Genomic DNA, 72,089 nt, shown 5'->3' with positions numbered 1-72,089 from the left:
TTTTCTGTTGTTATGCATAGTGATGATAATAAAGCCCCGGGTCCAGATGGTTTTAATATGTTTTTTTATAAACGAGCACGGGTTTGTAATACCCCATAAGTTTAGATTATTTAATCGGACCACATGTCCAGTTTTGAGTTGCCGGAGTAGCGATATCGGAAAAATTTCCGAGAAATTAGATAAACTAAACTTTAGTAGGTCGGTTTCAGGAAGATAATTACGAGAAATTTAATATTATATATCAGTTTAAAAATTGGAATTGGGATTAAAAGGAAAATGTCAAGAAAAGTTATAAAATAAAGTTTAAGTACCAAAATGGTAATTAACCAATCAATTCTCAAAAATCGTAATTAAAAAGGATTTTGACGGGAAATATTGATTCTCAGATTCATATATTTATTGGATATAAATAATACGTATACGAATTAATTCAGGTATTAATTGATTAAGTGGTTGGTTAAGTTGAACGAAAAAAAAAAGTTTAAAGGATAAATTGTATTAAATAAAGAGAACAAGGACTATAGAGGCATTTTAGCAAAACTATTTAAGAATTAGAATATGAAAGAAAGGAATCAGATGAAGGATCCAGAACCATTCCATTTCGACAATTAACTTCGTCAAGCCGTCGTTTTGCCGTTCGGAGTCCGTTTTGAGCGATTTTCGCGTCGATCTCTCCGGAATTTTATTCTCTATCAATTCTAAGCCTCATTTCAAGGTAAGATTTCAAGGTGTTATACAGAAATCATGATTTAGTTGGCTGCTTTAACATGGATGCTGCGTTAATGTGGAATTTGACGTATCCAGGTTGTTTTTAGCGTTTTTAGAAAAACGAAGATACAAATTTTGGGGGGGAAAGGTGTTTTTAGCGTGTCGGAAGCAGCGGGATCGGCGAAGCGCCCGGAAAATGGTTTTCCGGGGCTGTACACCGGGGTGTGCGGACGCACACCCGGGGTTTGCGGACACACACCCGGGGTTTGCGGACACACGCCAGTGTGCGAACACACACAAGGCTGTGCGAACGCATATGACCTTTTGTGCGCTCACACAACAAACGATATTCGGACATCCTTGCGCTGTTACGACCCCGTGTTCCGACTTCAAGTATGTCGGACATTAAAAGTGAGTCATGGACTTCGACAACATGAAATTTGGAGATAGAACGAAACGGCTACGATTAGGGTTTTGATGCGAAGCTTACATTTAGGAATTAAATGTACGTACGATTTGAATAGGAAATGGATATATCAACGAGATACGAGACCGACAAGCTGGAGTAGCTAATGGATCAAACGACGCATGGAACTTACGTTCGTGGAATTGTGATAATGCAGTATTGGATAGCGGTTTTTGTGAGTTGCATTTTTACTTCACGTATTGTTTATAAAAGCTATTATCATATATTATGAATGTTAGTATCAAATACATCGCATTTATATTATTTGAATATATGAATCTGGTGTACGATCCGAAGGAACCAACTAGCTATTGGGTGTCAATAGGCTGTGTGATCACCAGTATTTGAGTCAGTCTAGCGTGTCTAGATTGTTGTCGATAATATGAAAACGATATGTGATATGTGATAAATATTGAAGCTGGAATATGAATATAGATACGAGGTTGAACTCGGTTGAGGTATCCCGAGACTCGTATCTAGTGGGTTGAACTCGGTTGAGCTATCCCGGGACCCGCAACTTGGGATTAAGAGGTTGGCCGCGGCTAACACGGTTGAGTTATCCCGGGGCCGGACCATTGGATATGAAATGATTCGATATGGAAATGATATGAGTACAAAAGGTTAGGAGTTCAAGTTCAGGGTTTCAATCAGATCTATCGCTTGAGAACATTATACTATTTTCATATGTTTTTAGTATGCAATGTTATGTTTTTTTATAATACCGTTAATAATATGCAAACTCACTCAGTATTTTCCCAAATACTGACCCCTCATTTTTGATGTCTTTCAGGTGACTGGAGTCGGATCAGACAGACTAATCCTTTTGTGCCAGAAGTCGATTGGCTTGCACAAAGTACGAATTCATATAGAGTTGCAGTAGTACATAGGTGTCAGTATATGAGTATGAGATTTTGATATTTTTAGTCATAATGTTTAAATGAGTTTTCTGGAAACGTTTTATACATATTAATATATTTTATTTGCGAAACATTTATTGTAGTTTTAGGCTTGCTACGGGATTTGGAGCTACCACTCCCATTCCCTAGCGTCGGTCGCGACTCAATAATTTGAGTCGTGACAGTTGTGGTATTAGAGCAGTTGGTCCAGTTACCTCTGCTAATATGTGTTTGGTCGGTTAAGTGACCTAGGAACTACTGCAGCTATAGAGTTGAGTTCTGTCTGATCCAAGTAGTTTGCATTGTTTGTTTTGCGATAAGAGTGATAGATTGGTTTGTTAAATGTTGTTTGTTTCACGGTGCCACGCTTATACGAGATACACACGCGTGTTTTGTTTTCGTTAGGATATGAATATGCGACATGCATATCCATATGGAATCTCAGGGAGATGTAATGCCTCGTATGAATAGAATATAGTTGATAGTATTATGACTCGATAGTCAGGCGTACATAGTTAGCATCAATAACATGAAGATGCTATCAAGAATGATCAATTGAAATACCAGGAGGCGAATGAAGAAGAAGTGTGAAGTTACTGAAGTGGAAGAACTTGTCGGTTATAGAGGATAAAGGTCTAGAGAACTTACAAAATTCAAAGTTTATAGTTTGCTAAAGTTATTTGTTTAAACGATTTTGAAAGCATAATTGTGCCTAGACCCGATATAGAAATGTATGATTGCCACGACATTGATAGGAATGCATCACTACATACATAATTAATAAAGAGAATGATAAATGAAGACATGCATTAATAGTACATGCATCATATGCATTATGTTCAGACGAAAAGGTGAGCTGTGGCAACTCTTTGGGGATGAGAGACGTCATCACCCTAGTGCACAATTTTGCTAAGATCTCAACGGAATTTTGATGTGAACTTCAAAATGATTCTTTTTGTTTGAAAGAGTTTTATTTTTATGTAAGTATACTTAGACCAGAATTATGTAACGGCAATGAAATGCTCGAGATCAAGTTGCGATCAAGGCCACGAGAAGAATGGACACGTGTACTCGCGAGAACATAGGATTTATGCTTCTAGTATATGAACTTAGCCTTGATTTAACGAACTAAAGCACGACTAGAATAGCTGAAGTATTCGGATAGCGACGCATATTCAAAGCAATAAGCTATAATGTGAATGCCTTTTTAGACCTGAAGTCGAGAACGTCAAAATGCGAGATACGGGGAGAAGTATGATAAGATAGAATCGAAAGATCGACAGATCTATTCCTTAGAGTAAGGAACGAGCATGGTTTTTATACATCGATAAAGTAATTTTAAACATGATCTACGAATCGTGAAGGTTTAGTAAAATAGTGATAACTTCCGATTGAATTGTTGGATCAAGTTTTTATTGAAACACAATGTTCCTAAGATGGTCATCTAATTATTAACCGTTACGATCATCAAACCGAGAATGTGAAGTAGATTTCGCAAGAGTATCGATGATGGATATGTAAATGGACAAAAGCGACGAGCCAAGAAGACAGATGACTAGAATATGAAGTACGAAGTATGGAATAGTATAAAGTATGAGATTTGGCCAGCTAAGTATAGCCAACACCAACCCCACATGAAAGTGAATGGTTTGAGATATACGATAAGAAAGATGAAGAGATAAACGATAAGTATTGCAACAAACGAATTGGGAGTTTGAAATCTCCAACACCTAGCCTGTGAAAATGAAGTGGATTAGTAGACCACGGAAAATACGAACGTGATGAATGTATATGGAGTGTAAGATCCCAAATTTCAAGTTTGGCTGATAAGGAGTATAGTGCATAGTATGATCGATATAGAAGGTTGATAGTGACCCTTGAAGGGATAGATGCATTATGTAGCATCGAACGTATCTGACATATGATTGGAACTTCATGTATCGAGATACGTGAAAGGATGTGAAGGAGAGACTCAAAATATCAGAACTGAGCCATACTAAAGAAAATGATATCAGAAAGATCGAGATAGAAGATAAGAGATGAAGGTAAGGTATGCCAAAGGTATATGACATGTATGATAGGTATAAGAATTCAAAGATAGATTAAGGACATTAAGAGATCGGTTAAAATAATAAGAATTGAGAGAGTACGAACAACTTGCGTATGTCGCAAGGGACTCGATAAGAGTTATTGAGAAACAAAAAAGAGAGAGTCGCGTGGAAAGATGACGAGAGGATCAGATAGATCAAATTCTATGTAGTCGTGAACACATAGAAATAAAGAGGGATAAAGCTGACAGAGACATAGGATCGGATCCATTAACAGTTAAGATGTCAGTGAGGGTACGATAGGACAATATGTAAGTAATCGAGAACACACTACGTCGGAAATTCAGGCGAAATAAATTATGACCATTATTTAATCAATGATTAACGTTGAGAGTGTTAAAACAAGAAATATCATGGATGCGAGCTACGATGAAGATATATACAAGAAACATAATAGACAATGAACGAGAAATATGATAAGAATAAAGACATTAAAATACAGAAAGAGAGCTTCGTAAAATTATAACACCAAAGCTACTAATCCAAATAACTAATTAAGAACGAGAAATTGAAAAAGGATTATGGAGAACACGTATACGGTATGGATAAAAGAGAGAAGTATCGAGTGGAAATAACAAGATTGTGGATAAGAAGGAAGGGTAAACCACAAACCACGAGATAGAAAAGAGAAATAGTTTGGAAATTAGTAACCAAACTAAGATTGTGTATTGAAGATAGGAAATAGATCGATAGACGCTAAAAGCATATTGATGACCGAAAAATGAACGATGTCAATAAGATGCTAAAGGAATAAGATGGATATAAATTAGACAAGATAAAGGTGAATAAGAGATAAACTCCAAGTATAACCTAAGGGTTAATACTAAAGTCAATTATTGAAGTTCCAAAAGATGGATCACGACGAGGCAAATAGTGGGAAACTCACTAAAATGAGAAAGTGGTATCGAAAGGAGGTTGTTGTGGATATACGATAAATGCCAAATATGGCAACGAGATTTGAGTGTAATAATGCTTACAAGGATCAACATGTCTTAAAGGTCGTAAAGAACGCTTGCGATAAGGATGGACAAAGATCTCCATGAGAATACGGGGACGCATTTGGATAGATAAGATAATGGATTAACGAATTTGAAGATCAATAGGAGTATACGCGATACGCGATAATGGTGATAGTGACGACACTACGAAAAGAAACACACGACAAAAAAGTTTGAAAGAATCAAGAACCCTTGTTGGAAATGAGTAAACAAGGTACATCGAATAAATCGGGAGTGAAACTCCAACGCAGCAACAATCGTTGTCCCATTACTGCGCAGATCGTATACGTAACAGCTACGCTCGAACCAAGAAAGTTTACAAAGAGATTAAACATCTCTTTCTTATAGGGTATCAAGCACTGATGTATGGGCCACTGTGGTGTAAAGAAACATAGTGTAAGACTAAGAATTTGTGTTAGCAATGATCGTAAGGGGAAGTGAAGGATGGGATAATAAAGACAGTTCTTCAAGATTATAAAGAATGAAAGATGAAGTAGATAGAGGTAAAGTAATAAGAGACGAGAAGTTTAAAGAATAGTCCATTACATTTCTAATAAACCGGAAGTAAGTTAACGAGTATACAACCAATAAAGGAGTATATAAGGCACAAAAATGTAAGGGATAACTCAAGTAGGCCCTATAAGGAAAGCACGGATCTTATAAGGATACGTCACGAGGATCCATCTCATGAATAACTGTTGATGAATGACAATAGCAAAAGAAGGAACTTCCGTATGATAAGTGAAATGACGAGACATAAGAGGATAGTGGATAATGGAATTAAGTTCTCAACATCATCGGGCAACGACAAGTCAATTGAGTGTCCATATAACTCAACAAGAAATAATGTTAGAAATAAATGTATTAAACAAAGAGAAAGAATCGAGAGCGAAGACTCATAAGTACATGTGGATGTGACGGATATTGTCATAAAAGACAATATTTAAGATCAGGATCAAGTTGTGACAACGGCCAAACAAAGAAGATTAAGAAGTAAAAGCTAATGGATAGTCAGCGTCCTTAAAAGACAAATAAAGGAAGCCTAAGGACACGGATTATCATCTTTAGTAATAAGACATCACTAGGACGAACAACCTTTGGACATCAGTAATAAACTGAAAGTTCAATTACAAGTACAAAGAGTTGATAATTCCACGTGCCGACAAATCTCATAAAATGAATATGGAGTACTCATTACTGAGAATCAAGTTAAAAAATGTTAAAGGATTAAGATAAGTAAGTAATATGTATGAAAATTCGAGGATGGATTTTTATAAGGGGGGAGGAATGTAATACCCCGTAAGTTTAAATTATTTAACTGGACCACGTGTCCAGTTTTGAGTTGCCAGAGTAGCGATATCGGAAAGATTTCCAAGAAATTAAGATAAACTAAACTTTAGTAGGTCGGTTTCAGGAAGATAATTTTGAGAAATTTAATATTATATCTCAATTTAAAAATTGGAATTGGGATTAAAAGAAAAATGTCAAGAAAAATTATAAAATAAAGTTTAAGTACCAAAATGGTAATTAACCAATCAATTCTTGAGAATCGTAATTATAAAGGATTTTGACGGGAAATATTGATTCTCGGATTCGTATTATTTATTGGATATAAATAATACATATACAAATTAATTAAGTTATTAATTGATTAAGTGGTTGGTTAATTGAACGAAAGAAAAGTTTAAACGATGAATTGTATCAACTAAAGAGAACAAGGACTATAGAGGAATTTTAGCCAAACTACATAAGAATTAGAATATGAAAGAAAGGAATCAGATGAAGGATCCAGAACCATTCCATTTCGACGATTAACTTCGTCAAGCCGTCGTTTCGCTGTTCGGAGTCCGTTTTGAGCGATTTTCGCGTCGATCTCTCCGGAATTTCAGTCTCTATCAATTCTAAGCTTCATTTCAAGGTAAGATTTCAATGTGTGATACAGAAATCGTGATTTAGTTTGCTGTTTTAACGTGGATGTTGCGTTAATGTGGAATTTGACGTATCTAGGTTGTTTTTAGCGTTTTTAGAAAACGGAGATACGGCTTTTGGGGGAAATGGTGTTTTTAGCGTTTTGGAAGCAACGGGCACAGACTAGGGTGTGCGGACGCACACAAGGCTGTGCGAACGCACAGGATCCTTTGTGCACTCACACAGCCAACAATATTCGGACATCCTTGCCCCATTACGACCCTGTTGTCCGACTTCAAGTATGTCGGACATTAAAAGTGAGTCATGGACTCCGAAAACATGAAATTTGGGGATAGAACGTAACGGTTACAATTAGGGTTTCAAAACGAAGCTTACATTTACGAATTAAATGTACGTACGATTTGAATAGGAAATGGATATATCGACGAGATACGAGACCGACAAGCTGGAGTAGCTAATGGATCAAACGACGCATGAAACTTACGTTCGTAGAATAGTGATAATGCAGTTTTGGATATCGGTTTCTATGAGTTGCATTTTTACTTTCGCTAATAAAAGCTATTTTCATATATAATGAATGTTAGTATCAAATACATCGCATTTATATTATTTGAATATATGAATCTGGTGTACGATCCGAAGAAACTAACTACCTATTAGGTGTCAATAGGCTGTGTGATCAGCAGTATTTGAGCCAGTCTAGCATGTCTAGATTGTTGTCGTTAGTATAAAAACGACATGGGATAAATATGGAAGTAGGAATATGAATGTTGATACGAGGTTGAACTCGGCTGAGGTATCCCGAGATCCGTATATAATGGATTGAACTCGGTTGAGCTATCTCGGAGCCCGCAACTTGGGATTAAGAGGTTGGTCGAGGCTAACGCGATTGAGTTATCCCGGAGCCAGACCATTGGATATGAAATGATTCGATATGGAAATGATATGAGTACAAAAGGTTAGGAGTTCAAGTTCAGGGTTTCAATCGGATTTATCGCTTGAGAACATTATATTATTTTCATATGTTCTGAGTATGCGATGATATGTTTTTTTATAATATCGTAGTAATATGCAAACTCACTCAGTATTTTCCCAAATACTGACCCCTCACTTTTGATGTCTTTCAGGTGACAGGAGTCGGATCAGACAGACTAATCCCTTTGTGCCAGAAGTCGATTGGCTTGCTCAAAGTACGAATTCATATAGAGCTGCAGTAGTCCATAGATGTCAGTCAGTATATGAGTATAAAATTTTGATATTTTTAGTTACAATGTTTAAATGCGTTTTCTGGAAACGTTTTATACATAATAATATATTTTATTCGCGAAAAATTTATTGTAGTTTTAGGCTTGCTACAGGATTTGGAGCTACCACTTTAATTCCCTAGCGCCGGTCGCAGTTCAATAATTTGAGTCGGGACAGGCACTTACTGCAGGATGAAATTTTACGGCTACTACATGATTTTCACTCTTCGGGTACCTTTCCATCGGGGTTGAATACGACCTTTTTGATCCTTATTCCGAAAGTGAAAAGAGCTAGTGACATAAAAGACTACCGCCCTATTAGTCTTATTAATGGAATTTTCAAAATGTTGTCAAAGATCCCTGTGAATAGGCTTGCCCCTTCACTCCCACAAATAATCTCAGATAATCAATTTGGCTTCATTAAGGGTAGAAATATCCACGACTGCCATTAGATTGCATCAGAGGTTATTCATATTTCATCTAGGCGCAAGGATCCTTTATTCATTATTAAGCTGGACTTTCAGAAAGCCTTTGACAGTGTTTCTTGGCAGTTTATTACGGAGATTATGCAGAAAATGAATTTTAATGATACATGGTTCAGTGGATTAATAGCCTCCAGAGTACTTCTCAAATGTCGGTATTAGTTAATGGTTCTCCTTCAGAAAATGTTTTTCATGGAAAAGGGTGTTCGGCAAGGTGACCCACTCTCACCGATGCTTTTTGTTATTGCAGTGGAGGGCTTTATAATTATCATTGATAGTGCGAAGGATTTGGGGCTGATTGAAGGAGTTTCTATTGAAGGTTATCACGAATCTTTGTCTCTGCTGCAGTTTGCAGACGACACTCTTTTGTTCCTTCCGAATGATTTAACTATGGTTTCTAACCTCCTCCGTATTCTTCGCTGCTTTGAGGTAGTCTTTGGATTGCGTATAAATTATGCAAAGAGTTTGATTATTGGTTTAAATGTGTCTGATCAAGATATAGCTTCTGCCACCTCTATTCTTAACTGCAAAATAGACAAAATTCCTATTGCTTATCTAGGATTTCCTCTTTCTCGGAGAAGTTTGACGATGTCTCACTTCAATCCAATCGTGCAAATATTTTCTTCTCATTTGGCTCTTTGGAAAGGTAATATACTTTCTCCATCCGATAGACTAGTGTTGATAAAGTCAGTAATGTGTAGTTTGCATGTATACTCTATGTGTTGCTTTGCCATTCCTTCAGGTGTCTTATCGTCAATGGATAGACTTATGAGGAATTTTCTTTGGTCGGGCTTGGGTTCTTCGAGAGGAATTTGTAAAGTAGCGTGGAAGGATATTTGTTTGCATTTGTGTTTTGGAGGGCTAAACGTTCCATCTCTTCGGCTTAGAAATCAAAGTCTTCTCCTTAAATGGGTATGGAAACTTTTCACTTGTGATAAGGGTTCGTTTTGGTTTTTGACTACTCGTGCTAGTTGTAATATGAATTCATGGAACGATTTGATTAACCCAAATAATCTCAAGTTGTCTCACTTTTGGAAAGGGGTTCGGAAGTATTGTGTTGATAATGAAGATATTTGGAATTTATTTAGTTCTAATGTTAGTTTCAGACTTGGGAATGGATCGGATATTATCTTCTGGAGAGATTTGTGGCTTCATAATCAAGCTAATCCTTGAAGCATAGAATATCAGAATTTGTTTAACTTATCAAGTAATCCTAAGGCAACTGTTTCGGACATGAAAACAGTGGACACAACAGGCTGGACGAGATTGAACTTTAAATAGAAAAGGCGTCTCAGGTTGGGTGAATCCGAGTCTTTTCAGTTGCTCAAGCAAAAACTTCCTCTGGCTGTCTTCAATATCCAGCAGGACAAAGTCTTCTGGTCCGGCAGAAATGAATTCACAGCTGCTGGGTTCTTCAAGCTTCACATTCCGGGTGATGTTCATTTGCAGCAGGACATATTTCTTTTACAGGTCTGGAAGCAGAAAATCCCGCCTAGGTTACAATTTTTCACTTGGCTTCTGCATCGTGGACGGCTGGCTTCAGAAGATTTCCTGGTTCGTTGTCGGATTCTGGATTACGAGCAGCAGTTCTGCACTCATTGTGCAGAGATAGAACCTTCAGCTCATATCATCTTCTTATGTCCTTTAGCTTGGAAATTTTGGTCTAATTTTCTAACCTGGATTGGCATTATGGCTTGGATAATGCTGGGAGACTTAGCGAGTTTTTATTATCAATGGATGGATTTGGCAAACTCGCATTACAAAAATCTTTGGTCAGCAATTTGATTTCTTTGCACTTGGGAATTGTGGGAGGCTAGGAACAAGATGGTTTTCCATAATAAAGCTTCGAACTACATTAATTTGTTTTTTTATTGCATTAATAAGGGTGTGATTCATTATAGATATCATAACCCATAATTTCCTTTTGGTGGTAATGATGTATTCCGTTACTTAGATTCTTTTACAAGGATAATGTTTTTTGCCTATCACATCTTGTATTAGAGCTAATATAATTACCATTTACCAAAAAAAAGTTTGACTAAATAATTCATCCATTACAACACAAAAATACAAAATATCCATAGTCAAAATCTTATAACAATTTGAGCGTCCTTTTTACTACAGATTCATTCTCCACAGATATTTTTATAAAATCCTACGAAATCACATAAACAAATGTACTGAGGACATGCAAAAATATCACATATTTAGATCAATGTGCAAAAGAACAAGTACTTTCTTATAGGAGTTTTGTTTCTATGGAGACCTGGTCACTCAAATTTGAGCTATAAGCATCTTCGGGTGCACCAGATTCAGAATCTGATTTTTCACTCGGTTCATTTTACATCGGATGCCCTTGAGACATAATTCTTTTCAATATCCTTCAATACATCGTCAACTTATCAAATTGTTTTTTCAGTTCTTTTCTTATCTTGTAGGTAATATATTGCACAAGCTCTTTGAGTTTAATCCTGGAATAACTATTTTCTTCTCCATTTTTTAAATTGTTTCTCATAACTAGAGGTGAACAGAAACCGAACTAGACTGAAAATCAAACCAAATTTTGTTGTTTGTTTCGGTTTTTTGATCAAAACAGTGTGGTTTGAGGTTGTCAAGGTTTGTTCTGGTTCATTTATATCACTAAAATACCCCTAATTTATGCCATATATAAAGCTCCATAAATTAGAAATCCTACCATTCTCATTTTTCCCTCGCACGTCGATTTCTCCCTCTCTTACCATTCTTCCTGTTTTCATCAAATTGAACCCTATTTTTCTAATTGATATTATCAATCTCTTTAACTATTACCTTTCAATATAAAACTTAGTCACACAATTTCCTTAACAAACGAGCACTGCAATTCGATGGAACGCCATCATGTTTACTGCCCAGATCCGTTAATTTTATTTTAAAATGGAGGTTTGCTTGAAACCCTTGAAGAGGTAAACATTTAATCTTTTTTTAATTTGTTTATTATAATATATTAGTATAAACGGTATGAGATTAAATTTATTTGCATTTTATTTTTCTTTGTTTAATTAATTATTGGTTATGATATTACCTTCTTTTCAGTTCATTTTTTGTTTTTGTATTTGACAGATATATATTACCAAACAAGATCAAGTTTTCAGAGATCCTTCTATATATTGTTACTTAATTTGAATCAGACTTATTGATTTTTGTTGTACCTATTTGTTCGTGTTGATTTTATTTTATTAGTATAATTTGTTGTAATTATTTTTATATTCAAAATTGTAATTTATCTCATGTGATTATATTTTGATTGTAATGTTCTTCATCTCCAGGAAAAAAAATGATCTTCATCTCATCTCATTTTCTTTTTGATAAAAATAGGGTATAACTGTATAAGTGTTTGTATTAATTTGATATAAATTTATGGATTGTACTCTAAAGTTTCAAGGCTTGTATTTAATTTCGGATAAAAAATAATGGGTTATTCAAAAAGCTCAAACCGAATGAAAAAATTGAAAGTGAACCGACCGACAATTTCAATCAAAACAAATTTCGGTTTTCGGTGAAAATTAAGTCCAGCGGATATAAGAGTCGCGCCCGTGAATTTTTGGTGGCGCGCCCGCAGCATTTTGCCTTTGAAAGGCATGAGGAATTTACAGGATGTCGCGCCCGTGATTCATATGTTGCGGCCGTAACTCAAGGATGTCGCAGGCACGATTTTGCTACTAGAACTATAATAATTAAAAGGCTCGATTCACTAGAAACCTCTGAATCACTCCACGATGATTTTAATAGATTCCTACATACTAATTGTTCGCTAGATTTTCACCTTGCTCAAACCTTTAAATTTATTAATGGGTAACTTTAGGTACTGATGCTTTAACCGGGGTGATTCTAGATGAGGTAAACAGGATTTGAATGACGTAACCTTAATTCAAGTGACGTAACCCGAATTCAAGTAACGTTGTCCAAATTGTGAATGACGTTGCCGCCGTTCGATTTAAACTAACAGTATTAATCTGGGAATCCTGAGATCCAAGCGAGATTAATATCAATTCTACTCCTAAACTAAGATTCAATCCGGAGATTGGGATAAAAAGCCTGAGCTTTGGTTTTTTTGATTAATGATGTGTTGATAAAAATAGTAATACAATGATACTAGCTATTTATAGGGAACAAACCCTAATAAAGAGTCCTAATTCTAATGAGATTCCATCTCCTAATTAATAAAAGAAATTAAATAAAAAAGGCTAAAATAAATATAGCTCCTATTTGGCTGAAATCCCATATGAGCCCATTCAGCTTTTTCACCAAGTCTTGGGCTTCGTCACTTTTGAGTCCATCACCTCTTGGGTTACGCCACATTTTGAGTCCACTATCTCCTGAGTTTCATGATATTTTGAGTCCACTATCTCCTGGGTTTCGTCACATTTTGAGTCCACCAGTCATCTTCTTAGCCGGTGCAAACAATTCCCCCAACAAGCCTAATGTGTAAACTTTGGGCTTGTTATTTTCGGCCTGAAGTCAGATTGGTGAAGAGACGTGTTTTGTCACATCTTTTGGGTAACATCACGTTATCATAGCGTTGAGTGATCGAGTCGGTGCAAGGGTGATGGGCGATCAACCTCACATTACCATGAAGTAGGGCGATTGAATCGTGTCCATGATGTCAAAACATATATCGAACATCACCCCTACGTTACCTCGGTTTTGGGCGATTCTCGCGTTGCCATGGTGTTGCCCCCGATATTATCGAGAGAATAACTTTTGGGTAACGTCACGTTGCCATGAAGTTGAACGATTTTAATCACCCCCTAGGTCACGTCAGTGCTGGACGATTCTTCGTCACAATTAGTCACACAATTTCCTTAACAAACGAGCACTGCAATTCGATGGAACGCCATCATGTTTACTGCCCAGATCCGTTAATTTTATTTTAAAATGGAGGTTTGCTTGAAACCCTTGAATAGGTAAACATTTAATCTTTTTTTAATTTGTTTATTATAATATTTTAGTATAAACGGTATGAGATTAAATTTATTTGCATTTTATTTTTCTTTGTTTAATTAATTATTGGTTATGATATTACCTTCTTTTCAGTTCATTTTTTGTTTTTGTATTTGACAGATCTATATTACCAAACAAGATCAAGTTTTTAGAGATCCTTCTATATATTGTTACTTAATTTGAATCAGACTTATTGATTTTTGTTGTACCTATTTGTTCGTGTTGATTTTATTTTATTAGTATAATTTGTTGTAATTATTTTTATATTCAAAATTGTAATTTATCTCATGTGATTATATTTTGATTGTAATGTTCTTCATCTCCAGGAAAAAAAATGATCTTCATCTCATCTCATTTTCTTTTTGATAAAAATAGGGTATAACTGTATAAGTGTTTGTATTAATTTGATATAAATTTATGGATTGTACTCTAAAGTTTCAAGGCTTGTATTTAATTTCGGATAAAAAATAATGGGTTATTCAAAAAGCTCAAACCGAATGAAAAAATTGAAAGTGAACCGACCGACAATTTCAATCAAAACAAATTTCGGTTTTCGGTGAAAATTAAGTCCAGCGGATATAAGAGTCGCGCCCGTGAATTTTTGGTGGCGCGCCCGCAGCATTTTGCCTTTGAAAGGCATGAGGAATTTACAGGATGTCGCACCCGTGATTCATATGTTGCGGCCGTAACTCAAGGATGTCGCAGGCACGATTTTGCTACTAGAACTATAATAATTAAAAGGCTCGATTCACTAGAAACCTCTGAATCACTCCACGATGATTTTAATAGATTCCTACATACTAATTGTTCGCTAGATTTTCACCTTGCTCAAACCTTTGAATTTATTAATGGGTAACTTTAGGTACTGATGCTTTAACCGGGGTGATTCTAGATGAGGTAAACAGGATTTGAATGACGTAACCTTAATTCAAGTGACGTATCCCGAATTCAAGTAACGTTGTCTAAATTGTAAATGACGTTGCCGCCGTTCGATTTAAACTAACAGTATTAATCTGGGAATCCTGAGATCCAAGCGAGATTAATATCAATTCTACTCCTAAACTAAGATTCAATCCGGAGATTGGGATAAAAAGCCTGAGCTTTGGTTTTTTGATTAATGATGTGTTGATAAAAATAGTAATACAATGATACTAGCTATTTATAGGGAACAAACCCTAATAAAGAGTCCTAATTCTAATGAGATTCCATCTCCTAATTAATAAAAGAAATTAAATAAAAAAGGCTAAAATAAATATAGCTCCTATTTGGCTGAAATCCCATATGAGCCCATTCAGCTTTTTCACCAAGTCTTGGGCTTCGTCACTTTTGAGTCCATCACCTCTTGGGTTACGCCACATTTTGAGTCCACTATCTCCTGAGTTTCATGATATTTTGAGTCCACTATCTCCTGGGTTTCGTCACATTTTGAGTCCACCAGTCATCTTCTTAGCCGGTGCAAACAATGCCCCCAACAAGCCTAATGTGTAAACTTTGGGCTTGTTATTTTCGGCCTGAAGTCAGATTGGTGAAGAGACGTGTTTTATCACATCTTTTGGGTAACATCACGTTATCATAGCGTTGAGTGATCGAGTCGGTGCTAGGGTGATGGGCGATCAACCTCACATTACCATGAAGTAGGGCGATTGAATCGTGTCCATGATGTCAAAACATATATCGAACATCACCCCTACGTTACCTCGGTTTTGGGCGATTCTCGCGTTGCCATGGTGTTGCCCCCGATATTATCGAGAGAATAACTTTTGGGTAACGTCACGTTGCCATGAAGTTGAACGATTTTAATCACCCCCTAGGTCACGTCAGTGCTGGACGATTCTTCGTCACAATGATGTTGCCCTCAATATTATCGAGAGAACAACTTTTGGATAACGTCACGTTGCCATGAAGTTGGACGATTAACATCACCCCCTAGGTCACGTCAGTGCTGGGCGATTCTTCGTCACAATGATGTTGCCCCCAATATTATTGAGAGAACAACTTTTGGATAACGTCACATTGCCATGAAGTTGGACGATTTAAATCACCTCCTAGGTCACGTCAGTGTTGGGTGATTCCTCACGTTACCATGAAGTAGAGGGATTGAATCGTGACCATGGTGTCAAAACATGTATCGCATATCACCCCTATGTTACCTCGGTTTTGGGCGATTCTCGCATCGCCATGGTGTTGCCCCCAACCTCATCGAAATAACAACTTTTAGGTAACGTCACGTTGCCATAAGATTGGACGATTTAAATCACCCTTAGGTCACGTCAGTGTTGGGCGATTCCTCGTCATGGTGTTGCCCCCAATATTATTGAGAGAACAATTTTTGAGTAACGTCACATTGTGATGAACTTGGACGATTTACATCACCCCCTAGGTCACGTCAGTGTTGGGTAATTCTTCGTCGCCATAGTGTCAAAACATCAACCCTACGTCACCAAAGTATTGGGTGATTCTCCCGTCTCCATGGTGTCAAAACATCACCCCTACATCACCTCACTGTTGGGTGATTCTCTTGTCGCCATGGTGCTTCCCCAACATTTTCGAGAGAACAACTTTTGGGTAACGTCAGATTACCATGGTGTTGGGAGAGTCGTTGCCATATTCTTACTTACTTCCACCCCTGATGGTAAACCAAGAAACTCAAGAACCGATATCATAAAGGCATTGTCGCCTAAATCGGCTATGTGACCACACCACACGTAACTTTCAATCGGTCGCGACACCGAAAGATTATCTTATCAGAATCACCCTTTTAAATGGGCGCTTGGTTGTACACCAAACGTTACCATGATGTGTGATCAACATTTTATTGCAAAATGAATTGGGTAACATCACAATTCCAACCTCATAACTCGCCATTTTTATCGGGACTCATGCCTTCAATTGGCCGTTCGATGTCGACACCAGGACATCTTTATACAGTCTTCTTTGTTCTGCTTTTGACGTCACCTCGCCCTTTTGATCGGCCTTTGCTTCTTCTGGGGCGAGTTTCTCCGATGATTGACTAACTTTCTCAACCTTTGCCTTCTTCACCCAAACCTTCCTCATTTTCCTAGCTGATGAATGAGGCGTTGGGTAATCACCTCTCTCCTGATATCCATTGTCTTCCTCTTTGGGTTTTGCCCCCAGTCTTTTAGTGATCGGATCTCTCTTAATCTCATCACCCTTCATGAAGTGGCGTTGCGTTTCAACCGTGAGGCGATCCTTGGCAGGTAGCTTTTTCATTTCTCTGTTACCCCCTTTAAACATCAGTGCTTGCTCAAAATCGCCTTTCTTTGAAGCTATTGACCGAGACTCTTGGCGTAACCTCTGCATCCTCCTTTTCTGATTTTTCATCATATGAGGGGTCTCCTCTGTTGGCCGAAATTCTCTTTTGAACACCATCATGCCCAATTTGCTTTGAGGAGTATGCTTCTGCCACTTCTCAGTAGGTGATTTTGGATTGAAAATTTTAGGGCTAGCCCTCACCTTACTTTTGAGGTTACCTGCGATAAAACAGGTTTAACACGAAGGACAAGTAACCTCTGATACCCGAGATTTGTACTGTCGCTTATGGTCATCTTCATCTTTCGTGACCCTCCACTTTGTATCATTGGTCTTCATTCTTTTTATCGGCTTACACGAATCCCATTTATCAGTTAATTGTCCGCTACCCATGACACGATCAAAATTTGGCCGAATAGCATTAATGGTGACATATTTAGCATCAGCCTCCTTTTTGGTAGGGAATAACAACTTTTCTTCTACAATCGCCTTCTGAATTAAATTACTAAAGACCACACAATTACTAGTACTATGTCTCCACGAGTTATGGTACTTGCAATATTCTATCCCAATTCTCTCTTTAGCAGGCGGTATGACGTGACCATTTCCTAAAACAATTTGACCCTCTTTTAACAAAGCATCAAAGATGTCATCAACCATAGTCAGGTCAAAAGAATAATCTTTTTGAATCACCTCCACCTTGTTCTTATTCACAAAACTCGGTTTCTTCAATGCCACACACTCAGTAGGTTTCTTACAAAGGAACTCGGCCATATTGACGTCGTCGTCTGAATACTCTTTTTCACTTTCTGAAACCACGACGACATCCAACTGGTCATGATAATACATTCTTGTCGAGGATCCTCGCCTTTGCTCTGGCACCTTACAACCCCTAGGGGAAGGGTACGACTTTTCTACCCAATCATGGTATGGTTTTATGTACGACGGCCATGGCATCGGCCTAAGGTTTACACCCAACTTTTTCAATTCGTTCAGCAATTGACCTTGGTTGTATGGGTTACCCTCTACTTCACTCATCGAGACATTATCACCACTTGACGTTCCCTCTTGTGGGGTGTATTGCAAGTTAATCAAAGGTTTACTTGCGTATGTCTTCCCTTGACGTCGCTCAACCGAATCGCCTTTAGATGACGAATAACCATCGTGGCGAGTTAGCAGCTTCACAGAGCCATATGCCATCCCCATTGTTAGGTTATCACCTCCGGAGACTGCTTCTTGAGTCGGGTACGGCTGATTCAGATACTGCTGGTTCGCTTGAGGCTTGTAACCCTGAGGTTTACCTACTGCTGTTGCGGGAGAATCACCCTTCCCTAATGCTTGCACGTCAGGACGTGTAAGCAGTCGGACTGACCCATAGGTTATCCCTGTCTTGTTGGGTGATTGCCCACTTTCGGCCGAACTTCTATCGACACCAAACATGTTTGATGTTGAGGCATAATCAGCCCTTTGGTAACTCTGATCGGCCATAGGTTGTCCAGAAAAGAGTCTACCCAATTTGTCCATCGAGCCTATCAAGTTGTTTAGACTTTTTGTTATTGACTGCTGCACGATCTCCTGGTCGGCCAACATCACCTTGATGGCGTTGGACACTTCTTGCATCGCCCCATCGAACCTCTATCGATTTTCCTGAGCTATTTCGTCTCTCATTGTGGCAAAATCGGCTCTTGATAATGATGTGCGAGTTGGTGGGATTTCTCGTGAGTAGTCAAAATGTTCCGTTAACTCAACCTTCCTTTCCAACATAGCTCGGGTTTGAGGCCGAGTTTCCCTGTAATCGTCCTGAAGAACTCCAGTTTTTGTGCTGACCATAAACGTGTCCCCAGTGGAGTCGCCAAAAGATGTTCGCTAGATTTTCACCTTGCTCAAACCTTTGAATTTATTAATGGGTAACTTTAGGTACTGATGCTTTAACCGGGGTGATTCTAGATGAGGTAAATAGGATTTGAATGACGTAACCTTAATTCAAGTGACGTAACCCGAATTCAAGTAACGTTGTCCAAATTGTGAATGATGTTGCCGCCGTTCGATTTAAACTAACAGTATTAATATGGGAATCCTGAGATCCAAGCGAAATTAATATCAATTCTACTCCTAAACTAAGATTCAATCCGGAGATTGGGATAAAAAGCCTGAGCTTTGTTTTTTTTATTAATGATGTGTTGATAAAAATAGTAATACAATGATACTAGCTATTTATAGGGAACAAACCCTAATAAAGAGTCCTAATTCTAATAAGATTCCATCTCCTAATTAACAAAAGAAATTAAATGAAAAATGCTGAAATAAATATAGCTCCTATTTGGCTGAAATCCCATATGAGCCCATTCAGCTTTTTCACCAAGTCTTGGGCTTCGTCACTTTTGAGTCCATCACCTCCTGGGTTACGCCACATTTTGAGTCCACTATCTCCTGAGTTTCATGATATTTTGAGTCCACTATCTCCTGGATTTCGTCACATTTTGAGTCCACCAGCCATCTTTTTAGCCGGTGCAAACACTAATAAACAATATTAGCACATTTAAATTGATTGCCAAAGTCAAAATTAGAGAGATCAATAAGACTTAGTCCAACATGTGGTTATAGCTCATCAACTACTTCATGTAATGTGTATAATTACAGCTTTAAATTTAAAACTTGATTTGTAATTTTACAATCTAATAAATATAATTGTTTTATTATCTGTTTAAGTTTCTCATAAAAATTTAAATTATACTATACATGATTTTCAAATCAAAACTACGCAAATGGTAAACGACATTCACTTATATTAATTCCACTTGATGTCGTCTTCAATTTTATGTCGTCTATTTGTATGTAAAAGTCAAGAATAGAATGAGTCCAAAAATGTGTTGCTACCGTTAAGGACAATTAGCTACTAAAACATGCAATGAAATAGAATTTTAACATTAATGAAAAGTTACAAATTGAATGAGTATCAAAAATTAATAAACCACATCTGGTAATGATTACTCCTTCCGGTCCATAATATTTGTCGCATTTGGATTTGGTATAAGAACTAAGAAAACAATTAATATATCTTAATTTATAAATTCTTTTACTAAGTTAACCCTGAAATTTTTTTACATTTATGACTACCATTTTCATTTGTTTATTGTATTCTTTCAATAAATTAATGGGGGGGCAAACATGGTATTATAACATAACAAATATTATGGACCAAAAAATTTCTTAAATGCGACAAATATTATGGACCGGATGGAGTATGATGCTATTAGATATTACACATGTCGTATTGCATGGGTTTAGTGGATTTGCATAAACTCCATTTCATTATCAAACTACTACAATATCACTACACTATATATACTTACTAATTTCAAAAATCGGTCATAGTTGGATAGTTTTTCTTTCTCTGTTTCTTTAAGTTTTACGACATACAAAAACGAAAACTTTCTTACTCTTTTAAAAAACACAGATCTTGATTTCCATTTTCCTATTGATCGGAAAATCATAGTTTAATTAAAGCTACTTGCGGTGAGTATTTACTGTATATTTCACTGATATTTTGTAATATAATTTAGTTTCGACAATTTTTTTATGTGATATTTATTATGCATTAAGTGAATATTTTTTCCCTATAGATTTAATTTGTAATGATAAAATTAAACTGTTTAGTAACAAAATAATCAACGTCTTCCATAAATAAAATTAATTGAAATATTTTGTTTTGTATATAATATAATAGTCGTTGAAATTATATGATTACACTTTATTAGAGATTTAATTTTTTTGGCGAAATGCAATTTTTAAAAATGTAATCAATATGCAATATATATGAATTATTAATAGAAACATAATTACCATCTTGAATATAGAAGAATTTTAAAATACAGTTATATCTACATATATTTTATCTTTAATAGTATTTTGTACAAATTCGTCATTACAATTTGAATAGAGGTGTAACTTTTTTTAAACTTAATTTATTTAAAACATTAATATGTTTCGGTTATAAGTTAAAAGATTTTGCTTAATAAAAAATAGTGGTGGATTAAATTATGAAGAATTATTTTTAAAAATTGTTTGTTAAGCTTTGTTGTTTTTTGAAAGAGTTAAATAAAATATTTATTTTTATCAACTAACTTAATGCTATTGATTCATGTTTTCAGAAAAAAAAATTGTTCATCTATTATTAGTAAATAATATACAAAATATTATTAGTAATAAATGTTAATTTTTATTTTATTTTTAAAATATAATTGATAATTTAATGAAAAGTCATAATATTATTACTAACTATTTATATCCTTAGCAATTTAATATTTGTAAATTTTAATTAATATACGATAACTTCATTACATTTAGTTTAATTTAATTTTAAACTATACATAAGTAATTGTAAGAATAAATTAAAATAATTCCAAACAAACCAAATTAGATTAGAAAAATAATAATTGTCAAAGAAACCAAAATACATTTAATATAAATGAATTAAATTAATTATGTTTGGTCTAAAAGATTTTACATTGTGTTAATAACTTCATACATATCTACATATATATCATGGTATCACAAAAATATTTCAGTTGATTATTACTACACAAGAGTCGGATTCTACAAATCTTACAATGAAAATCACTGATGTTTTTCCAAATGACGGTTTGGGTGATTTTTCTGGACAAGAAATAGTGCTAGCAACTCGAGGTTCTCAAACTTCGTTAGTATTAACACCAATATTTACAGAATATACACAAGGATCGTCAAGTAAATTAAGGTACGATACTTATAATTAATATGAAAATATATCTTAAATTTTAAATTATTAAACGATATTGTAATTTGTTTATTTTATATTTTTATGGAAAAAGTAGCTACGAAGATAAAGAGAAAGATAAAGAAAAACAGAATGAAAAGTATGAAAGAAAGAAATTGGGCAACATAGCTATGAGGAGAATAATAATTAAATAACTCCAATTGTAAGTTAGCTTTGACAATCTATATTTTGTTGTTTTATTATTTATATACAATTTTGTGATGTATATAAGGTATAATTAATGCTAAATATGTATTTTTTTTTAATTTCTTTTCGTATAAAATATATACTTATGTGTCATATAATAAAAAAAGCGCAGCGTAGCGCGGCCGTTATGCTAGTTATGTGTTAAATCGTTGCTTACTATACTATTTTATTATTCAAATAATTTTTTATTGATCATGTCGTAGAATACATTTAATTTCGAAATAATATCGGAAATCTATAAAAAAAATTAAAATGCAATTGCATTTTAAATAAACTAAATCCAAATGCCATTTACTTAAAAATACAATATATTTTTTTTAAATACAAAATATCCAAATGCTATTTACTTAAAAATACAATATATTTTTTTTAAAATACAAAATATGTATAAAAAAATTCTTTGCATCCAGAAAATTCTAGCGAAAATGGCGTTACAAGTGTAATGCTAGTCATTATGAACGATAAATATGATTTTTTTTATCTGAGATGTATGTTATGCATTAGTGTTAGAATTAGTTGAAACAACATTTTAAAAAAAAACACCTACGGACGGTACAGTGGAAGCCTTGACTTTCCAGAATGTATGACGAGAAATACACCCTCATGTATGATAAATGTGAATTCATAATGATTATTTTTGTGGAATATTAAATAATATAAAATTAAATTATTTAAAAATAAAGTTATTATTTCACTTTAATAAGAAAATATTTTTGTTCATTTTGTTCATTTTATTATTTTAGAGGAGATTAAAGAGGAAAATTAAAATTTAGACCATTTCATAATATTTTTGAGTTGAAAAGAATTGTTAAAAATACAAAAGAGACCATTTCAAATTACAGGAAAAAAAATGGAAAAAGTTTAAGCCACTGAAACGACGTCGGATGCTACTAATATGAAATGCAAACGCTACTCACCGAATAACAAAATCACATGCTTCTAGAGCAGCACCTACTGCTAAAGAAACCAGCTCAGAGAAGCCGGAGGAAGCAGCACCGAGCACACAGAGAGACGGCGGCAGGTAAGGCTCAGCCGGAGAAGAGCCGAGCAGTGAGCGAGTAAGACTAATATCAGAAGCAGCGAGATGAGTATATGGAACTACGTCGTAACGGCACAAAAACCTACAAATGTCACTCACTCGTGTGTCGGCAATTTCACCGGTCCTCAAGAACTCAATCTCATCATTGCGTAATTTAATCTCATCTTTAACCTAATCTAATCTATAATTTGTTTGTTTATTTTTATATATAGTTGCATCTATGTTTCCCTGTGTGTTTTATTAGATTAAAGTTTTAGTTTAGGGTTTTAGTTTTGTTTAATTTTGTAGAATATTTTCTCATTTCGTTTTTCAGTTTATCATTTTTGTGCAGAGAATTAGTTTTTAGTTTAATTCGATAACATTTTAAATTTGTGTGCTCTTTTGTTATTTATTTTGTTGTTTTTAATTTTAAAGAATATGTTCGTTATTTTTTAATTATTTTTTTGTCTGTATGCAATCTATGATATGCTTTTCAGGAAATGCACTCGCATCGAAATTCATTTACTCACTCCTCAGGGCTTACAGGTAACTGTTATCCGTCGTACATATTAAAAAATTTAGGTTCTATATTTCGTATTAGCCTTTCCGAATTAAAAACTGGAGAAGCAATTGATTTGTGTTTAATTGATTTTCTGAGCAGCCTATGTTAGATGTTCCGATATATGGAAGAATCGCGACACTTGAACTATTTCGACCACATGTAAGTATTTACATTAATCTCATTTTGTATTGCGTAGTTGTTATTTGTTTGTTTGCTAATCATTGATTGATTTGTTACAGGGTGAAGCACAAGATTTTCTGTTTATTGCCACAGAAAGATATAAGTTTTGTGTTCTTCAGTGGGATTCTGAGGCGTCTGAGCTTATTACGAGGTTTAAACTTTAAACTTTATTCATTTTCCCATTAGGAATTTGAATAGGTGAATTTATGCATTCATTTTAGACAATCTACTCTAGGAAACTGTTGCCGGCACACTTTGTGTGTTCATAGTTTTCGAGTGTCACTAAATTGTAATGATGCTGAACTGTAAAACAGATTAAGTGAATCAGTTATAGGCCATGCATGGTTTGAACTTCAGCGTTGTTGAATTGACTATTAGCTAGTCCACCTAGAAAAGTTATACTCAGTTGGTCCACTAGCAACTTTTATGTTTCCTTGGCACCTTACCGAGGAAAGAAAAATGGTGCAACAAACCGCCTGGAAGAAGAGGCTGTTTGGATTTCTTATGTTCGTGGGAGTTGGGTAGGATGTGTACTTATGCTTTGCTGTATGAATAACTTAGCAAAGAATGGGGAATACATGGAGACTATAGATAACTGGCTAAAGCTGAAAAAAAACTGTTTTTTAGCTTTTCTTTTTTGGAATCTAGTGCATTATATATTTTAACTAAGTTTTGTGGATTTTATGAGCTTACAGTCTCCTCACTCTCCCAAACATTAACTGCTTTTTAGTAAAACTGTTTCCTTGTATTATGATTTAAGGTAGCATTTGTTATCTGACATATAATTTTTGAATCTCTACTTTTTATATTTGTGTTGACTAGCTTCTTTTTCACTTTTTTAAAGAGCGATGGGGGATGTATCAGACCGTATAGGTCGTCCAACAGACAATGGCCAAGTAATTTCTTTTTTTCATCTCCTATTCATTTTTTGAAATATATTATAAAAACCTGTCACATGAACTCTTATATCTCTGACCTTCCTGGCCCTCCTCTCTTCCCTTTTATGTAGATTGGCATAATTGATCCAGACTGTCGATTAATTGGACTCCATTTATATGATGGGCTGTTCAAGGTACATAGTTCCTCTCTTACATTTCCAACTTTTACTTTGACATTATGGTGTGTGATTGCTTACATTTCCAACTTTTACTTTGACATTATGGTGTGAGATTGCTTTCATGCCTACTATTACGACTTTTGTTTTGACATAATGTTGTGAGACTTGCTGCTTTTAAACTTAGGATGCCCTTTCTTTCTTCATTATCGTTCTCAGAATGACACGGTGACCATAAATCTCTCTCACTTTTATTCTTTCAGGTCATTCCTTTTGATAACAAAGGCCAGCTCAAAGAAGCTTTTAACATAAGGTGTGAAATCTTCTGTTTATAATTAATACAAGTCCTATTATCAAAGACTCCATATTGAATGGTCCACATCTGGCTATTTCTTTACTTCGATAGGCGTAAGCATGCAGAGCAATGGGTACACATAGAAATATATGGATAGCTGTTTTTTTGTTTTTCTTGATTTCATATAGTTGGTTGTTGTTACTCTTAATTTCATATCTTTTATTCTGTTGAATAATAAATCTGGATTAGAAGGGAAAATGTAATTGATAATAGAAAAGGTAACAGAAGCAGAAATGAACACCTAGGAATGATATTTCTCAAAAAAATAAGAAAAGAAAATGTGTAAATAAATTTACTATAAGGGTATACAAATAAATATTACAAAAATAAAAATATATTTATTGATTCTAATTTTTATTTGAAATAAAGAATTAAAATAATATTCAAGTAAATGTAATTATCCATTATTATGCAATTATAATAAAAGAGACAGAGAGAGAGATATATAACTGTAGAAAGAAAGAAAAATTACCTAATGAAGGTAGGGTACCAGATAGTAAAAAGGAATCAGTTCATTCACCCACCTTATCCATATACACCCACCTTATTCATTTATTGAATATGAAGAAAGAAGAAGAAAGGATTAGATTTTCAACGGGAAGAGCATGACTTTTTTTTATGTTAGAGTCTGATGGAAGAAGGTGGAAAATGAGGAGAAATTAGATTAATGTCCATTTGTGCTAAACTCTTCAAAAAAATTGGAAAAACTTGTTTCTAAAGGAACAAGTTTCCTAATTTTATTGCAGACATGGGCCCAAAACATTTTGTTTTAGTTCCGATAATTTCTGTTTCCAAAACATTTCAGAAATTGAGATTCTCTCTTTAAATTATGTTTTTGTGCTTCATATAATAGAGTTAAGCAAATATCTAGCATTGAATTAGACATCTAGTTTCATACTATTCAACATCAATTGAATTAGACATCTGTGTTTCTGTTTGCTGATGAATTTCTTGATTTACGTGCTTATTTCACTGACCATTGTTTCAGTTACAAGTTTATAAGTCTAAAAGTATTAATTCTTATGGTCTTCTTTTCAGGCTTGAAGAACTTCAAGTTCTGGATATTAAATTTCTATATGGTTGCTCAAAGCCAACAATTGTTGTCCTCTACCAGGTCCCAAAATTTTCACTGTACATGTTTACTTCCGCTTCGGCAATGTGGTTCTTCGAGCCATATTTTCATCTGAATAATTATTTTTGTTCAAGGAAAAGATTTAGAGTGCTTACAGTTTAATCATAGAATATACTCAAAGTAAAACACCAAATTGTGCACCATCAGATGTGTATAGGCAATTTTTGAAACTCAAAAGACATTTAAAAAATTTATTCAAAGTCATAGTGCTTTGGAGCCTGCTGGAGAAGTGCTAAGGAAGCAACAATGACTTGACTACCACGTGTGTGGTCACTAATTTCTGTTCAATTTTAGTTTTCTAACTTATGCATACTTCTGATCTTATGTGCTTGATTTGATAGTGTAGCCTTGCCTCATTCCTTTCCATTCTTCCCGTGCTTAAATGGTCCTTCAATTTTTCTCTTTTACATTGCGTCAAACTCAATTCTTTTCTTGTACACTGCTTCGGGCTATGGTGCGCTTAAGGCTTAGAATTAATTTATCATCTGTCAGGGGAAAGAACAAAAACATCCATAGAAATGTTAGCGTTGTCCTTATTATGATTGGCCTCTATGAAGAGGCCTTTTGTACCTACCTTCTGAATTTATTCTATTCTATGTAACCACGTAGTTAGTAGGGCAGACAAGAGTGAATGTCCTTAGAAATTGCTCTCACTGCTGCAGGATAATAAAGATGCTCGTCATGTTAAAACATATGAGGTTGCTCTGAAAGATAAAGATTTTGTGGAGGGTCCATGGGCTCAGAACAATCTAGACAATGGGGCTGATTTGCTAATACCAGTGCCGCCACCTCTTTGTGGTGTTCTTATTATTGGTGAAGAAACAATTGTCTATTGCAGTGCAAATGCATTTAAAGCTATCCCGATAAGGCCTGTATGTTACCAGTCATTTTCTCTGGGAACTTCTTATTTTCTCTCTCTTAATTACTTTTCTTGCTGATGCTTAATTTCCACTTCCAGTCAATCACAAGAGCATATGGAAGAGTTGACGCTGATGGTTCTAGATATTTACTTGGCGATCATGCTGGGCTTATTCACCTTCTTGTCATAACACATGAAAAAGAGAAGTGAGTGAATCTTCTATGAAATTCTATGCCTCGAGATTCTTTTTTTTTTGGTAGGAAAGGATTGAGAATTGAACATCCTGCACTGATGGTGTAATCTTTTCAAAATTGGCTAAACTTACACTGCAGGGTTACTGGGCTCAAAATTGAGCTCTTGGGAGAAACTTCAATTGCGTCTACCATATCATATCTCGATAATGCAGTTGTGTACATAGGTTCAAGCTATGGAGATTCACAGGTATTGTACACATTAGTATTGTATATTGATGTTCCAATAATAACTTCTGGAATGACATTATGTTTTGTGTTCAATAGTGCTGTTTGTTAGTAAGATCTCGTACAACTCGGTCTTGTTGGCCGAGCATGAATATTACACATGTTTGTTAGATTAGACAACTTAATTATTGGTAATCAGAGTTTGCATAATCAACTATAGGAGTCATTTTTTAAAAACAAACAACTATAGGAGTCATTGAAGTTCTTTATTTGACTCTAGCGGCAGACGAGGAGCTGGAGAGCCAAAAAGGCAGGATGTAGCAGGAGATAGTGCCCTGCCTTCCCTTGTTGGTATTTGGTATGTGAGCTATCTCCCTGCCTTCCCTTGTTGGTATTTGGTAGTAAGGGCTCACATACTGGAATCTGCCGCAACTCAATGGAACCGAATCAAAACAAGCTTAAAAATGGGTTCTACTGAGTGGCATTTCAGTTTTGCTTAACAAAATTTCTAAACTGAAGGTTGGTTCAGTTTACAGTTTTGCCTTCAGAATTACCAAACAAGACCAATTAAACCACCCATAAATATATACTTGTAAGTTCTGTGGAACTTTTGCGTAAAGTTAATCTTAACTTACATGAATGTTTATTAGATTTTGTAGTGTGATCAATAAAAAGTACGTCTCACTAACAATTTCGAGATTATTATTAGAAATTCTAAATAATTTTGTAATGATTTGGGAATCCAAATGATTGACGTTGTTTTTAAATGAAGCTCAATTAAAAATGCCAACAAATAACTGACAGCAAAGAGGTCAAACCTGATCCAAACTACCCAAACCAAAACCATGTAGCCGCAATTTCAGCAGTCTGGCTACTTACAAATGGGTTCATTTAGATCGTTGGGATAACATTTTGGAGTTTGGCCTGAAAAAAATTCGAGTGTTAGCACCTTTGACTGTTAACAAGGGGGGAAATGACAAATATGACATTCAAACCATCAGTATACACCTCCAGCTGGCATGGAGATTTCAGATTTTACATAGATCTTTTGAGACCCGATACTATATGTTCTCATATTTTGTACTTCAGATATACTCAGTTTAAGATGCCAGACCTCAATCTCTATGACTGCAGACCTGTTTTGTTTAATACCTTTGTAAATTATGTAATTCTTACATGTTTGTGTGGCATTTCCCAAAATTTATCTTGAGAAGTGTGATCAACTAACAGCCATTTGATAGTTTCAGATTTGAGTCCCATATGTGTATTGGATGCCATACCTCAATCTCTATGACTGCAGACCTGTTTTCTCTAATACCTTTGTAGATTAAGTAATTCTGAGATGTTTGTGGCATTTCCCTTATACTTTTCCAGTTCTGGTTGTTTGTTGCTGTCTTAGAGTAGCACTACTAATGTTTACCAGTGGCATACAGCTTGTAAAGCTAAATCTACAACCTGATGTGAAAGGTTCATATGTTGAAGTCTTGGAAAGTTATGTAAATTTGGGACCGATTGTTGATTTCTGTGTGGTGGACCTTGAGAGGCAAGGCCAAGGTCAGGTTGTGACGTGCTCTGGAGCTTACAAGGATGGTTCTCTTCGCATAGTTCGAAATGGAATTGGAATAAATGAACAGGTTACTGTATATGGATTAGTTCTTTTTGATATTTTATTATTAGTATATTTTACTGAAAACTTGTATGGCCACTTTGTGTAAAATAGGCATCTGTTGAGCTTCAAGGCATCAAAGGCATGTGGTCACTAAGATCTTCCACTGATGATTCATTTGACACCTTCTTGGTGGTTAGTTTCATTAGTGAGACTCGAATTTTGGCTATGAATCTTGAGGACGAGTTGGAAGAAACTGAAATAGAGGGCTTCTGTTCACAAGTGCAGACTTTATTCTGCCATTTTGCTGTTTACAATCAGCTTGTGCAAGTGAGTTTAAGCTTCTTCTGAATATGTACTCTTCTCCTGTCAGGGTTCAATAATTAATTAATGAACCAAAATGACAGTTCATCTCCTTAAATTAATTATATTTGGTTACGAATTACTTTATAAGTCCTTTATCTTTATTGTGATTAGGTGTGCTAACTTTTCAATCGCTACAGGTCACTTCAAGTTCTGTGAGACTGGTCAGTTCTACAACGAGAGAACTACTAAATGAGTGGAAAGCTCCACAAGATTATTCAATTAATGTTGCCACTGCTAATGCAACCCAGGTTTGTCTTTCATAGTTTCTAAGGTTTAGATAATAGATCAATCATAAGCTGGATTCTTAATGTCAGCATGATAAAACATACTTTTGTTTACCTTGGAACTGTCAACAAGCTAGATTCTCAGTATCATTGCTATTCTTATGGTTACTTATTATGGTTGTCAGAAGATCGGTCGAGACTAGAAATTCTAGTACTTGAGAACATAATTGCAGTTTATCCAAGTTGTTATTGAAGAGGGGATTACTTGGCACTTGGGATATGTTTGTTTTGATACACTTCCAGGCACCATTTCATCTAATTAGATGATGCACAAACTATAACAAGAAATGAATAAAGTGATGGCTTTGTAATGTTAGATGAATAAAATTCAGTGAATTATGGAAAAGGAAGTCAAAAATGATATTCACGTCGGGATCATATTGATTTGATAACGGTCCTAGAAAGAACTTGGCTTAGATGTATGGTGCTTTTTCCATAGAACTGCCGTACTTTGAAATTTGAATGGCATATATGCATTTCATGTCATGCCATTTGCAACAACTGTATATGTGGTTGTTTGCCATACTTGGTGCTAATTGCTTGTCAATAGTTTGTGAAGTTATGGTAAATATCCAATCTTCAGATCCTCTGCCTCTTTCAATTATAATATGGCTAGTAATTTAAGTTAAGATATTCTGTTGATATTGGCCATTATAGTAGTTGATTTAACCATGATACTTCACAAATAACTATTGCATGCAAAATAAAGCTGTTAAATAAAAAATACTGGAATCTGAAAGGTGTATACTTTTCTGAACTTGGTAGCCTTTTGAGATCTGCCCGACGCAATGCAAACTTTTTAATTGAGCACTGCTTCGAATATGCAACCAGTTGCTATCAAGGTAATTAAAATCAATCGGCAGTACTAAGGCAATACATCTCTGTATTGACTTGGGAGCAAAGTGTAATTTGCTATTCTACCTTATTTTGTTACTCTCCGTCTCTCTGTCACTCATTTTATTAGAAAGTAAGATAGATACATTAATTACATACACAAATAGAGTTAAAATTGATACTATATTGAATAATGTATCATCTCTATCAAGCATGTACATTGGGTTGACATGTCAACCTCTAAGATTTCATCTGGCAAGCAAGATCTTATTTTACTCCCTGTTCAGGCTCTGATGTTACTGAAGCACCTTGTCTGCTAACTAAGCTTTTGGTTTTCATTGCATATTGTCCAAAGCATGCTGTTTTACTTGTTTCTTCTTTGATGCACATCAAAACTTACTCGTGATGGAAATTCAAGCTTGCCAATTTTTTTGTATGTTTTGAAGTATAGAAAGCAGTTATATCTGTAAAATATATATATATATATCCTTCGAATTTGTCTTTGCTAGATACTGGTCATGCAGTTGCCTTTTATCATTTATTTGGATACAGCAGATGTTTGATATTCATACCTTTTAAGTGATTTTGCCCAAAGTTGGAAGTTGGATGATTTTACTTATTACTAAATGCGTATAGATTTTTTTGTTTTTTGGGAGTTATATTGGTAGTCATGGAATGTACTTTATTTCAAAATCTGTATCCATATTCCAAAGGACATTCTAAACATGGGTATCAGCTTCTCTTATTGTCTGTTTGGATATTCTTGTTGACATTTGGGGTGCATGAGCTTGTAAAGTTACAAATTGATTTTCACTATTGTGCTGCTTCTACCACAGGTTTTAGTGGCAACTGGTGGTGGCCATTTAGTCTACCTGGAAATTGGCGATGGAGTACTGACAGAAACTAAACATGCTCAGTTGGAGTGTGAGATATCATGTCTTGACATTAATCCTATTGGTGAAAATTCTACCTATAGTCAGTTAGCTGCAGTTGGAATGTGGACTGATATAAGTGTTAGAATATTTTCATTGCCTGACCTGAATCTCATAGCAAAGGAGCATTTGGGAGGCGAGATAATACCGCGTTCTGTTCTCCTATGTTCCTTTGAAGGGGTATGCTTATACATGAACTTTCTTCACTTCTGATATGTTTGGTTGCTATACTTATTTGATTGCTGTGTACATAGCATACAATACAATGTATGCATGAACTTTCTTCACCTCTGATGTTATGTTTGGTTGCTATACTTATTTGATTGCTGTGTACATAGCATACAATACAAACATGAACTTTCTTCACCTCTGATGTTATGTTTTGCCGCTATACTTATTTGATTGTTGTGTACATAGCACACAATACAATATATAAGATGTGCAAAAGATTCCATAATTGGCAGTTAATTTTAACCTCATATTCATGAGGGAGATAACTCTTTTCAGGAAATTAAATATTTAGGATCAAGATTATAGAAATTTGATTAAATTCTGCGTGTCTATACATTTGATCAATGAGGAAAATTATTTTGTGGGTCAATTAGATTTATTTTCTTGTGTTATAATAGATATGGAGAATTGATACTTTATCATGTTATAAGGGTGTTTGCATCTTTATTTGATTAATGATTATTGATATTATTGTTCCACTCTAAATGTTTGTGGTTTGTTTTAATTGTGGTGAAGTTACTTCATGTCATATGGAATTTGGGGTGGCACGAGAAAGGAGTTTGGCAAGTGAATTAAATTTCATAAATTCTAATTCCTCGTTTCACTGTTCTTTATTCTTGCTCAGATATCATACTTGTTATGCGCCCTTGGAGATGGCCATCTTTTGAACTTCTTATTGAATTTGAATACTGGCGAGTTGACGGACAGGAAAAAGGTGTCTTTAGGAACCCAGCCTATAACACTCCGTACTTTCTCATCAAAGAACACCACACATGTATTTGCTGCATCAGATAGGCCAACTGTCATTTATAGCAGTAATAAGAAACTCCTATATAGCAATGTAAATTTAAAAGAAGTCAGTCACATGTGTCCTTTCAACTCTGCTGCTTTCCCTGACAGGTAAGTTTTCTGCAAGCATTATTTATGATAGTAATATTAATGTTAATGCTAGAAACATGTTTCTTTAAAGTTCTTTTATGTTGGTTCTTGGATCATTTATAATTTGCACGGTCATAATTATCTTGTTCGTTGCGAGTTATTTGCAACTTTAGTGGCATAACATTCGTTAACTAAAGGCGCTCTGTTGTGATATTTTTAACTCTCTGGATTTAATATTAATGGATTGTAGTTGAATTTTATATTTTTTGGCATTCAAACAATTTCATTTTCTTTGAGTGCAATGCAAGTGGACATAATTGGTAGGTCATCACATGAAAACTTTGCAAAGAAATAATACAATTTGTTAAATAGTGCCAAAAAAACCCAAGGCCCAAACTGTCACGGCTCAAAATCTGCTCATCACAATTGTGCACGGGTATCAGGCTGTGACTAGATGAATGCCTTTTCTACTGTTTCTGCTATTAAATTGTTTCTTTTTCATCAATTGGCTATCTACTGTCAACAGCCTTGCGATTGCAAAAGAAGGTGAACTTACTATTGGCACCATTGATGATATCCAAAAGCTTCACATCCGCTCTATTCCGTTGGGGGAACATGCACGGCGTATCTGTCATCAGGAGCAGTCTCGGACTTTTGCCATTTGTAGTTTGAAACACCAAGCTAGTGCGGAAGAACCTGAGACACACTTTATTCGTTTATTGGATGATCAAACCTTTGAATTTATATCAACTTACCAACTTGACCCATTTGAGTATGGTTGTTCCATTCTGAGCTGCTCCTTTTCTGATGATGCTAATTTGTATTACTGTGTTGGGACTGCTTATGTTATGCCAGAGGAAAATGAGCCAACTAAGGTAAAATACGCATTGACTTCTTGTACAATTTTTCTTGCAAGTTAAAAATATGAATTGTGAAGAACTGCCATTATATCATTCTGCTTCTTACTTTTTTAGGGCCGAATATTGGTTTTCTTGGTCGAAGATGGAAAGTTGCAGCTTATGGTTGAGAAGGAAACTAAGGGGGCTGTTTATTCTCTAAACTCTTTTAATGGCAAACTGCTAGCTGCTATCAATCAGAAAATCCAATTATACAAATGGATGCTTCGAGATGATGGTTCCCGTGAGCTGCAATCTGAATGTGGGCATCACGGACACATACTTGCCCTTTATGTACAAACACGTGGAGATTTCATAGTTGTTGGTGATTTGATGAAGTCAATCTCTTTGCTGATTTACAAGGTAAGAGAATTCACATTAACCACATTACATCCCTGTCATTTTGATGTTTTCAATACCAATTCTTTGCTGTTTTTCAGCACGAGGAAGGTGCTATTGAGGAGAGAGCTCGTGACTACAATGCAAATTGGATGTCAGCTGTTGAGATTCTTGATGATGACATCTACCTGGGTGCTGAAAATAACTTTAACTTATTTACAGTCAGGAAGAACAGTGAAGGCGCTACTGATGAGGAACGAGGCCGTCTTGAGGTGCTAGGCGAATATCATCTTGGAGAGTTTGTGAATCGATTCCGACATGGTTCCCTTGTGATGCGCCTCCCAGATTCCGATGTGGGCCAAATCCCAACTGTTATTTTTGGGACTGTGAATGGTGTAATTGGGGTCATTGCTTCACTTCCTCATGAGCAATTTCTTTTCTTGGAGAAGCTCCAATCGAACTTACGGAGAGTGATTAAAGGTGTTGGAGGGCTGAACCATGAGCAATGGAGATCGTTCAACAATGAGAAGAAAACAAGCGAAGCTAAAAACTTCTTAGACGGAGATCTAATCGAATCATTCCTTGATCTCAGCCGGAATCGAATGGATGAGATCTCCAAGGCAATGGAAGTTTCGGCAGAGGAGCTATGCAAGAGAGTGGAAGAGCTGACGAGGCTGCATTGATATCATTATATTTGCTCATTTTGCTTTATGTTCTTTAGTTCCTTGGTTTTGCTATTTTGTATCACATGTACAAATTTATTTATTTATTTTTCTGCTATGAGAGGGGGCATTTATAATGACAAATTAATCCTTGTAAGGGACTAAAAGATGGATTGTAAGATATGTTGATAACTTATTTCTATCATGAAGTTCATAGAATAGTTAGGTTTTAGTGTATGCACAAACTATTCAAGCTCAACACCTTGCATACTAGCAGAAGAAAGAATAGAACATTTAAGGATTGAGATTTCCTTACGTTTATTTTGAACTTGAGGGGGTCAATGTTCATAATTTATATCATTCATTATAAAATGAACAAACAAAAAAATTATAATGTTAATTAAATTAATTTACATAGCTCATTTTATATTAAATAGTGTAGATTGTGAACATGAACCTCTTAAATTTAAATTTATTTGAATTTAAGGGAATTTCAACCCAACATATAATGTCCAACTCAAATGAAAAATGGTACAGCACCATAATTTGTATATAACTAATACACGCAGTGATGCAGGAAGAATCGTCTGTAAAGGGTTCAATCAAGGAGCATCTGATGACTTGTAAAGGGCTCAAGGGCTTTTATCTCTGGGCTTTTTGTAGAAATAATTTTTTTTTTTTAAATCTGAAAAATGTTTATTTTCTACTCCGAATTTTTTTTTTATGTTTATTTTCTACTCCGAATTTGACTCTTGCGGTTTTATGTTCTACTCCGAATTTGTCTCCGACATGTTTCACCATAAAATGTTTTTGGTTTCAAATAGTTAAAAACATTTTTTAACTATTTTTAAAATGAAAATGTCCTTAAAATGATTTCAAGCAGCTTTTCAAAATATAGTTAGCAACCGTTTTTAAGAAAGAATAGTTGGAGAATCAATATAGGTATTCTTCTTACGATTTCTGGATGTGTATTTTAATTAATAAATGATACGACGGTCCATTTATTATTGATATGATCAATTTTCTGATCCGGATTGTTGAAATTTCGATTTTGAATTGAAATATACGATCCGGACCCTTGCGTCCCGCTGCGCCAATAATGGTATCGAATAATTATTAAAAATATGTCAAATACTTTCTGAAAATTAGTTTTCAGTATCTTTTAGAAAACAATTTCCAAAAATGTCTACAAACAGTTTTTAACATTATGTTTCAGCATTTTAAAAAAACAGTTTTGAATGATCCTAAACATATTTTGCAATAATTTTTTGATTATTTTTCAAATGGTTTTAAAAAAAATTAAATGATTTCTAAAAGTATTTTTGATACTTTCTAAAATAGTTTTAAAAAACCGATTTTAAAAAGAATTCTTAATATCTCTCAAAAACAAAAAATCAGCAATTTTTAATGTCTTTTTTATTAAATAAGTAATAGTTTCTAAAAATAATTTGTATGTTGATTTCAAATGGTTTTCTAAAAAAAAGTATTTATAATGATTTTTAATACATTTTTGAACATTTTGTAAAAACAATTTCAAACACAGTTTTCAACCAATTTTTCAATATTTTTATAAAAACACTTCCTTAAAAGTTTCTAAAAGACAATTGTTGAATCAATTTCTAAAAAATATTTTTAAAACAGCTCAAAATATTATTCTCAAAATATATCGTGAAAAATGATTTTGAAAAATATTTTTGAGAAAGATCGCCTATCTAAAAGAACAGTTAACAAATAAAAAATAAAAAAATAAGTAAGAGGAGGAGGAAGAAGAAGATGAGACCGGTTCAATGGATTAACCAACCGAGTTTGAAAATGTAAACGTTTCTCTAACATAAAGGGTTATTATAATAATTCGGACGGCAAATTAATATGTTTTTGGTTATTTCGGTCGAACTGGCTGATCCGATTTGGATTTGACAACCATGTTCACTACTTATGCATATTCCATTTTATTATCCATGGATCCTATCCTTTAACATATGCATTTTGCTGTTGTTGCATCCTAACAATCTTGTTGTTCCATACATGTATATAAATTAAAATATACAATTGCAATAATTTAAAAATTAGAAAAATATATAAAATTGATCTTTTAATTATAATTGATAAACACAATATTTTAATTGAAAAACCTTTTAGATTTTTATAGACCGTACAATATAAAAATTGTGTTTTAACACAATTTAATTTATAAATGAGACAAAAAAAGATCTAAATTTCTCTGAACGGCTCTTATTCATCATCAGAGAATTTTTCTATAACAACGTGGTAAATGGTTACTAGTCAGAATGTCCATTTTGGTGTTAAAATACATAATATTTTTTATATATATAGTCATAGTCAGAATTAATTTCGCTAGAATTTGCTTAAAAAGCATATTGGGACATTGAAGAAGAACCACATGAAATTAGAATGTGCAGATAAGATATGAAAAGTACTTATGAGTGATTGAGAAGCTTTGGCTAGTTGCATTTATGATATAAGAGTTAGAATCTTTTAATATATCAAGACAATTTACCATAAATCTCAGAGTTAAATATTTTTTAGGCTACCGAATTTTTTAATTTATTTTAAAAAGTTACCGGATTTTGATTTTTTTCAAAAAAATTACCGAAATTTTAATTTATTTTAAAAAAGATACTAAACTTTCATTTATTTCAAAAAAGGCACCGAACTTTTTATCTAAAAAAAATACAGAACTTTCATTTCTTTTTAAAAGGTTATCAAATATTAATTTTTTTGATCAATAATTTTTTTTTGATTAAATTAAAGAATTAGACCCAAAACTTATTTCAAAAGTTTCACTTTACTTACTTTAAAGTTATCTCGTATGATTCGGATGATTTGTCATAAATTTCATCTACAATTCTTTCTCAATATTATTATCAAGGTTTTAAAAATCATACGATGTGCACCCTTGTGTAGCTTAATTTATATTTATCCGATTAGAACATTTATAAAAAAGTTTAGAGGTAAAATGTTAAATATTTATTTAAATATTAAAATAATATCCATCCTTCAATTAACTGCAGGATCTTAACATGCAATTTATTTGTTAGCTTGTAAATACAAGGCCTAATACAGTACACTCTCTAATAATAATTATTTAATAAACTAAAATTTTAGAGAACCAACTTCAATATTATATCTTATAATATTCAATAAATTAATAATTTTTTTAATCCACTGTATATATTAATTATTAGAGGGTTGACTATAATTCCATAAATTTAAGCATCTATCAAAAATATATTTACTCCTTTTATTTTTTTTATTGTTTATTTAGACAAATATAGCTGTCTCAAAATACTAAACCTTTTAGGATTACAGTAGACCGCCCCATTTATAATTAATATTCAATAAATTAGTAATTTTTAATAATTAATATAATTTTAAGAAACCGACTTCAATATTATGTCTTATGTAATATTCAATAAATTTATAATTTTAATAATTAATAAATTTTCAATTTATTACATATATTAATTATTAGAGGGTCGACTGTACTACATAAATTTAAAACTTATTCCAAATTTGTCCTTAATAAATTATTCTAATAAATATGGAGTTTAAATTGCAAAGTAAAAGTTATACCTTTATAATCGTATACACCATGTAATGAATCAAAATATAATTAATTAATGATTCAATAAATAATATTATTTAAATTTTTATTATTTAGGATAAAAAACATCTTTATTAGTAATGGTCTTATAAATTGTGTTTGAAATTATAGTCATTAATTTTAGAATGCAATGAGATAAACAGATGTTACATATAAAATGTTAATGACAACAATAAACTTTTAGATGGAATATGCAAAAATTGATTTTTTTTAAATAGGACATAAAGATTATAATTTAAGCTATGATGTGTAAAGATTTAGATGAAAAAGTAATTTGCCACACATAACTACGGTTCAACATTAATTTGTTAATTTAAATCTAGAAATTTCATATAAAGTATAAATTAAATAATTATCACTTATTAATGCTAGCTTAATTAATATTTATTATTAATGTATTTAAAATAAGTACTAATGACTAAATAAATACTTCATTATAGTTAATTAGTCTAAAATAATTATAATAAGATTTAATCATCAAAAAATACCCCATCTTTCAGATCTATTTCGTTTATAACTCAAACTTTCAAAATCTCAGTTTTAGCCCATTTTTTATATTTTAGTTTCAATTATAGCCAATTGCTCAAATTTGAGTGGAAAAATAATTCAATATACGCTTCATTTTACTTTATATTTGGAATTTTTGATGATAAAATAATAAATTAGAATAATATGAAATGATATAGACGATATATTTAAACTTTTTTCACTTTAATTTGAGCTCTTAGCTATAATTAAAATTAAAAAAGATAAAGTGAGCTAAAATTGAAGATTTTAAAATTTTGGATCATAAGAAAAAATGGGAAAGCTGAGATATTTTTATAATTAAGCTTTATAATAAAGATTTTATCAATAATTACTACTTCTTTAATTAATTCTAAGTAAACTAGTTCGTGTTTAAAGTAAAAAAATCAGTGTTTAACAATGATTACGTATGACAAAATAAACAATGATTATGTCTTGTAATTTATTTTTTAATATAAACCTTTATACATCATATTATTTTTGGTTAATGTCATTATATAGCACAATGTTTGGCGTTTTTTCGATTTAAGCACGAATTATAAAACGTCTCAACTAATAGCACAACCTTCCATTATATGTCATATATAGCATAAATGTCTAAAACGACGTCGTTTTGATTGTCCATACGACCAAAAATGACGTCATTTTAACAAAAAATAAAGCATAAAATGCATGCCGGACTATATAATGAAAAATTTAAAAAGGTTGTACTAGTAGATGAGACACTTTTTAGTTTGTTCTTAAATCGAAAAAAACACACACCAAAATTGTGTTATATGCTGACATTGATCCTATAATTTTTAATCCACACGGCCGCCATGTTTACTAATTACTCCAACATAATTGTCATATAATTAAAATTAAATTAAATTAAATAATTAAAATTAAAAAAAATATTTTTAAAATTAAACTATAATTAGTAATTAAAAATATTTAATTAAATTTATTTATTTATTTATTTATTTAATGTACGCATTATTGAATCATTAATCCTAAATAAAATCATTCAAATCTTCAAAATAAGGGAGCTGGTCCACAAAAGCCTTGTTGTTCCATAAACCAGAAGCAAAAAAAGAAGTATGGCATTGAAGAGTTAACCACATGAAATTACAAAGTGGAGATAAAATCTGAAAAGTACTTAATATTAGTGATGGAGAAATTTTTGGGAGTTGCATTGATTATATAAAAGCCAGAATCTTTGAAGAACATCAAGACAATTTGCACAAATCTAAAATTATTCACCTTTTTCACTATACAACAAAAACTAATCTACCCCTCATTATCACATACCACAACCATAAAATAATATATCATATACATATTCTTGAGATTCCTAAATTATTGTCCCAATGTAAAGGAGCTATGTTTCTTTTATCAATTTAAAATTAATTATATATAAAATCGCCATATTTCAATTACGCTCTTTAAAAAATATCATATAAATTATCCACCGTTTATTTTTTGGCAAATCTATTATCGATGAGGAAATTCGTTGTCTTTTCGTCCCAAATAAATAATCTGACTAATGCCCTTATTAAGATATAAAATACCTTCTTCTTCCTTTTTTTGTCGATTCTGATTGTCGAGTTAAGAAAAATACACTAAATTTTTATACTGGTGATAGATTTGTAAAAAAAAAGTGGTAAATTTATATAATACCTTTTAAAGGACGTGATCAAAATGAAAAAACATATAAAGATGGTGTATTGGGTTTTCTTGAATGTAATTTCTCTATTTGCTATTGATTTGCTTCAAATAATTACATATTTATTTTGAAGTTTGAATTTGTAACTCTTGTATTTAATAATATATGATTATTAATAGACTAGATATGTGGGGTAAAAGTATAAAGCAATTGGTGATAGCTGAGTATATTGACATTATGATCTTTAAAGATTGTTTCAATACAATGTAAGTAAAATGGTCATGATCTTTATAAAAAAAAAAAAAAAATTATTCTAATACTCTTTATATTTATTATAATTCACAGTTTGGTACCTTTTATTTGAAAATCAAATGATTTTATATTTCAGTTTTAATTTCATCAACAATTAGTGGCTTCTATTAGCCGTTAATAACTTGATATTCACTTTTAAACAATTTGGTATCTCACTTTTAATTATATTAACGATTTGATCCTCACTTTTAATAATATTAATGATTCGGTACCTTATTTACAAACGATTTGGTACCTCATATTTAACTCCGTTAATAATTTGGTACCTATATTTAGCAGAAGGTTGTAGAAGTGCTTGTAAAATTAAAAATGAAATACTAAATCGTTTAATTTTTAGACAAGCGGTAACAATCTATAAATTATAACATAAGTGGTGGGTCTTAGAATAATTTGCTCATAAAAAATTGTAAGTTTGTATTCATTAACCTACTCTTCCATATTCATATTCGACATCATTATCAAAAATTGGGAAATCTTTTATAGATACAAATATAAGGGATAATATAATGGTAGAGATATATTGTTTAGTGATTTAAATAATTTTTTTTATTAGAGTTATTCATAAATGAACACCATTCGTATTTAATTAACTTAAAAATTCATTTAAATATCTTCTCTAAATTTTTTAAAAAATATTAATATTTAATTCTTTTAAAAAATTACCAGAATTTTATTTATTAATGAAATAAATTCAATTAGAATAATCTAATGTACATTTTTAAATAGGCTAACACCATCTTTAAAGCAACAATCGATAGAGATAAATCAATAGTATTTTTTATTTTAATAAAATCACTCTCTTATATATATATTGATAAGTAAGAAATGGATTTCAATAAAAAGCGAATGATTTTATCGAAATACAAAATTTATTACTAGTAATTATTTTGAAAATCTATTACTAGTAATTATTTGAAAATAGCGCTACTCTTAAAGTATCTCGCTCAATTTATTTGAAAAGGAAATGTCCCTCAAAACTTGCCCACTATGCTCAAACCTTTAATAATAAAGTAAGTACAGTATGTAATAAGAATTTAATGTAACAAAAAAGAAGAAGAATTTAAAGTAGATTTCATTCATTAAACTAATGAGAAGTCACAAAACTATCTCAACTGCTAATTTAGTATCATCCAAAAGGAGACTCTCAACTCATTTTCAATTTAGTAAACCCTCTAATAATTAATATTTAATAAATTAATAATTCTAATAATTAATAGAAGATTGAGAAAACCAACTTCATTACACGTCAGATAATTAATAATTCTATTATTTAATAATTATTAAAATTTAAAATATATTCTATAGAAATATTAATTATTAGAGACTTTTCTAAAAAAAATATAACAATTAATGCTTTATTTGAGCAACACTAATCTTAATTCATAAAGCGGAAGCTGAAATACCATTAAATTATGATTTTTTTTATTCGTTTGAGAAATTTAAAGGAAAGTTATTAGATGAACAAGTAAAAATAAGTGAAGCATCTCTAGTAAAAAAAAGATATTAAAAATTATTTTACTTTATGAATACAACTTCTTGATAATTATTTTTGGGTTCGATATCAAATTAATATTTTTAAATTGAATATAAATTATTTCTTTTTAAATTAAGTGATTGTAAAGTGTATTTAGTTAGCTTTTTTATAATATAATATTAATATTAAATCTATTAATGTAGATGCTTTAAAATATTTTTGGGCTTATTAGGTGTTTACCTAAAATAAGAAAATAATATGAAATATTACCTCAGTGTAGAAAAGATATTAAAAACACCTCATGATTTTTGTCTAATTATTTTTGTACTCTACGTGTCAAAATATTCAGAATTTTACTCTCATATAACTTTCACTCTCTCTCTCTCTCTCTCTCTCTCTATGGTTCTCTTTTCTCCATTTTTATTCTCTCCTTCTTCATTATTTCTCCGCCATCGTCTCCGCCTTCGCCTTCGCCGTCGCCCCGCCATCGCCCCGCCGTCGCCCCGCCGTCGCCTCCGCCATCGCTCCGCCATCGCCTCCGCCATCGCCTTCGCCGTCGTTCCACTATTATTTGAGATTTAAATTATCGATTCTGTAATTTTTATGGTTTATTTTAACTTACAGACCTAAAAAATATCGATCTTACAATTTTTCAGTTTTCAGATCTAAAAATCTGTAGAAAAAAACGATTTTCATCTGAAAAAAATAATTTTCTGCAAAAAACGATTTTCTGTGGAAAAACAGTGTCTGATTATCATATCATTATCACTACGTTATCACGCCGTTATCATAATACTGCAGAAAATAAAAAAAATCTATGGAAAATAATGTTTGATTATTATACTGCTATATAACATTATCATGACGTACTTTGTCATAACACTATATTATCATAGCATTATCATGACATACTTTATCATAACAGTATATTATCATAACATTATCATGACCTACTTTATCATAATAGTATATTATCATAATATTATCATAACATATTTTATCATAACATTTTATTATACCTTATCATATTATTATCAAACGGTATCATATTATTATCATCAAATTTATCATATTGTTATCATAACATTATTTATCTTTTATCATAACTATATCGTACTATTATCATAATATTATCATGACGTACTTTTATCATAACTATATCGTAATTTTTTATCATAAACTTATCATAACATTATCACAATATACTTTATCATAACAGTATCTAAAAATATTATCATAACATTATCATGACGTACTTTATCATAACTATATCATAACTTTATCATAATCTTATCATATTATTATCATAACCGTATAATATTATGATATTGATATGATAACGTTAATGATATAGATATGCTAACGTTAGTGATACCGAAATGATAATCAAGCACTTTTCTTAATAAAAAATCGTTTTTCGCTGCAGTGTTATGATAATGATATGATAACGTCATAGTGATAACGATATGATAATCAGACGCTGTTTTCTGCAAATAAAATCGTTAGTTCTGCAGAAAATTATTTTTTTCATCATAAAATTGTTATTTATGCAGATTTTTTAGATCTAAAACAGAAAAAATTGAAGAGCAATTTTTTCAGATCTGAGCGTTAAAATAACTCGTAATAATCACCACGAGTTAAGAAAAAAATTGCTAAAATTTAATATAGAAGAGCGGCAGATTGGCGGCGAAACGACGGCAGATCGGTGAAAGATTAGAGAACGACGAAAAAAAAAGATAGAGAAGAAAAAGAAGAAAAAGAGAAAAAAAAGAGAAGAAGAAAAAGAAAAAAAGAAGAAGAAGAAGAGAAACAGTAACTGCTCTGAGAGTATAAAAATAAGTTATAAAAGAGAGGGAGTAAAAACATAAATAAACCAGGTAGCTATATTAAAGAAAGTCACGTCAGAGTAAAAACAGAAATAAAAAAACACGGAAAGTATTTTCCATATCTTTTTTTTGATGAGGTAATCTTTATAATTATTTTCAAAAATAGAGTGTTTTCCCTAATTTTTTCAATATTTTTTATAATTTTTTATATAAATGCAATAAATTAATAATTATAATAATTAATAAATTTTTGATCTACCAAGTATATTAATTATTAGACGGTCGACTGTAATTGGTTTATAATGACTTTCAATTGCATATCATCTAAATATTTAACGCATGTTATGAATATCTAAATTCTTGTTCAGCATTACTTTTTAATGGAAAACCATAAACTAATCCTAGCACGTGGCTTGCAAGGCAAGGATGTAGGTAAAGGTTTAACTAAACCAATTAAGATTAATCACCCACAAAAAATATTTTGCAGGTTATTTTCATCATTAATATGTTTTTCTTAGTATCCTTTTATTTTATTTTTATTTTTTTATTGGAGAAAACCATTAATACTGAGACTGGATAATGAGTACAATTTTTGCAAGTTTAACCAGTAAAAATTTCGCGAGTTCTACTTTAATTGGTGATAAAATGTTAATATCTATAATTTTATAAGTACTAATTTCAAAGAAGTTGGTATGATGTTTACATTTTAATCAATATAATTGTTTTTTTTTCCTTAATCAATATAATTGTTTGAAAACATATAAAAAGTTTACTGTAAAGTTAATTAGTTTTTGACACTTCAAAGACGGCTGCAAATATTTTATCTAATAAATTTAATTATGTTCAAATTTGTACAATGTTATATTGTATTATAATGGTCAAACTCATCTTAATGCTCCTATATTTTAAAAAATTTGTTTACATAATTTTTTATAAAATTGTTTATCTTTACTGGTATTTGTATTTAATTTAGTTTAAAATTTTAAGTCATTATTTTGGACGGAGAATGTGTGCATATTACATTCATCATAAAACGCTCGAGAGTCTGAATTTAAATGTCCATCTAACTCAATATGTTGATAATAAATAAATAAAAATTTGAAAATATAGGAGCTTATTGAATAAAAAAATTGAAAGAAAAACTAAATAAATATGAATTTAAAGGTATAGAGCTCCGTTTTCATTTTTTACGTGAAAGTTGTTAATCACTTAATGACAACTAAGCGAGACAGTCACTATTTGCGTTTATAAAAGAATTCATTAACAGCGGACGAATAGTATATAGATATATTAAATAACAAATTTTTAAAAATATAAATTAATAAAAAGATTAAAAGTAAATGACTTTTTGATGGGTTAGAGCCAATTTAAATCCCTCAAACTAATACATTTTCCATAACAATATTAAAAAGATTAGAAGTGCTATTTTAGGACAATGTAAATCAAAGGGAATATATAAGATGGAGGATATAAAAGTCAATTTACAAAAATCCTGTCCATTTTTGTCATTTTAACAAGTCAGCTTGTCACTGTTTTTGCTTTGAAGTTGAAACATTCTTTACCAAAAAGCCTGGACTCTTTTTCTAAAATAATTTACTAATTTTTTGGTATTGTTTAGTCAAATTTGGATTCACTCATAAATTGTAAAAAGCATTGTTCTTCTTTTAGGAGGTGGTTTTTGGCCTTATACCAGAAAACCACCACCGACCCTTATAAATTTATAAATGAGTGACAAAAACCCTCTTGAATTTAACATGAAATATAAAATACAATCAAATTCGTAAAACCGGAAAATTACCCTATAACTTAATAAAACCGGATCGATTGGAACAATTAACTCAATTAGCTTTGATTAAAATATTAATTAATCCTATTTAATTTAAAATTTAAATAATATAAAATTGGGGCCTTTTTCTACCCTTTTTCCTAATTAATTCTAATTACTCTCATAATCAATTATAATTAATCAAAATTAACCCTAATTAAACACTTGAAATATTAAAAAAAACTCTAAAAAATTAACAAACCCTAATATCACTCATCAGCCGCCGACCGACCACCGCCAAAATCAATTTCGGCCACCCCTCCAAAAATAGATCCCAGGTGGAATTTGTACTTCACGATCTGTTCTTCACAAAGAAGAACAAAGAAGAACAGATCCCACATGAGATTTATTCTTGCACAACAGCAATCATTGTCTTTTTTTTAGTTTGGTCATTTTGTTGAAGACGAAGACGAACCCGTATGAATTCATCTTTGTCTTCGACAAAGAAACGAACAAATTTCACCGGATTCAAGCAACAATTAGAGGAATAGGTTAAAAGAAAATGTTTGAATAGGTAAGAAGAATGAAAAAGATGAAAAAAGAAAAAAATCTGAGAATGAAATGAAAAGGTGCATAATAGTCCTATAATTTTAAATAAAAATTAATAAAAAATATGAAGTTTTGAAATTATAAAAGTTAAATTAATTTTTTAAAAATAATTAAATACCAAATTTGTGAATGAAATAAATATTAAAGATTATTTTAAGCTTTTAACCATCCAAAACCACCTAAAACCATCTAAAACCGGAGAGTGTGTTCACTCTCTTGGGTGAGAGTGGGGAAGGGGGTATTTGATATGTTTTTACATAGTTCTGGGGTGATTTGATCCACTTTTTGGGGTTATTTAATACTTCGTGTCAAGTTCAGGGGTTTTTTTAATCCTTTACTCATATATAAATTAGAGTATTTATCAATAAAAAAAATTAAATGATATAATTGTTTTTGTCTGTTTTAAGTAGCAAAAACCATAAAAATATAAATCGGTGCGTTTTGCACGAAATCAGTAATAAAACACCATAAAAACATAAATCAATTTGTTGTGTGCAAAAATCAATAACAAAAACACCACAAAAAACACCATAAAAAAATAAATCAATTTGTTGTGTGCGAAATCAGTAGCAAAAACACCACAAAACGCCATAAAAACATAAATCAATTTGATTAAGTTAACCCCAAATTCTTTAGTTCATATTTTTCGGGTAAAAAAGAAAGTAGTGTTGTGTGCGAAATCAATAACAAAAACACCACAAAAAAATAAATCAATTTGTTGTGTACGAAATCAGTAGCAAAAACACCACAAAACGCCATAAAAACATAAATCAATTCACTGTGTAAAAACATCATAAAAATATAAATCAATTCGTTGTGTACGAAATCAGTAGCATCAAAATAAGAGAATGAACAAGAGAACAATTATATGAACAATAAAATATTTATATTAACAATAGAACAATTATATTAACAAGAAATCAATAGATCTATAATAATTTGTGTACAAAAAATCTAAATTATCACAAAAAATTCTAAAAGATCTAAAAAATCTAAAAAAATCTAAAAACGACGCCGAGAAATTCATAGGAAGAAACACGGCGACGAAAAAATCAGCGTAAAAAACCCGACGACGAGTGATAGGTGCAAAAATGCACCTATATTTTAGAGTCATTTTCGCTTGCTTTTTATATGCTATTTATATATGTTTGTGTGCTTAGTGTGTGTTAGCATTTCGAGAACAATAGAGCAATACAAAGCGTTTTGGGCATAAATAAGGAAGAATCCAAATATCAAAAAAAAAGCAAGTCTTAAAGCGAAGAAACAAGCGAAGAATGGGAAAAAGAAGAAAGGGCTCGATCGAGTCCTCCACTTATGAAGAGGGGATCGATGAGCAAATCAATCCAGCAGCTCTTGAAGAGCTAAAGCTCGATCGAGTTCTCCCCTTTTAAGTGGGGAGCTTGATCGAGCCAAAGAGAAAAGGCCCATAATTTGAATTTTAAGATAAGACAAGACTTGAGGCCCACTTCCGGATTTAACGCAACACAACTCTTGTACTAGGTGTTTTGTTTTCCTTTTTGTCTAGCCTATATAATGCACTATATCCTTATTTTAGGGTATCATGTAATAACTTTTTAGACAACATTTTAGCTAGAGAAATGATCCTTTTGTAGAGAATTTTTTTAGAGTTTTGTGCCATCATCTTCAAGCTTTGAATACTCTAATACTGAATGCTTTTAAGTTTTAATTGAAGATTTGGTTTCATTTTTTGTTGATGTTAATCTTACATTGAATGCTTGCTCTTGGGTTTTCTACAAAGGTAACTAGTTTTTACTCTATAATGCTCAATCATTTCTTAGTTAGTTGTGTTGTTCACTTAGCCATGATTGGCTAAGCCCCTTATTTGGGGGTTGATATGATACCCTAGTAAATGTATGATTGATTGGTTGAGTTGTTCTTAAAGCATGTATTGATTTTATTGCTTATTGCTTGTTTAGGATTAGCTACCCTAAGCATGTTTAGAGTTTGATTAACTCATCGAGAGGTGGTTGATTAGATTGACTAATAGGATTATAAACCTATGTTAGGGCACCGCGAGAGTGGGTTTGAACCTAGGTGGCCTTAGAGTTGATTGATTAATTGTTATTTGATCCTTTAGTGGTGCTTAGTGTCACGAGAGTGAGCTCGGTATTGAATAGGTGGTTAAATAGCGGTTTTGTTGTTCCTTGAGTCTCAAGAGAGCGGGAACGACGCTTTAGGCTTGACTCAGCCCTTGTAGTATTTTGATTCGACTAAACCTTAATTGCATGACCTAGGTATGATTATCAATCCCTAAATGCCTTTTATTTATCGTTAAAACCGCGATTAGTTAAATTGTGTTTGTTGCAATTGCTTGTTAGTTTGATTCTTAGTTGTTTAATTATGTTTGAATCAATTCACCATTCCATTGCTAGACGAATTAAGATCCGTTAGAAAATCATTCTCACTTAATCCGCTATCCTTGTGGGTTCGACAACTCGGACTTAAGTCCATTTTATTACGAGTTGCTATTTTTATCAACAAGTTTGTGGTGCGGGGATAGTGTGTTATTAAGTAAACTGAGAGTATTTCGAATCTTGGTCGAATTAGTTTTTATTTTGTGTTTTACTTTTGTTTCTTTCTCAAATTTCTTTTGTCGTGGTTTAGGCTTGGTGTGTTGCTTTTGTTTGTATATGATATTGACTCTAGTGTATGCACAATACCTCGGTAGCTTCGAGATAAGTGTGCGAAGGAAAAACCGAAGACCCTTCATCATGGAGGTGACGAAGATGAATACGAGGAAGAGAGATTTAATCCTCAAGTCGAGGGAGAGAGGCAACAATTTCCACCACCTCCTCCTCTACTTGAGGATGGGAACCAACCTAGGCCACGAATTCCTAGGGAAGACAATCCGCATCAACCTCAACCGATCCAAAGACAAACTTTAGGGGATTTCTTCCCCCCGGATGTGGATAGTGCTAACTACGGGTTCTTTGCTCAATCAGTCCAAGCGGCTACCTTTGAGATGAAGTCAAGCACTATTCAGCGAATGAAGACCCCAACGCCCATATTGCTAAGTTATTAGGGGTGCTAAACACATTCAAGCTTCACAATATCACCGCCGATCCAATTAAGCTTCGCATGTTCCCTTTTTCCTTGAGAGACAAAGAAAGCTTGTGGCTCCAATCGCTCCTTAACGAGTCGATTCACAATTGGCGATATCTAGCTCAAGCTTTCATCACCAAGTATTTTCCTATGGGGAAGACCGCAAGATTGACCAAGGAAATCATCGACTTCATGCAATACGATGGTGAATCTTTGAATGAAGCTTGAGAGCGGTTTAAGGATCTACAAAGAAATGTCTCTCACCATCACCTCAAGAAGGAACATGTGATTCAAATTTTTTATAACGGGATGAGTGAAACGACAAGGGCCACCATTGATGCGGCATCGTGGGTTCTCTTATGCAAAAGACGTATGAGGAAGCTTTGGAGTTGTTGGACAAGTTGGCAATGGTGAGTAGTGCTTGGCCTTCAGAAAGGAGAAGACCACCGAGTCAAAAGTCAGTGATGACTCTAGACCAAGTGCAAGAAATGGAAGCCATGAAGACTAAGAATGCCTCTCTACAAGTCCAAGTGGATGCACTCAAGAAGCAAATGAATATGAGAAATGCTCCGGTTGCTTATGTTAAAGTGGGTTGTGAGTTTTGTGGAGATTATAACCATATGGGTGGAAAGTGTCTTGTGACGGGTCAAGTTTTGAGTGAGCATAAGCAAAACAAGTTTAAATGAACTCCCCAACGCAAAAGAGTTTAGATTAACTCTCGAAAAAAGGTGAAACACTCAAAACACAAAATCACAAAAGGAAGGCGGGAACAAACAAATCATAAAAAGAAGGCAAAAACAAAAGGAATAGATCATAACAAGGGGGGGGGATCGCCCATACCAGAAACAATAAATTACTCAAATTAAAATCTCCATTAAAAGGAAAAAATTACAATAAACCATTCAAAATTCCGAATGAATACAAAAACAATTCGCCCTAGGTGAAAAATAAAGTTACAATCAAGATGATTTTGGAAAAGCGGCCCGATCTCTCGCCATCTTTTCCATCAAAGTCTTGGCTAAATCTCGAGGATCCAAATGATTAACGCCTAAAAGATCTATGTCGGGATTTTGCTCCCGAAGCCTACTCCTAATGGCCAGTCGTTATTCGCTCATCAGAACCGAATAGAAAGATTTCTTATCGAGCAAACGATCATGAAGTTTTTCCATTTTTGTCTTCAGCTGATCTCTTTCACCACCAACATGAGTTATGGTAGAGATAAGAGCTTCTATTGCTTGTGTTAAATCAGCATTATTTTCTCAATAAGCATCACTTGGCGGCTATGGATGGCGTTTTGAGCTTTCAACTTCATGAGCAGCGAGTCATGCTCTTCAAGTGACCCTTTTAGCCTCGCTTTCTCAAATTCCGCCTCGGCCAATAAATCACTTAGCCGTTGGACGTCTATATCGGAAAATTAACGATAGCCATTCAACACCAAGATTGCCTGAATAGTCTAAAAAGACAAAACAAGAGGAATAAGGAGAAAAAGGAATTAAAAGCAACGATAGTAAAGAAAAAACATACCGAATAGCCATAAAGGCAAGCCAAGTTCGACAAGTCAGCACCAGTCTCCTTGTCGAACCAATTAATATCCTCAGGAATAGTTAGATTTTTTATGTACTCAGTTAACACAACAAAATTCAAGAGACCCAATATCTCTTGTCGCTCTGCCCAATTAGCTAGCTTCAGAACATCTGAAATCTTCTAAAGGAACCTCCTCCAGGATTGCAACCTTAGCAAGTTAGAGGCTCTTCCTAATTTGGGATTCACCGTCATCAAAAGTAAGGACATCGGCACCCGAAGTGTAATACCCCAAAATGTATAATTATCCAATTGGACCACGTGTCCAGTTTAGATTCGCTGGAGTGGCGAAATCGAAAAGCTTTTGATAAAAATCGAGATAAATGAATTTTAGTAGGTCGGTTTTAAGAAAAACAATTAGGCGGAAACTAAGGTTATATTTCAATTCTAAAATTAGAATTGGAATTAAAAGGAAGAATGTCAAGAAAAGTCTAAACTAAGGTATAGGGACCAAAGTGGTAATTTAGCCACTTTGTATCGAAAATAGAAATATTGGATTTTGACGGGAAAGTGTTAATATCGAATTTTGTATTATTTATCGGATATAAATAATACGTATAAGTTATAATAAAAGAGTTTATCGATTTAGTTATGGACTAAATCGTAGGAAAGAAAAGTTTAAAGGATAAATGATAAGAAACAAAAAGAACAAGGATTAAAGTGGGCTTTTAGCCAAATTATATAAGAAAGGAAATATGAATTGAAGAACAGAAAGAAGGATCGAGAGAATTGGAGAATCATCGCCGATTATCGTCGTTTCGCCGCCGTTTCGCCGCCCGACGTCCGATTCACGTGATTTTCGCGGCAATCTCTTCGGAATTCAATCCTCTACTGATTCCGGGCTTCGTTTCAAGGTAAATATCTTGATATTTTGTGGAAATTTGAGTTAAATGGAGGTTTTGGGGTAAATTAAGAATTTATCGATTTAGACTCGATTTTAGCGTTTTTGGAAAAACTAAAATACGGGTTTTGTCGGGAACGAAGTGTTTGGTGTGTATGGCAAGTGATAGCACGACGAGAAGCCCGGAAACGACGTTTCCGGGGCTGTGCGTGAGCTGCACTCGGTGTGCGATCGCACACCGAAGTGTGCGAACGCACACTTGCAGTGTGCGAACGCACACTTGAGCAAGTGTGCGAACGCACACTTGTGGTGTGCGAACGCACACTCCCAAGTGTGCGGACGCACACTGAAGTGTGCGAGCGCACACAGTAGGTCCGTAGGGACCTAATTGGGCTTTTAGCCCTAATTGAGTGGGATATCAACATTTTTGAATACTAGACCCTAAAAACGATTAAGGACCCCGATAAATTGAAAAGTAAAGTTTTAGCTCGACGTTTTACGTGAGCTATAATAACGAAAAATGTCAAGGATATTTTACGTTTTTCGAATACGAGAAACAGAGTTCAAGATATCGTAGTTTTGATTAAGAAATAATGAGATCATAAATAACGCTAAAAATAGAACTAAACCCTAGAACCTAAAAGTATTAAATGTATTAAAGTATAAGATACACGTCTAATCATTTACAATTTATCAGACGTGTCAGCGAGTAGTGGAGTCAGTAGAAGCGGATTAGCGAGAGCGTACTATCAGATCGATCATATCATTTCTTGGATTGCGGTCACTGTAAGTTGCATTTTACTTTCGTGTATTATATATATTAAAGTTATTTTATATAAATATATATACTGTTTACACGTATCGCATTATATATAATTGATTGCAATGTTATATGTTTACTTAATTTCTATATACGAGAACTAGTATGCGATCCGAAGAAACTAGCTACCTATTGGGTGTCAATAGGCTGTGTGATCACCAGTATCGAGTCAGTCTAGTATGTTTGCATTTGAGAAATGACTTGACACAGCTGGGAGCTGTTGATGATTATAAAATTTATGTGGCTGGGCCACCAGCGAGTTAGACTCGCGATTGATATTTACGATTGGGTTTTTGATACGAGTACTCGGCCAAGGTGTAGTCTGGAGTCCCCGTATCTAGTGGCTGGGCCACTAGCGAGTTAGACTCGCGATTGATATTTATGATTGGGTTGAATGATAATGATTATTCTATAAAGGTGTCGCATGCTAGGATATTAGTTTCGTACGGATCAAATACATGTTTATATGTTTTATATTATCGTTTCTTGAAATGCGATGCTATGTTTTTATGATAATACCGTTAGTAAATGCACACTCACTCAGTATTTTTCCAAATACTGACCCCTCACCTTTGATGTCTCTCAGGTGCTTATCTTGTGGACTTAGCTAGAGGCCAATATTGAAGTCCAGAAGTCAGCTGTATATGTTAGTTTCTGACTTCTGTGAATGCTGTAGTAGTGGTCCTTTGTCGATAGTATAGTAGCCTAGACAGTAGTTCATTTTGATTGTATATATTAACTGCTGTCATTATTTTATACGCATTTTGATAGGCTACGTGTTTAGTATATGATCCATGGCCCCAGATGCCGGTGTGATGTTTTGAGACACTAACTGATGTATATAGTACCGCGAGGCCAGTTCGTACAGGGTACGGTAACTAGAGCCCGCGAGGTTAATGATAGGAGTATTTTACTCCTATTTAGGGTGCCGTTTCCGCATGCTTTTATTACGATTTATCACGGTTTTATGGTATTCCGAGTGCCTTATTATATGTTTTATTATTTCAGGTACTTTGGAGCATCGCGGAAGCATTTTGATACAAAAGATGGAAAAGTCGACGAAAAAGAGGCGAAAGCTCATTTGCAAGTCTGAAAAACCGACCCCTATGCACTAATTGGAAAATTGGAACCATCTAGAAGCCTCAAATGAATTTGTGTTCTTCATGAAAGTTGAAGTAGACGTCCCAAGCTTTCCAACGGTTCAAGAATCGACTCAATCGGACATTTCTACGCAAAGTTATGAAGTTTTGAAGATCGGAACTGAAACTGTAATGCCAAGCTCGAATCGAGCTCACCAAGGCCAAGAGGGAGCTCGATTCGAGCTCACCACTCTGAGTTCCAGAAATTCAAGCTCGAATCGAGCTTGAGGAGCAAAAAATCAAGCTCGATTCGAGCTTAGGCTTGTGTAAAGGGGGAAATTTGATTTCAAATGTTTGAAGGCTTGATTCTCTTTGCTTCTTTGGGCCAAACACTCCTTGAGTGAATGTTTTTCTTTCCTTTTTTGTAAACATATAAAAACCCTTTTATCTCTATTTTAGGTTATGTCATGATTTTGTAGAGAATTGTTAGACATCTCATTATTGTAGCAACACTTTCTCTCTAGCTTTAAATCATTGTTCTTATTGTTCTTACTAAAAGTAGTAAAGGATCTTCATAGTTCTTGGTGTTCTTCAAACTAATTTCCAGATTTTGCTATATTGGGAAACTTATTAAATACAAGTATTAGTCTTTTAATTGAAGCTTCATTATCTTGTTCATGTGTTTAAGGTTCATTTATTACTCCAAGGTACTTAATCTTTACTCTATGCCTAATCTTCATTATTGCTTAATTAGTTTTTCCATGATGATGATTAGTAGCTAAACCCCTTGTTTGGGGGTTGTTATGATTGCCATGCTTGATTAAATAGGTGATTAAGGTTAGGGTTTATGGGTGATGTTGGTTGTTGTGCTTCTTAAGCTTAATGCTTAGAATAGGTTGGCCTCTTATTCTTTGCTATGTGGTTTAATTAGGAGGACGAGAGTTAACTAATTAGACTATACCTAGGGGAGTACATGCTTTAGACCTAGATGCATTAGCATGATCTAGGGCTATCTTGGTTGTGGAGTTTGCTTGATTAGTCGGCTCGATTAACTCTATCAAAATCTATGAGCACGAGAGTGGACTAGATTTCGGAATTGTTAATCAAGTTTTGACTCATTCACTTCCGGCTCGAGAGAGCGGAATTGGTTCCGTAGAATAGCTTGACCCGACCTAAGCTCCTATCACCTTGACCCGAACTACCTAGATATGACTTTGGCATGACTAGCAACCTCCAAGCGTTTTTACCCTTAGTTGAATCCTTATTGTTCAATCTTGTTTAATTGCAAGTTTAGTAGTTGTTTACCTTTAGACTTTTGATACTTTGAAAACCATATTCATGTTTGCTAAACGAATTGAATAGCATCTAAAATCACTCTCATCGATAATCACTCTTGAATTCACTCCTTGTGGGTACGATAACTCGGACTTAGGTCCACTCTATTACAAGTTGGGTTTATCCTCAACAAGTTTTTGGCGCCGTTGCTGGGGAGTGACGAGTGTTTATTGATTGATTGAAATTAGTTGTAGTTCGGTCGAGTTAGTTTTATTTTCTGTTTTTGTTACAATTGTTTGTTTTTGCTATTTTCCGGGTTACGCGTGGTTTGCTTGTTGTTGTTTGTGTAGGATATCAACTATAGTGTATGCACAATACACGAAGGGCTAATCTTCCACTAGAACCGTTTCAAGAAAATCTCGGGGGCTTTGAAAGAAGTGTGAGGCGAGAAAATCGTAGACCCGATATTATGGAAAATGAGAATGAAGATTATGAGGAAGGTGAGCGGTTCAATCCTCAAGTGGAAGGAGCGGAACAACATTATCCGCCTCCTCCCCCACTTGAGAATGTGAATCGCCAAAGGCATCAAGAACGCCCAAGGGATGATCGACCCCACTTGCATCCACAAGTGCACAATCAACCAAGACAAACTTTGGGCGAGTTCTTTTTGCCGAATGTGGATAATGCCACGTTTGGATGCTTTGCAATGCCGGTTCAAGCGGCAACCTTTGAGATCAAGCCAAGTACGATACAACTTTTAGAGAACCGTTGTGCATTTTACGGGTTGAGTCAATAGGATCCCAATGCGCACATCGCCAAATTCTTGGGTGTACTCAATACGTTCAAGCTTCATGAGATAACCGCGGATCAAATCAAGTTGAGAATGTTCCCCTTCTCTTTAAGGGATAAGGCTAGCTTATGGCTTCACTCTCTACCCAATGAATCCATCCACAATTGGAGGGAGTTGGCTCAAGCGTTTCTCAACAAATATTTCCCTCATGGCAAGACTACAAAGTTGACCAAGGATATTCTTGAGTTTATTCAATTTGAAGGGGAGTCACTTTATGAGGCATGGGAGCGTTTCAAAGATTTACAAAGGAGTGTCCCCCATCATCGGCTCAATAAAGAGCATGTGATCCAAATCTTCTATGATGGGACGACTATTACTACTAGAGCAACAATTGATGCGGCTTCGGGCGGATCACTAATGCAAAAGACGTATGAAGAGGCGCTAGAATTGGTGGAAAAGTTGGCGATAGTTAGTAGCACTTGGGGCCCTATTGATAGAAGAGCGCCATCTACTCAAAAGTCGGTAATGACTCTTGATCAAGTGAGGGAAATGGAGGCCATAAAGCAACTAATGCTTCTTTACAAGCACAAGTGGATGCCCTCAAGAAACAAGTTGCTCCAAGAAACGCACCGGTCGCCTATGTTCAAGTGGGATGTGAGCATTGTGGGGACTACAACCATAGTAGTGGGGAATGTTATGCCATGGGGAAAGCTTGGAGTGAGCAAGTGAACTATGTTGGAGGCCAAGGGCAAGCTAACGACCCGTACTCTAATACCTACAACCCCGGATGGAGGAATCATCCTAACTTTGGATGGAGAAACCAAGAAGGTCAAGGCAATGCTCAAGCCTCTAACCAAGCGGGTCCTAGTTTTCAAGGAGGAAATAGACCTCAATATCAACAACAACCACAAGGTCAATACCACAACAACCAACACCAAGGGAACAATTATGGTGGTAGACCACAACACCCTCCCGGTTTCCAACAACCAAGGAACACGGATGAGGGAAACATGCTTGCCAAATTGATGGAGAAATTTGAAAAGATGGAGGTTGAAAATAGGCAACTTCACAATGAAAATAGGCAAAGGGAGAAGAACCAAGCTTCCACCATCCATCACTTAGAGACCCAAATCTCGCAAATGGCACTTTCGCTTCAAGGTAGACCTCAAGGGGGATTGCCCTCTACTACGGAAAACAATCCTAGAGAACATGTGAAAGCCATCAAAGTTGTGGAACTTAGAAGCGGTAGAGTCCTTGATGTTGATCATGATAAGGATCTTGAAAAAGCTAATGGCAAGAGGCCAATGATTGTGGAGGTTGAGCCTCAAGTGGTAATAGATGTTGCAAGCTCTAGTCAAGAGCTACCAAAGTCGTGTGAGGAGGTGGCTATTGATATTGATATTGAAGAACCATATGTGAGGCCGCCACCACCACCACCTTTTGTGCCTAAAGTACCATTCCCAAGCCGGTTGAGAAAGGCTTCGGATAATGAAAAGTTTCATAAGTTTCTTGAAATATTCAAGAAACTTCAAATAAGCATGAGCCTAGGGGATGCCTTGCGAGAGATGCCCCAATACGCTAAGTTCTTGAAAGACATAATTATGAACAAGAGAAGTTGGGAACAAGGCGGAACAATTCCTCTAACGGAAAGTTGTAGTTCTATTATCCAAAGCAATCTACCGACCAAGCTACAAGATACAGGGAGTTTCACGATTCCTTGCTTAATTGGCACTTCTACTTCTCTTAATTGTCTTTGCGATTTAGGTGCAAGTATAAATCTAATGCAGTTGTGTCTTTTCAGGAAAATATGTGGAAACCAACCGATAAAACAAACTTCCATGATGCTCCAATTGGCCGACCATTCGCTCAAGAGACCGCACGGGGTTGCGGAAGACGTGCTAGTAAAAGTGGGCAAGTTCATCTTTCCGGTGGACTTTGTTGTGCTTGATTATGCGGTCGACAAAGATTGCCCCATGATTCTCGGGCGTCCTTTTTTCAATACGGGGAGAGCATTGGTTGATGTTAATGGGGGGAAGATAACATTAAGAATGAATGATGAGAGCATGGTGTTTCACATCAAGCATGGCAAAAGCAAGTGTGAGGAGGAGAAATGCATGAAGATTGATACTACTGAGCCCACATTGCATGTGCCTATGAAGGAGGTTCCTATGAAAGAACCCGAGGTTGTGTGTGCAAAAATCAAGACAACACCTCATGTCAAGCCACGCAAGGGAAAATCAAGACGTTGGGCATCATGGAAGTTGAAGCTCAACGGGATAGCAACCGCAAGCAAGAGACAAATATGCACGGAAGTTGCTACTTTTGGTGAGTACGTCCAAGTTCGAACCTCTCAAGCACATTCACAAGCAGGGAAGTTGATTTCTAAGTGGAGCGGGCCGTTTAAAACACGGCGCAAATTGGATAATTATTTGATTGAGTTGGAGGGGGCCAATGGAGATGTTTTTAAGGTGCTTGGAGAATGGTGCAAACCATATCCTAGAGTGTTGATCGATGAAAGTCGCGAGCAAGTCGCTCTTTTTGATCCTCCATGATTTTGAGGATCGATAGTCGAGCTTTCGACTTAAAACAAGCGCACTTGGGAGGCATTCCCAAGAGGTTCGATTTCTTTTCTTGTCATTTATATTTTGTTACTTATTTTTAGTGTTTCATTTATGATCGAACACACAAGATTTGATTTTCTAAACTCAACTCCAATTCAATTTTTATTTGTCTAATTTCTTAGCATTGAGGACATTGCATCGAAATGTGTGAGGAGGGTTTGAAAATTGAATGTAGTTGCGTAGGATTGTTTGTTTTTGATGTTTTTTCTTTTTCGTTGTTAATTTTAGTTGTTTGTGTGTTTTTGATGTTTTGTTTAGGAGAATTTTGGTCGAATCTTTGAGCATGACCCTTAGCTTAATTTTGTATCATGTTAGCTAAGTTGATCAAGTACTTGCATTATATCAATTGTCATGTTCTAGTTAATGAATCATTGAATGGTTTTTCTTGTTCTAACAATTGTTGTTGATGATTGCTTAGTGAAATGCCAATTATATGACATAAGTTGATAAGATTAGGGTGAAATCACTTGTTAGCAACAATTGACCTTAAATGCATGACCAACGAGCTTGATGCGGATACATGATGTGTATGTAGTAAAATTGTTGAATTTTAGGAAATTGGGCATATGTGGCATGATTGTTGTAGTTCTAGCATTGGTTAAAACACACCCAAGTCTTGAGTTTTTTCGAGCCTATTTTGTTGTTGTGTTTTGCATGTTTAGTCCTAGAATTTGCTCATATGTCCGGGCAAGATTGTATTGTTGAGTTTTTGGCAATTAGGTGATAATGGCAATTAGGATTACACACTTCTCCAACCCACTCAAAAAGCCTACCCCTTTTCCCCTAGATAACACAATTTGAGCCTTAACCAAATTTTTTGTTTAAACCACAATTTTCACACAAATCAACCTTTTTCAAAATTTTACCTCTAAAACACCCTAACTTGACTTGAAATAACTCATATAAAAACATAAGGAAACTCTAGCTTGATGAACTATTGAAAAAAGTGAACTAAGTGCTAAAAATATAAGTTAATGCCTTAGAGAAAGAAATAAAAAAACATGAAAAAGAAAACAAAAGAAAAAAGAGAGAAATTGAAGAAAAGAAAAGAAAAGAAAAGAAAGAATAAACAAAGGCATGAAAAGTTCTCATTTGTTAAAAAGTTCACTTGTATGAAAATTTCCAAGCTAGACCAAGTAAAAGAGTGCAATTGTTATTCAAGTTAAGCTTTTAGCAAAAATCTATCTTTTTACCTACCCCTAACCCTTAGCCCCATTATAACCCTTGAAAGTCCATTTGATAGTTGCCGAAACCCGAACTAAGTAGTGGAGTCCGGAATTTGAGCAAGCCTATGGTGACTATTACATGTGTTCTTTGTATACCCTTTGTTATCTTGAGCGAGTGAAATCTAGTGAGGAATACGCCATTGCTTGTAGTAGAACATTTATGCCGTGTTGTGCCCAACGTAGCTTGAATCCGATTTGTATACACGTCCCGCATAAGATAGCAAGTTTTCAATATAGAATGGTCGATAAGCATGTTTCTGTGATTGTAACCTTGATGCTATCAATTTATGTCATTGACATCACATTTCTCACTTGTTTGCATCACTCTTAGTTGTTAGGTCGGGAATCATTCGTTTGGTAATTCATTAGTTGGAACATTGTGTATGATATATATGCGGGTTTGAAGTTATTAGCTACCATGCGTCTCCGAGTAAGATTCATTTCTTACTTGAGGACAAGCAAGGTTTAGTGTGAGGAGGTTTGATAGGAGTATTTTACTCCTATTTAGGGTGCCGTTTCCGCATGCTTTTATTACGATTTATCACGGTTTTATGGTATTCCGAGTGCCTTATTATATGTTTTATTATTTCAGGTACTTTGGAGCATCACGGAAGCATTTTGATACAAAAGATGGAAAAGTCGACGGAAAAGAGGCGAAAGCTCATTTGCAAGTCTGAAAAACCGACCCCTATGCACTAATTGGAAAATTGGAACCAGCTAGAAGCCTCAAATGAATTTGTGTTCTTCATGAAAGTTGAAGTAGACGTCCCAAGCTTTCCAACGGTTCAAGAATCGACTCAATCAAACATTTCTACGCAAAGTTATGAAGTTTTAAAGATCGGAACTGAAACTGTAATGCCAAGCTCGAATCGAGCTCACCAAGGCCAAGAGGGAGCTCGATTCGAGCTCACCACTCTGAGTTCCAGAAATTCAAGCTCGAATCGAGCTTGAGGAGCAAAAAATCAAGCTCGATTCGAGCTTAGGCTTGTGTAAAGGGGGAAATTTGATTTCAAATGTTTGAAGGCTTGATTCTCTTTGCTTCTTTGGGCCAAACACTCCTTGAGTGAATGTTTTTCTTTCCTTTTTTGTAAACATATAAAAACCCTTTTATCTCTATTTTAGGTTATGTCATGATTTTGTAGAGAATTGTTAGACATCTCATTATTGTAGCAACACTTTCTCTCTAGCTTTAAATCATTGTTCTTATTGTTCTTACTAAAAGTAGTAAAGGATCTTCATAGTTCTTGGTGTTCTTCAAACTAATTTCCAGATTTTGCTATATTGGGAAACTTATTAAATACAAGTATTAGTCTTTTAATTGAAGCTTCATTATCTTGTTCATGTGTTTAAGGTTCATTTATTACTCCAAGGTACTTAATCTTTACTCTATGCCTAATCTTCATTATTGCTTAATTAGTTTTTCCATGATGATGATTAGTAGCTAAACCCCTTGTTTGGGGGTTGTTATGATTGCCATGCTTGATTAAATAGGTGATTAAGGTTAGGGTTTATGGGTGATGTTGGTTGTTGTGCTTCTTGAGCTTAATGCTTAGAATAGGTTGGCCTCTTATTCTTTGCTATGTGGTTTAATTAGGAGGACGAGAGTTAACTAATTAGACTATACCTAGGGGAGTACATGCTTTAGACCTAGATGCATTAGCATGATCTAGGGCTATCTTGGTTGTGGAGTTTGCTTGATTAGTCGGCTCGATTAACTCTATCAAAATCTATGAGCACGAGAGTGGACTAGATTTCGGAATTGTTAATCAAGTTTTGACTCATTCACTTCCGGCTCGAGAGAGCGGAATTGGTTCCGTAGAATAGCTTGACCCGACCTAAGCTCCTATCACCTTGACCCGAACTACCTAGATATGACTTTGGCATGACTAGCAACCTCCAAGCGTTTTTACCCTTAGTTGAATCCTTATTGTTCAATCTTGTTTAATTGCAAGTTTAGTAGTTGTTTACCTTTAGACTTTTGATACTTTGTAAACCATATTCATGTTTGCTAAACGAATTGAATAGCAACTAAAATCACTCTCATCGATAATCACTCTTGAATTCACTCCTTGTGGGTACGATAACTCGGACTTAGGTCCACTCTATTACAAGTTGGGTTTATCCTCAACAGTTAACAGAGCAGTTAGTGTAAATGTTGATATATGTTATATATTTGCTTTTGTTGTGTTACGCTGTTTGTTTATATTATTTGTGAAAAATTAATTGTGATTTTAGGCTTGCTACGGGTTCCGGAGCTACCACTTCCGTTCCCTAGCGCCGGTTGCGGCTCAATATTTTGGGTCGTGACAATGTTGGTATCAGAGCAGTTTGGTCCAGTTACCACTGCTAGATTTGTTTGATTGTCTGTTTGACTGGCAGTAATTTGTTAGTAAGTATACCTAGGAACTACTGCAACAATGAGTCGGACCCTAGTTGTCTGCATTTGATTGATATATGCATTGTTAATAAGCTTTATAACGCGCGCGAACCAGGACTATTAAGTTAGTAAGTGAATAGTATCTGTATATACGGATGACTAAGGTAACTAAGTATTCATTGTGTGCACTAAGAAATAGAAGGTGGTTATATGTTTGCAAATTATGAACGATTGAGATGGTTAAGTGCTTATTACTTACGCGGAGATTATTAAGTGGATTTATGCTTGCGAATTACGTGTGGCTGAATTAAGTGCTAAATGTTTACAGCATTTTATAAGTTGATACTGGAATTGCGTGTGAAATGGGCTCAGATGGTCGCTTACGTTTGAAATTGTTTCTTTTCAGCATGTCTGGGCAAAACGGAGCTCAGTCGCATGCTGAGGAAGAACGGGAGGAAGCGCCTCCTATATTTCAAAACGGGTTTCATAACGAAGTAGGCGAATCATCTGGGGTCCATCAGAATGGATTCCACGCAAATAATGGAGCATCGCCAGAAATATATCAAAATGGCTTTATGTCTGTGTCGGAGGTAGGTAGTTCTTCTAGAAGCAGAGTCAGAGTGCATTCACCGGAAATAGAATACAGCGAAGAAGAGGAACCGGAGGAGGATCCAGAAGAAGAATTAGAAGAAGAAGCAGAAGAGGAAGATCCTCAGGAAGAAGAGTATGAAGAAGAAGAAGAGTTAGATGAGTTAGATGTCGAAGAATACAGAGGTGACTATTTCTGGTCAAGTGTGCGGAGATACCGCAATTTGAGGGAAGATGCAGACATAGCTAACGGTCAGGCGCATATAGCCCTAAATCAGGTTAGAAGGCAGATGCGTTCTTTTTCTAGAGGGATGTTGACTGTCGGAGCGTACTCTACTGATTTTCTGCGGATGGCAGAGGGAGTCCCTGATCTGAACGAAAGCAATAGAACCATTAATCGTAGGTATGTCAGGGGTTTAGGACCTCAGTTTGATGAGTTGTATGAGCATGTGGACGAACATTTCAGCACGCTTACTACGATGGCCCGTAGGATTGAAACAGAGCATGAATGGTCGGGTGATCCGGTACGACCCTATTACTTTAGACGTGAGTATCACCCAGATTACGTCAGTACGTCCTCCAGAATTAGAACCAACCCCTATTTCGTGCAGAGAGGTGGAAGCAACTCCGGTAGAACAGTTAGGGGCCGACACACTGGCGTAGTTATTAGGGAACCTAACGTTCCGCACCAGGCACCTCCAGGTATTAGTGGTTTACGTGTTTTAAGTATTGTGTTTATGTGTTTGCATTATTATGTTTATATAATTGCTGCATTGCATAGTAGAATGTCAGTAATAGGTTTTGCTTCTAGGATAATACCTTAGAAAGTAAGAACCTATAGGAAGCGCTGGTATTAAATACGTGCCTAATGAAAGAAAATATATATAAACATAACTCATAAAAACAATAATATGAATTATACTACATAATACATTAATAGTGAACGTAATTCCTATATTACGTTCAAGAAGTTATAAGGAAAATCGATGCGGAACATCAACACCTGTATTTGTATCTGACGTGGTACAGAGTATTGCAGAAGTGGATATGGTGATTACAGCAATAGAGAATTTTGAGTGTGATTGAGATATTGGAGATATGAAGAGAAAAGGAATGTGACAGAAGAATAGTCTGTAAATGATAGCAATACAAAAATTTGACAGCAGTACAAAAATTTGAAATATACCCAATAAATATAAAGAAAGCCATTAATAGTCGCAGAGCGTATAATCTAGAGTAAGACTTACGATTTTATGAAAATGTTGAAAGCTTTTATGATTTTTCAAGATGCAATTGTGCTCAGACGTCGCATATGATACTGCATAACCACGATAGGAATGCATAAGAAAATGATTTTTTTCAAAAATTTTAGATCATGCATCATATCTTTGTAATGGAAAAAGAAACTGCGATTTTGAGCATCTCCTTGGTGATGAGAGATGTCATCACTCTGAGCAACAATTGTACTAACAATTCTAAATGATTTATGAAAAGTGGTTTAAAAAGAGCTGCGCAGCCAAAAGAAGTTTTAAAATTTGTTTGTTCAGTAAGTAAACTCGGATGTAAAGCCCTGCGACAAATAGTAAAAGATTCTTATTAAATAAGAATAAAAATTGTAAAAGAAACTCCAATAACAGAATAAAGCCATGTTAATAATTTTTGCAACGAAGCTAGTGGAGCTAAAGAAGAACGTGAATAAGGACTTATCGCCGGAGAGCATATGCAGATGAGCTGCAATGCACTGGCAATACTTAAGGATACAATATTTATCCTTATGATAAAACGAAGAATGGAATGACAGAGAGATGTGTTAGGCAAAAGAAACGTACAAGTACGCAAAAATAAAGAATATAACGATTGTTAAATAAAGAATATAACGATTGTTCTTATAGAAAAATATAGCAATCCAAAGTCATAATTGGAGGAAAGAGATTAAAAGTATGAAGGATGAAAAGATGGTAATATGGATGATGAACATCAAGTGATATTTAAAGGATATACAACCTTATAATACCAGTGTTCGAAGAATACAGAAGTAGGAAGAAGAAGAGATATAGATAAATCAAGAAAGATAATGATGCTATATGACTGATATTAGGTGAAGTAACTAATATCAGCATGAACTACAAGTTGCGTTAACAGAAAGGAGTGAATTACAGCTAAGAAGTTACGATGTTATAAGGACAAGAGATGATGCTAGTACGGAGAAATCAAGTTATTTAAAAGAACAAATAGAATCATGATATAAGTGCTAAGAAAACACTTCGAGAAGAAGAGGAAGGAAGGAATAAAGACAAACTAAGAAATGATCGTAGTCAGTGCCAAAAGGATACCTTGAAAAGTGAGAACAATGTTGTAAAGATATTCGAGAGTAAGAAAAAGAAGTGTAATATACAAGAGAAAGTTGTTTATACAGTAAGGAGGAATAACGATAAAAAAAAAAGTAAATAAGTTATTAAGGATTTACTGAATCTGTTAAAGATTAAAGGTAAAAATGAAGTTAAGCGGAGGCTAACTAACGATAAGGATTTTTGAAATAGTTAAACGTTAAAGAAACATATGAGATTCTCATGAAGTTATAATAAATAAGGAATTGTGACGTAAAGGGAAGACAGCTTTGACTGAAAAGTCAATAAGAAACTCAAAATGAACCTCAAAAGAGTAATTAGAGGGAAGATGAAGAAGATAAGAATATGAATAGTACTAGCAAACAAGGGCATCTGTACAAGCCATATAATCGAAGGTAACGTGAAATGAAACGTTTAAGACAATGGTAAGTGAGTGAAGAATCACGATCAATAAATGACGTGAAATTCACGATAGATCAGAAAAGTAAAAGAAGGAGAAGTCAAAAATAGTAAAGGATGTATCAGGCTTAGCTATGTAAGAAATAGTGAATGTGTTAGACGTAAAGCAAGTTGAAGAACATTGAATAATAAAGAACGAAGTGTCAGATAATGACAGCAAGGAGTGAAAAATGACAAGAACCAGTTAAGAAAGGAAGGTGATAACTACAAATGATAGGAAAGGTCATAACTACAAGTTATGATTACAAGAGAAAATATTCATAGGAATATGCATCAAGTAAGTATGTTATTAAAGATGGAGTCAACACGATGTGACTATTCACGCATCAAGGAGACAAGTAGCAAACCTATAGCTACTACGAATGAAATAAGGAAACAAGAAAACATTAAATTATGATTAGTGCCAACTAGGTAGCAATGATGCAAGAATTACAGTATTGAGAATGCGTCCAAGGATCATACTATTTTGGAAAAGATAATAGATAAGACGAAGGTACTAGTAAGAGAATTTTCAATGATGTGACCACAAACAGCTATACAAGACGGGAAGTTATGAGAAGAGAAGTAAAAGTTAAAGTACAAGAAAAGATGCAACTAATATGTATTAATGGACGCTAAAGAGACAATAAAGATAAGTTAAGATCCCGACAAGATTTATGAAAATTCGAGGACGAATTTTTATAAGGGGGGAAGAATGTAATACCCCAAAATGTATAATTATCCAATTGGACCACGTGTCCAGTTTAGATTCGCTGGAGTGGCGAAATCGAAAAGCTTTTGATAAAAATCGAGATAAATGAATTTTAGTAGGTCGGTTTTAAGAAAAACAATTAGGCGGAAACTAAGGTTATATTTCAATTCTAAAATTAGAATTGGAATTAAAAGGAAGAATGTCAAGAAAAGTCTAAACTAAGGTATAGGGACCAAAGTGGTAATTTAGCCACTGTATCGAAAATAGAAATATTGGATTTTGACGGGAAAGTGTTAATATCGAATTTTGTATTATTTATCGGATATAAATAATACGTATAAGTTATAATAAAAGAGTTTATCGATTTAGTTATGGACTAAATCGTAGGAAAGAAAAGTTTAAAGGATAAATGATAAGAAACAAAAGAACAAGGATTAAAGTGGGCTTTTAGCCAAATTATATAAGAAAGGAATGAATTGAAGAACAGAAAGAAGGATCGAGAGAATTGGAGAATCATCGCCGATTATCGTCGTTTCGCCGCCGTTTCGCCGTCCGACGTCCGATTCACGTGATTTTCGCGGCAATCTCTTCGGAATTCAATCCTCTACTGATTCCGGGATTCGTTTCAAGGTAAATATCTTGATATTTTGTGGAAATTTGAGTTAAATGGAGGTTTTGGGGTAAATTAAGAATTTATCGATTTAGGCTCGATTTTAGCGTTTTTGGGAAAACTAAAATACGGGTTTTGTCGGGAACGAAGTGTTTGGTGTGTATGGCAAGTGATAGCACGACGGGAAGCCCGGAAACGACGTTTCCGGGGCTGTGCGTGAGCTGCACTCGGTGTGCGATCGCACACCGAAGTGTGCGAACGCACACTTGCAGTGTGCGGACGCACACTTGCGGTGTGCGGACGCACACTTGAGCAAGTGTGCGGACGCACACTTGAGCAAGTGTGCGAACGCACACTTGTGGTGTGCGAACGCACACTCCCAAGTGTGCGGACGCACACTGATGTGTGCGAGCGCACACAGTAGGTCCGCAGGGACCTAATTGGGCTTTTAGCCCTAATTGAGTGGGATTTCAACATTTTTGAATACTAGACCCTAAAAACGATTAAGGACCCCGATAAATTGAAAAGTAAAGTTTTAGCTCGACGTTTTACGTGAGCTATAATAACGAAAAATGTCAAGGATATTATACGTTTTTCGAATACGAGAAACAGAGTTCAAGATATCGTAGTTTTGATTAAGAAATAATGAGATCATAAATAACGCTAAAAATAGAACTAAACCCTAGAACCTAAAAGTATTAAATGTATTAAAGTATAAGATACACGTCTAATCATTTACAATTTATCAGACGTGTCAGCGAGTAGTGGAGTCAGTAGAAGCGGATTAGCGAGAGCGTACTATCAGATCGATCATATCATTTCTTGGATTGCGGTCACTGTGAGTTGCATTTTACTTTCGTGTATTATATATTAAAGTTATTTTATATAAATATATATACTGTTTACACGTATCGCATTATATATAATTGATTGCAATGTTATATGTTTACTTAATTTCTATATACGAGAACTAGTATGCGATTCGAAGAAACTAGCTACCTATTGGGTGTCAATAGGCTGTGTGATCACCAGTATCAAGTCAGTCTAGTATGTTTGCATTTGAGAAATGACTTGACACAGCTGGGAGCTGTTGATGATTATAAAATTTATGTGGCTGGGCCACCAGCGAGTTAGACTCGCGATTGATATTTACGATTGGGTTTTTGATACGAGTGAGTACTCGGCTACGGTGTAGTCTGGAGTCCCCGTATCTAGTGGCTGGGCCACTAGCGAGTTAGACTCGCGATTGATATTTATGATTGGGTTGAATGATAATGATTATTCTAGAAAGGTGTCACATGCTAGGATATTAGTTTCGTACGGATCAAATACATGTTTATATGTTTTATATTATCGTTTTTTGAAATGCGATGCTATGTTTTTATGATAATACTGTTAGTAAATGCACACTCACTCAGTATTTTTCCAAATACTGACCCCTCACCTTTGATGTCTCTCAGGTGCTTAGCTTGTGGACTTAGCTATAGGCCAATTTTGAAGTCCAGAAGTCAGCTGTATATGTTAGTTTCTGACTTCTGTGAATGCTGCAGTAGTGGTCCTTTGTCGATAGTATAGTAGCCTAGACAGTAGTTCATTTTGATTGTATATATTAACTGCTGTCATTATTTTATACGCATTTTGATAGGCTACGTGTTTAGTATATGATCCATGGCCCCAGATGCCGGTGTGATGTTTTGAGACACTAACTGATGTATATAGTACCGCGAGGCCAGTTCGTACAGGGTACGGTAACTAGAGCCCGCGAGGTTAACAGAGTAGTTAGTGTAAATGTTGATATATGTTATATATTTGCTTCTGTTGTGTTACGATGTTTGTTTATATTGTTTGTGAAAAATTAATTGTGATTTTAGGCTTGCTACGGGTTCCGGAGCTACCACTCCCGTTCCCTAGCGCCGGTTGCGGCTCAATATTTTGGGTCGTGACACGAAGTGAGTGGCTTAATGCTCGAAGAAGGGTGAACACAAAGAATCCAGAACCTCGTCAACGACCGGTTCCAAGTCAATGATTATAACATCGACGACTTCTCCTAATGGAACCGCCATAATTGGGGGAGCACACACCTCGACGACTTCAACATCTATCACAATGGGTTGAATTGCCCCAGTTGAAACAAGAGTAACTTCGCCCATTGGAATGTTCATTTCTACTTTAAAACTAGAAAGCAGGTCATCAGATGAAGAAGACATCCTACAAAAGAAAAATAAAAGGAAGAAAATCAGGAATAGTACCTTAAATAAATTCATACGAAAGATCAGCCAGGCCCTTCAAGGGTTCAAGGGAAGCCATCGACATCTGACATGACTATTTATTAAATTAGGCAAAAGTGGCCGTTGTAAAATACTGTGAAAAGACAAATCAAAAGCTAGAATAGACTCAGACAAGCTCAAAGGCAAAGGCGATGTCTTCACCAACTTAATCAAAAAACCCTTTGGAAAACGCAAAAAAGCAAAGTCATGTGTAACTATAATGTATTTCAATCTTCACCCCTCTCAACGACACAGTAAATTAATAAACAAGCACCCTTTCGTACCGTTGACAAAAATCAAAACAATATCATTCCTAGACAAAGAGACAAAGTATTTGACACGTTCATAAAAGGGGACTGTCCCCGAAACCTTCATGCTTCTACAAAAGCGACTAAAATTTAGATAGTCCCGGGGTGAAGCTCCCCGAGGGCAATGTTTAAATCACAACAAAGTCCAAAAATAAAGAGATTTAGCAAAAACCGAAGGCCAGCAATAAGTTGTTCTTTGAAAATAACTGCCTCATGAGGTGAACCAGGATAGCAAAAAGCCCTCGTGCGATAATCATGTTTCCTAACCCCATAACCCGAAGGAAAGTTATACCTATAAGGAATCTCTAAGATTTGATCCTCGGATAGGGACGACTCCTTAAGGGCCATACAATCAAATTCAACTTTTGCCCTCCTAGCTGACATCTTTAAGCGGGAAAACTGATAAACAACCAGAATTAAAATTCAAAAGGAAAAAAATAGGGTTAATTACATATAAAATCACCACCTTTACACGAATTTTCAAAAATAACACGACCTTTAAAACGTGTCAATTCAGGGCATCACCTTTCATTTCTTTTCAAAAACAACATGGGCATGTTTTTAGATAAAATTTTGCTGACTTGGACACCCGATGGGAGTGACACGTGTCATGCCACGTTAGCAAAAATGCCACTAAAAATATGTACATGTTGTTTTTGAAAAGAAATGAAAGGTGGTGCCCTGAATTGCCACGTTTTAAAGGTCATGTTATTTTTGCAATTTTGTGTAAAGGTGGTGATTTTATATGTAATTAACCCAAAAAAATATCAAAGTAAAAATAAAATAAAAAAAGAAAGAACACAGAGAAAATCCAGAAAAACCCAAAAAAACAGAAAATCAAAATGAATAAAGTGCTCTTAGAGAAGCGCAATGAAAGCTATGCAAGTACCTGTGATTGGATAAAGAAACTAAAGAAGAAAGATCAACCACGAAGATTCAGAAATCTGGGAAAGATACGAAACAACTCTGAAACGAGAAATCTTGAAACAAACAGTTAAAATAAAAAAATTACAGGATTAAGAGCTTTTAAGAAGATAGAGAAATCGAAAAAAAAGTGAGGACGAAGATGAAGGCAAAAAGAATATATAGATACTCATAATTCCCAAAAAACAACAATGACGACGGTTAAGATATCGAAAAGACGAAACCTTAAATGATACAACGGATGAAGTACACATGTGCAAACAAAATGACATTTGGCTCAAATCTAAAGAAAGTAGCGAACATGTGTCGTAGAAGCAAAAAAGAAAGGAAATCAAAAAAATCAACTGTAAGTGAAACGACTCACTAGAAGAGAGAACGACTTCCAATAAAGTTAAAACGTAACAAGGCAAAAATACCAAGCTTTAGCTCACTTACGAGGGGCTAACGATGGAAACTGAATTCCAACATAAGTATAGTGGAACCGAGTCGTAAAGAATCTACTCTTCCGAGTGAATCCTAGGACTCGCCTAAGGCAAAAAACTTAATATTACCCGAGTTCATGGAACCTCGCCATGCCTAAAGGAGAAAAAGGGATTCGCCTGAATCCCCAACAAAAATCGAATCCCAAAGGATTTGGTAAAGATCCAATATCAATCCCAAAGTGCATCGCCAGAGATCTAATTACATGGAAATGTAATAATATCTAGAAAATTAAATATGCGGAATCATTTTTATATTGGGGATAAATTCCTATATAGGAAGATAAATATATTCAGGAAGACATTTCTGAATAGGACTCTATTTGAATAAGAAATCCCTTTTCTATTAAAATACAAGCTACTAAATAGGAATCACTTTTCTATTTGAATTCTATAAGGTATTCCATCACTACTATATAGGGAGTTTGAGGTATGTCTAAACACACAATTACATTCATATATGTAAATACGCTGCTCAAAACTCAACACAGACTTTAGTATCGGGAGGATATACCACAAAAAATCTGTGAATTATTATTAATAACAGCAATATTCTTGCTGAATATCAAACACTTATTACGCGAAATCCTATTTTTTTGGAACGAGTTGAGGAGCGGAAATGGAATGAGTAATCTCTTTCTTTATCCAAGAAAAGGTCTTTCTAGTTTGCATGACCCAACGCTACACAAAGCGTGGAGGGTGGTTCTACATCTGGAATTTCTTACTTTTCGGGCAGGATTAGATCCAGTGACGGGGTCTATGGCTGACCGATATTGCACCGAAACGGGGGGATACACGTTACACCGCGATTTTGAATCAGAAGAGAGATTTTAAGAAATGGCAGATCTCAACACAGACTTTAGTATTAGAGAGTTAATCGGACAATCACCGTCCGATTAACTTTTCATCCTGTTTTGCAGATTTAATTAAAGACTCAAAAGGCAGACTCCATAACTAATCCTTATGCAAAAGTTGACATATGCAATGCATCAGTGGTTGTAATTATTCCGATTTTCAGTCATGAACTTACAACTCAGTGGCTGTAATTATTTTCTCATCATCATCGTCATGAACACCATTATTTGTAATTCAAAATTTATTTTTTATTCCAAAATAACAGAATTAAATTTCTTTTATAAACTTACAATTGAGCTATTTGTAATTATTTTTTCATCATCATCATAAACACCAACAATCATTATTTGTACTTCAAATTTGTTTCTTACTCCATATTTATAGGAATGAATTCAGTTTCACATTTCTTTATCAT

The 72,089-nt window shown here is 34.4% G+C and overlaps 3 protein-coding genes and 2 non-coding genes across 6 annotated transcripts; 3 read left to right on the top strand and 2 right to left on the bottom strand.

Annotated features, from left to right (window-relative positions):
* Nucleotides 1-4,109: 4,109 nt before the first annotated feature.
* On the top strand, nucleotides 4,110-10,616 carry LOC126672746 (uncharacterized). The gene is made up of 9 exons (XM_050366701.1): nucleotides 4,110-4,120; nucleotides 5,274-5,381; nucleotides 7,119-7,175; nucleotides 7,832-7,901; nucleotides 8,541-8,711; nucleotides 8,802-8,969; nucleotides 9,012-9,477; nucleotides 9,574-9,926; nucleotides 10,113-10,616. The coding sequence occupies exons 1-9, from the start codon at nucleotides 4,110-4,112 to the stop codon at nucleotides 10,614-10,616; spliced, it is 1,908 nt and encodes a 635-aa protein (XP_050222658.1).
* A 12,387-nt stretch (nucleotides 10,617-23,003) lies between these two features.
* On the top strand, nucleotides 23,004-34,910 carry LOC126671834 (DNA damage-binding protein 1). Its single transcript, XM_050365640.2, has 19 exons — nucleotides 23,004-23,271; nucleotides 23,599-23,647; nucleotides 23,763-23,822; nucleotides 23,903-23,994; nucleotides 24,688-24,739; nucleotides 24,853-24,915; nucleotides 25,161-25,210; nucleotides 26,291-26,366; nucleotides 27,047-27,256; nucleotides 27,343-27,449; nucleotides 27,576-27,684; nucleotides 29,096-29,296; nucleotides 29,383-29,598; nucleotides 29,772-29,882; nucleotides 31,589-31,864; nucleotides 32,541-32,815; nucleotides 33,321-33,669; nucleotides 33,769-34,053; nucleotides 34,131-34,910. Exons 1-19 carry the CDS (start codon nucleotides 23,168-23,170, stop codon nucleotides 34,710-34,712), a joined length of 3,267 nt encoding a protein of 1,088 aa, XP_050221597.1. The 5' UTR covers nucleotides 23,004-23,167; the 3' UTR covers nucleotides 34,713-34,910.
* Nucleotides 34,911-49,700: 14,790 nt separating this feature from the next.
* Nucleotides 49,701-49,807, bottom strand: LOC126675969 (small nucleolar RNA R71). The gene has a single exon (XR_007640149.1). It is a non-coding gene; the product is annotated as a small nucleolar RNA R71 (small nucleolar RNA).
* Nucleotides 49,808-53,713: 3,906 nt separating this feature from the next.
* On the top strand, nucleotides 53,714-60,808 carry LOC126671575 (uncharacterized). 2 transcript variants are annotated; one of them, XR_007639057.2, is made up of 3 exons: nucleotides 53,714-54,563; nucleotides 55,482-58,537; nucleotides 60,361-60,808. XR_007639057.2 is itself a non-coding variant. In XM_050365355.2 (2 exons), exon 2 carries the CDS (start codon nucleotides 56,623-56,625, stop codon nucleotides 58,471-58,473), a length of 1,851 nt encoding a protein of 616 aa, XP_050221312.1. In that variant the 5' UTR covers nucleotides 53,714-54,563; nucleotides 55,482-56,622; the 3' UTR covers nucleotides 58,474-60,354. The 2 variants fall into 2 exon arrangements, 1 of the variants encoding a protein (XP_050221312.1); XM_050365355.2 differs by lacking the exon at nucleotides 60,361-60,808 and having other exon boundaries at nucleotides 55,482-60,354.
* Nucleotides 56,144-56,250, bottom strand: LOC126676014 (small nucleolar RNA R71). Its single transcript, XR_007640192.1, has one exon. It is a non-coding gene; the product is annotated as a small nucleolar RNA R71 (small nucleolar RNA).
* Nucleotides 60,809-72,089: the final 11,281 nt, after the last annotated feature.

The sequence above is a fragment of the Mercurialis annua genome, linkage group LG3 (genome assembly GCF_937616625.2).
Source record: "Mercurialis annua linkage group LG3, ddMerAnnu1.2, whole genome shotgun sequence".
Taxonomy (NCBI): domain Eukaryota; kingdom Viridiplantae; phylum Streptophyta; class Magnoliopsida; order Malpighiales; family Euphorbiaceae; genus Mercurialis; species Mercurialis annua.
Note: the sequence above shows the minus strand (reverse complement) of the source record. Positions and strands in the feature narration are given on the sequence as shown.

Bases quoted from the DNA above. Each gene is read 5' to 3' on its own strand.
- LOC126672746 (XM_050366701.1), top strand. The intron at 7,902-8,540 runs GTATCCCGAGAT...CACTTACTGCAG, and splicing joins CGAGGTTGAACTCGGCTGAG to GATGAAATTTTACGGCTACT. The intron at 9,478-9,573 runs GTAATATACTTT...CCATTCCTTCAG, and splicing joins TCATTTGGCTCTTTGGAAAG to GTGTCTTATCGTCAATGGAT.
- LOC126671834 (XM_050365640.2), top strand. From the start codon at position 23,168: ATGAGTATATGGAACTACGTCGTAACGGCACAAAAACCTACAAATGTC. The intron at 27,450-27,575 runs GTGAGTGAATCT...CTTACACTGCAG, and splicing joins ATAACACATGAAAAAGAGAA to GGTTACTGGGCTCAAAATTG. The intron at 29,297-29,382 runs GTTACTGTATAT...TGTGTAAAATAG, and splicing joins GAATTGGAATAAATGAACAG to GCATCTGTTGAGCTTCAAGG.
- LOC126671575 (XM_050365355.2), top strand. From the start codon at position 56,623: ATGGGGAAAGCTTGGAGTGAGCAAGTGAACTATGTTGGAGGCCAAGGG.